The sequence below is a fragment of the Lepidothrix coronata genome, unplaced genomic scaffold (assembly GCF_001604755.1).
Source record: "Lepidothrix coronata isolate B3197 unplaced genomic scaffold, Lepidothrix_coronata-1.0 Scaffold241, whole genome shotgun sequence".
NCBI classification, from domain to species: Eukaryota; Metazoa; Chordata; class Aves; order Passeriformes; family Pipridae; genus Lepidothrix; species Lepidothrix coronata.
In genome coordinates this window covers 1-59,148 of record NW_016690421.1, presented here as the reverse complement: position 1 = coordinate 59,148, position 59,148 = coordinate 1, and the positions used below count along the sequence as shown (strand labels likewise).

The following is a 59,148-nucleotide window of genomic DNA, read 5'->3' as shown; positions in this document are numbered from 1 at the left end:
AAAAAAATCTACTTTTCACAGCTATAAGTATTTGAAACTGTTTTATATTTCTAATAGTTTTTTCTTGGTGTTTTTTTTTTTTTTTTTTCTGTTTTTGTTGCCTTGTTATTTACTTAGCACTTTCTGATGCACGCATGCGGATCTAGATATTTGTCTGTGCTTAAAGAGATTAAATAATGATAGGATTATCTGACTCCAGGCAAAATGTAAATTGTTTACAAGTCTGGTTACTGAATGACGGTGAACAGAACTGGATTTATATTTTCTTAAAAATCATAAGAGAGAAGGCAATTTCTCAAAGCACTGATACTGATTCTTTGAACCATATACGGATTCTAATCTGCATATAGAACTGTTGAAATGACTTACTTGTGTAGAATATGGACAGTGCATGACTTTTAATAAACTTCTGGCAATAGATTGAGGTTGTGCAATGCCACTGTTCTTGGGCACCCAAGCAGATTAAAACATCTTGTTTTGGCAGTTACATTGTCAATATTTTTGTATTTCTTTATCAGCAGTACTCATCTTTGTACCACAACTGACTACAGATTTTCCATTTAGGTTGGTAGATTTAATTGGGAGTTTTAAAATAAAGATTTGCAACCATCTTACGTTTCAGAGACAGAGGAAATTTGATCACTTACAAAATTTAATATATAGCCTCATGTCATTCTATAATTCTCTGTTTCTCTGTGCTTGTAGAAACATCAAGTTTGGGTGAGCAGTGATTACTGAGCATCAAGTTATGTTTCAGTGAATATCTTAATTGAAAGAAATTTCATTTTCTGATATGTTAATGTTTGCATTTTTAAAAGACAAATTTGTCTAGACAGTTTTAATTTGGTTTGATTGTGACCCAGACTGTGCCGAAATATCTCTTCAGTACTATCAACTGGCGTTGCCTTAGTTTTCAAAAATTTCATGAACTGCTTTCTGTTGTTAGGGGAGAAGACCAACGCATTCACAATTTCAGTTTAAAGTGAATCTTAATAATCTGTATTTAGACTGTTTAATTCCTCTTGGTAAGATGTACAATTAAATATTAGTAAAAACCAACAGAAATTAAATAATTTCTGCTCTTAAAGTTTGTGATAGAACTTCAATTTCCTTTAATAGAGAAATAATCAAGCCATAGTGCCCCATATTTCCCTAAATTATGCTCAGCACAACTTTCTCTTTCGTTGCAGTGCTCATCATCTGTTACAGTCCTGGTCTTCCAAAATTTTCAGAAGTGTACAAAATTACATTATCTAACGCGATGTATGGCTATTCTTGACTTATATGTAATATTTCTGGCTATATTTTTTCATAAATAGTATTCCTCCATTGAATTTCAGGCCTGTGCTCTGTTAAAGAGCTCAATTGCAACATTTGAAATACATCTCTAGAGAAGAAATGCAGGTTAATGTCTTTAAATGGTAAAAAAAGCTGAAAAATCCAACGTTTTTAATTTACTAGTAAATCTCTCAAGTTTTAAATTTCTGTAGAATTGGAGTAAAATATTAAAGGCTTAAAGAGAAATGCAGTGTAGAGGGACTTGTTAGTGGAGAGCGGGCCCTGGAGTGCTCCCTTTCTGATTAAGATAAGGATCAGTAGGGATTTCATTTTGAATTCCTCAGGCTGAAGGAATAAATGCCATGGGCAAGATAAAATAAATTCTTGCTAAACAAAGGTACAGCAAGTGTAGGACTTAAAGACCAGCATAATAAGCACAAAAACTGTGTGGATCACGAAGTGAAAGATTTGAAGAAGTGTGGAACATAAAGAGAATAAAAAATGAGTATCACATTAAAACATCCAAAAAGATTAAGTGTGGACTTGCAGCAAAAATGGAAAGCATTTCTGAAAAAGTGGGAGGAAACATCTTAAGTATAAATTTAAAAGCACTGAGAGTAAATAAAATCATAAGCAATGGCTAGAGCTGATCAAAGAACAAAAACTGAAAGAGTGTTTAAAAAACAAAGGCTTATATGTGAGAAATAGAAACAGGAAGGAGTCCAGAAATGTAAAATGTAAACGGGTTTTGATGGACTATAATACTTAATAGCAGGACAAAAATTTGTCAGTGTGTCTATGTTTTATAGTTTGTCATCTGAAGTTATCTTTCATTTCTATATGATGACCATGTACATATGCTGGGATATTTAGGAACTCAGTTACCTGTGTGTTGTAGATGTCTGTTTCCTTTGACTGTTCTTCACCAAACTGTTGTCTTTGTATTATCATTAGTTTTTCTATAATATTCCTGTTGGCTCCATGTATGGACTGCCAATGCCGTCGAGACCACCAAAACAGATACTTCATTGGCTTAGTTTGCCATTTGAAAAAAAGACATCTATTGTATAATATTTTTCTTTCTTCTTTTAACAGTCACATGTGAAAGACTGCTAAAACTACTGTTGCTCTGATTTGTGCCTTCTCTGATTTTTTACTGTGTACCTTTCTTTAGGATAACTCACATCCAAACCATACTAAGGTTACCCTCACTGTCATGGAAGCAGCACAGAATTTCATTTTCCTTTCATTTCAGGGGAAGAGAATGGAGGAAACATTTCACTGGCATTTCTGGGACATTTTTCTCACCTACCATGTAGTGGAAAGGAGTAGGAATCACTTTAAGTGACTTTGGAGTATCCCTGTGTACACTGGGAGATATTTTATGAAAAATTTTAAATTCTTCTACAATATCTTCACAAAATCACCAACACTGTGATGTGACAGCTGAATTTTGTGTACTATTTTGAGAAATATCATGGATGCATAAATGCTTCATTCAGTTCTAGCCAAAAATGCACACTAAGGGGCAGAGCAAACTTTCTTACAGAAAAAAAATACCTGTATTTACCTTAAAACATTAGGAAAAGAAAGTTTTTGTAATGTGTGATTACACTAAACTTCTCCCTTATCCCATGAAAAATATAATCAGAGGCAGAGGTGTGAACTTTTCCTTTCACATGAGTTGAGTCTATTTATAAGAGAGGCTAAGCCATACTGCCAGGCAGGTGGATTTAGGATGTCTTTCTTTCTCTTCCCACAGTTTTCTTAATTTTTCTCTTCTTTCCAAGAGCTGAACACTGCTCCCACTTAAGGGCAATAAAATCAGTCTTTATTCTCAAAGTTTTTTAGTTTATGATATATACTTGGAAAGGAAATGAGCTTTTTTCACTTCTGTTCTCCAAGGCTTTTCATACTATTCTCCTTTGTTAGAAGAGCCCATCCCTGCTTTCTTCTCTTGTCTGCTTTCATTACTAGCAGTAATACCCAATTTTACTAACCTCAAAAACTTCCTCTAAGAATGTTACAACTCACAAATCTCTTTCAACCATTCCCACCTTCTACAGGTGTATGTTTTCCTCTCTGCCTTCTCTTTAATTGAGAAAACACTGTGCCAATTTTTCCTTTTAACAAGACTTTTAGTACCACAGTTACTATTACAGTGCATCTTTCTGGGTGTCTGATCTCCACCAAATATTGGTCTGTGCTGCTGTTGGAAAGTGACCATTCCTCCTCCTGTAGTGATAGCTACATAAATCCAGTTCCCCTCTAAGAGGAGCCTGGTCTATGCACAGACTCTCAAGGCTCTGGAAGGGATTGTCTCTTGTCCAGCATACATATTAACAGAGTTAATATGCTTTTTAGCCTGTTTTGAAAATTAGTATAGCTCATCTTCTAACAAACTTCTAAAGCTCAGCAAAGCTCCTCTGAAACCAATTTAAACTTTATTGAAGTCAGTGAAATATTGGTGGCTAGTAGTGGAATAAACTCAAAATAAATATATGAGAAGTAAAAGGAATGATAACAAACACGAATAATTTCTGAGAGTAGAGGAGTGTCATATGTAAAAACAAAAGAATAGAAAATCCTTAAGTGGAGGGATTCAAGGCAAAATCAGAGTACTGAGCTGTAACAGAACTGAACAAGAAGCACTTGAAATTTGGTGGTGAAAAAACAGGCATGAGATTAGTAGCAAAACAACAACATAGATAAAGAATGAAGTTAAAAATGTCAACATTGCAGAACAAGAACTGAGATAAAGTCTTGTTTTCCTTTAGAAACTCTCTCTAGGCGAATATATTCTAACTCCAGGCATTATAATATTGAACACAGGATTTAAATTTCCACAGTCACACTTTTAAACATAATTTGAGAATATACTTAAATGGAATTTAAACCAATGTTCATGTGAAAAATTAAGTAACCCTTCCCTTCTTTTCTGTTGCAAACTGAATTTATGAATAGTATCTGAGAAACCTAAAACCAAAGACTTGCTTTCAGTTTAACACATATATTTTGTGAAGTGGAAGCAAATAGATCTGTCTCTGTACTAATTATCCAGAAAAATTGGAAGCGAATCTCTTTCATTTAACATCAAGACAGTATAGAAGTCATGGAGTTCCCTAATATTTTCAAAGGTAGCCTTATCCCTACTTTCTTCTTCAACAATGTCTGCTGAAATAGCTGGAGAAGATCTTGCCTACAGGATACTGCCTAATAGTTCAGTCCAATTTCACAGGAACATTTAAGCAACAACTCTGCCCTGAACTTCATTGTGAGTCTTAGCAAATGTGCTGAGAAAGTAAAAAGAGGCTTCTTTTGTCCATTCACATCATAAAGTCACCATGGATTTGGAGAATAGAACTATGGGATTCTGATCTTAGGCACCTCTCGAAGACCTCCAAGACACATTGTCATCATCTGCATTCTGCTAAACCACAGTGATTGATCATCTGTGCACTATTTTCAGCCTTGACATACGTTTGGTTTATTTTCTCAGGGTGGATCTTTCTTCTTAAGAGACCAAAGTTTATGCATATCTTTGAATACTTAGATATTCAACTGACCTTAAAAATCATTTCCATGACCATTAGGATGTACATGAATGATTTTCTGGACAATGGTATGGTGCTCACTACCAAGATCAACCCTCAAGTAAAGAAAGAATAAAAACCACTGGAATGTGTTCTTAAAAGTACTGGTAAGAACTTCTTCAGAAAATAACAAGTGAAAATCTACCTATGCAAAAAACCAGTATCAAAAGTCTCATCAAGAACTCATTTTTTTATTTCTGTAAAGAATCCATCATGACAGTCTTCAAAATTCAATATGTCTCTCTCTATATCATATTCTTTATCAAATATATTTTATATACTTCATAACTAAATATAAATACTTGACAAAATTTCAAAATGCAAATATATATACTGAAACTAGTAAGAGAGAGGAAATAAAAGTTTAAAAATAGTGAAAATTATATCCATGTGTATGCAGTACAAAATAAAAGCCAGCAAAGAAATTTTGGGCTGCCTATGAATTTTTGAAATAGGTGGTAAAAGTATTCTACACATCTGATTTTCCACTTGACTCTATTTGTGTGAAATCTGGAAGGAGCTGGAGGGCTGTGCCACCTCTGAGATGTAAACCTGAGTGTGGAGTGAAGCTGTAGATTCCCCTGTAGAAATCGGCTTTTTCTTTTCCCCAAGACAAAGCTGGCCAGATGTGCTGACTATTGCGTGAGGCCACAAATTACCACCTGCCCATCCTTTCACAGTCCTCTGATATTCATGTTTCCCAAGAAAGAAGGAAAATAAGCAACCTCTGAGCAACACGCAATGCGAGAGCTGTAATTTGGTGAAGAATTATAAAGGGCATTTCCACTGGCCTTTATACACACACACTTGGTGTGTGCTCAAATGGGGGCAGGCAGAACATCTCCCTGGTTTAGGGGAAGAAGGAGTCTCCCATACCCCAATATAGAAATGCTTCATTATTGTAATGAGGATAGTTGCTTGTGTAACGCATTTATGTAGAGATCTTAAACACATGTATAACAAAATATCCCTGATTTTGTTTTTGTTTTTCACATTTCTATTTTTGCCAGTATAGTTTTCCTCAAATTAAAACCTTTCTGCAGGGCAATTTATGGAGTGGTGTAAGTGGATGGTATCCTGAACAGGAAGTCAATTAGTTCAAAAGAACACAAGGCATCAGCTACTCCTTGATTGACTCACATATGCCTCCAAGTGAAGTCAACAGGAATGGTATCTTTTAAAGTGGAATAATCTATGCCAAAAATGAGAGAATTTGAGAAATACTAATGCACGTATTTATTTAATGCATTTAATTATTTGCTTTCGAAAGATCAAATGCAAGAAAATTTCACTTTTTACAAGAAAAGATAAAACACAAAAAATGCTTTATATTTTCTCTGCATGTACTTTCATTGTACCTTTATCTGTAGAACTGTGAATAATCCTTCTATGTAATGAAAGCAAAAAGCATCATTTTGACTCTGTAGTGATGTGTTTTCAAAGTCCTGTTCTGGAAACAGTCTTAAACACAGCTTTGATAAGGTTTGCTTTACTCCAGCCAACTCAGTCACACCGTGCACAGAGCATGAGACAGTCAGCTGAGGAATGATAATTCTTTCCCCCAACGGGAGCCCAGAAAATGCAGCACTGTGCCAATAAGTAGCAGCTCCCAGAAAGACATTGTCCGAAGAAGGGCAGCTGAACCTTGATTCCTTCCCATTTAGAGCAGTCATAATTGATGTGTGGTGTGAGATGGCAATATTTTCAACTCCAGCTTTCAGTGTCATGCAAAGAATAAATTTTGGTGTTTCTGGCTTTTTGCCTATTTTGCTCTGCATTCAGTTAGCTGTTAAGTAAGCATTTTTTGTTTTGATGGAATTTTGCTAAATGACTGGAAACAATATAGCTGTAAAGGCACAGAATTGACACTATATTCCATGAGCAGATGGTGTGCTAGCCTGACTTTGTTTATCACTGGACCACATCCTGTGACAAGCTTTTTTGCAATGACTGCAGCAGTCCTAGGCTTTCCACGTATCACATTCCTCCCTTCTTATTCAGATTACACAACTGTCAGGTCAGAGTGGCATTTCTAATTGTTAGCTTAGTATTGTAGTACCTCATTCTGCTGGAAACCTTTGAAATTAAGAGAATTTTTTGTAAAATGCTCAATTCTAATGAATGATATACTATATTGATATAATGAATGATACTGTATTGATACAGACTTTCAAAACAGCAGAACTTCTACTAAAAAGAAGATTTTTATTTTTTTTCTTACTCTTTTCAGGTAAATAAAGAATTTGTTTGGAGCACCTGGTTATTTGGCTTTCTATTTGAAATGTATTTGGATTTTATTGTCACATAAATTTCAATCCAACTGTATCTGCAGCAGGTACAAATACATAATTTTTGTATATAAAAATACAAAATTTATCTTTTTTATCACATTATTTACTACATGTAACATTTTTTCCTCTTCAAACATCTTCAACTCAAACTATACATACGTTTTAAATTCAAATGACATATATCTTAATGTTCCCATCATTCCTGTCTCTTATACTTTTATTGGCCTTTTTGAGTTTCAACCTCCTCTGAAATTCTACTAAATAAGTGGGAGTTCCAACAGAAAGTAATTTCAGTTCATAAAGTAATGATAATTGTAAGAAAAGAACATTTATCCTTCTTTCTACAAAAACTTCCTCTGCAGTTTGGCTAGTCCAGATGCTGCCCTTTAAAAAGAGGGAACATTGAAGCTCAAAAGCTGGCAGCTCTTTGCACATGGTAAGGTCAGCAGAATTTTCAGCAGACTATACTCTTCATTTTGGCAGTGCTTTGTGTGCAGATATGGCCTCATCTGAAGTTCACACATCTGCACTTTAAAAACACTGTGTCATTTTTCATCCAATCACTACTCCATGTAAGTGCTAGATTTTAAGCTTTGTGTCAGTCCATAGTGTTTTGTTTTGACTGCAGAGTACAGATTCAATTCCTTAGCAACTGTGATACATGAAGATTCACTCATCAACTTTCAGGCTAAGATTAATGTGTAGAATACATTTGTTTGATAATAAAGGATGAGTCAGAAAAGATAACTCAAAAGATGACCCTAACAGAGACCATTTTGGACAAAGTTTGTAAGAAATGTTTCATATATAATGTTTGTACCAAATGCATATATTGAAAAAATATATATGTAAAACAGAAACCTCTGAATTAACACAGTAGGATGACAGGATGTTCAACTGTTTTTTCCAGAAGATATCAGAGTTTTGGGCTCCATTCTGCAGGTTTACATCTTCAGCAGGCATACAGACTTCCTGCAGCCCAGAAAACCCTGTAGCCCCAAGTCTCTTCTTCAATCCCACGGCCCTGGTCACACTGTGATTATCCTTGTCTATACTATGTCTATACTATGTCTTGGCCTCCAGCAGAAGTTTCCTAATCCCTAACAGCCACCATGGCCTGAGTTAGCTCCTGAAGGGCATTGTAGAATTACCCAAGGAGAGCATTAGTTAGTTGATGCTAAAGCCATAGAAGACATTTACAATTTATCACTCAACATGGTCAAGTGTACATGTGCAGTTTTATTACAAATAAAGGTTCTGTCAGAGCCTTACTGCATGAGGCTGTATTTAACTTTTTCTGAGAGTTCTTTATTTCTATAGTCATAGACTTATGTCTTCTATAAGTGTCTTCAGCACGTTTCCAAGGTGCCTGATGGCCGGAACAATCAACTTTGTGCAGCACAACTCCCTTCCCAGTTCAGGAACTGGTTTGTTTGACTTTTATGAATGCTTTTTCAAGATATGCAATATATATAGAGAAAAATAAACTCAGAATGCCAAACCTTTATTGTGCTTATAAGTCCATAACCTCCAAGACCCTAGTTCAGTTATCCCAGCATCTGCCCCTTGTCTATATTCTACTACATTGCTATATATTTTGGTTATTTAATGTAATGCGAAATTCACCTAAAAGAGCTGCTCTACATTTCAGAGAATTTCAACAGTACAGAGAAAATAATGATACAAACCAACACAGCCTGAGAGAGCTCTCTAACAAGTTAAAAGGAATAATGCATATGCGGGAGAAAAGAAAAACACCTCACAAGAAGGCGCAGCAGAAAGCTGCACAAACAGAACTCCTCACTTTCATCTGCAGAATGAAGTATGACATGTTATTATCTGTTGATGCAATGCTACTACTATTTTGGTTGCTTAGTTCCTCCTATCCTAGCATCCTGCTTTCATTTGTACTTTACTTTGTTAATCCTTATCTGATCTGGCTGAAATTTCCTGTGCTGGATATGTGTCTTAAAATGAAAAGTTTTAGGAAAAGAGATTCAACGTTTTCTAGACTGAGATTAGTAGAGTGTGTTATTTTCCCACATTAACAAATTATTCAGCAATAGTTATACTTCAGAACCTATAATTCTTTCAGATTTTTCATTAGAAACATTGATTTTGCCCCGCTATCTTGATATCTTATTCTTTTAGGGATGATCACCCCTTTTATGGCAAAATTATTTCCTCTGTAAAGAACCACTTTCCTCACATAACTTATCAAGACTCAAGAACAGCTGTTAAATTATCCAATGATTACATCCCTACCAAAGATACTTTGCACCACAAGGCACCTGTCTGCACTTATATTATCCTACAGACTAAATGTGCAGAATTTTAGTGACCATATTGCTTGTAGGCATTATCTTGTGTTTTATATGTTTTTAATACAATGTTTAATTATGTGATCCATAGGACGTTTTTGAGGAGTGAGTCCATTATATATGGCACCTGGGGTATTGCTAGGGTTGTGCAGAGAACTAAGCTGGTCAGTGCGGAAACATTGCCTCAGTATCAGACAGGGATTATGAATGAAGCAAGGCTGTGCAAGAAAAAAAAACAAACTGGGAGAATTCTGGCCCATATCTGCTTCAGACTTTCTACATGATGCACAAATTGTCCCTCAATCTAAATGTTTCATAGCTGACCATCAACTTATACCCTTTTATCTTGTTGCCCTGCGAAGACTTCAGGCTGTGATTTGCAGAACAGATGACCATTTGTACGTGCAGGTAAATGTCAGGCAGAAAGTTGATCTTAAGGTCTCAACTGGTCAACCCTGAGTAGTAAAAATGTCTAATCATTTTATCCCCAGTCCTGTCTTGTACCTAACACTGTTTCAAGGAAAAGGATGGTTATAGAGAATTCTTACTAGAGCTGGTTTAAAATTTCCCCAGAGAATATTAATTATAAAATATGAATAAATAGTTTATAAGAAAAGGCCAATTGCATCAAGGTTATTAACAGGAATCATGTTGCCCCTCCCTGTGTACAATTGTGGAGAATTTGTTCTGAAATTGTAACAATAAATTTGGGGAAGTTGAACATAAAGTAATATAAACAATACTGGAACACAACTATATTTTATTGTGGTATAGAAAAAAGTACTGTAACTACATTTCAATGGAATTCAATCTTTGTATATTGAATATTTGCAAATAAAATAAACTATTAAAGTAAAATATTTCTTCCATGGTCTGATTTTTTTAGGTAGCATGTGATGAAAGGTGATGCATTTCTTCACTGAATCTGATTTTTAAACTGTATCACAAATGGCAAGACCCTTTCCTTGTCCCAACAGATTGTGCAATGGTCAACAGGTCCAAGAAACATGTTGCCCTCCTTGAGACAGATGAAAAAAGAAGGGTTTCAGAAACCACTCACAGAAAGTAATCTTCAATATGTGTCCAGACAGGGCTGCATCAGGAGTCCATTCAGGTACCAGAGCAACCCAGTAATGCTGGTTTCAGTAACTGTCCATCTTTTATTCTTATATAAGCAGGCAAAAGATTTCTAATGGCCCTGATGCAGGTATGATGCAACTCCAGCACGAGATCTGCAAACAAAACACATAAACTCTAATATCACCTGAGTTTCATTGTTTTTACTACTGAAATGACTTGTAATAATAAATGACTCTCCTTAACCAACCTTTTGATTCATAATAAGGTATCCTGTGAGTCTTTTGCTAACAGAAACTTGTTACTGAAAATTGTTCAGCACTTTTTGAATAATCTATCATTAGAATGTCTCCCACTCAAACGTTATCGTGTTGTGAAGGAATCTACCTACATGTCCCCCTAGTGCATTACAACTTCAAGTTTACCCTTTTTGTTGCAATGCCAAATTAAATTAAAGATTTTGTTTATTAAAATCACATTAAGCCACACTGTAATTTGGGTTAGAACTATGTAAAAAATATAATTTAAATAAAAGCAATACAAAAGTATTAACATTGCTCATCAGTCATTATTTTGAAAGATAAGCTCCATATTTTTCTAATGTCTACATCTCACTAAACTAAAAAAGAAACACCACCACAACTGTAGTTTCAGAAAGGTTTTATTTAGCAGATATTCATGTTTGGTTTATATTTACATTTTTGTATTCGCATTTATATAGATTCAGGATATCTGTGTAGTCTAGATTACTCTTTCTTAAAATCCGAGGTTTGTCCTTCATGTGAACGTATACATATCTATGGTTGGACAGCACTGAGAAAATTTTAAGGGAATATCTGCACCTTCATTCGTTTCCAGTGGTGTGAATGAATATTACAATAGTCAGTGATGTGAGGAAGGTGACAATTCCCTAACTATACACCTGACAGTATTTATGATTAAGCTAGTTCTGTTTAACAGTTCAATCTGTCATAAAGAACAAATCATCATCCTGAAGAGGTTATCAGAAGTGTTTTATTAAACTGAACAGCAAAAAATTTGGATTATTCATCACACTGAACAGCCAAAATGTGGGTTATAAAGACACTATGGCAAGCTCATATACATTTGGATGAAGCTGTATTTTTAAAAAGACAAATTTATTTTTTTGTTTTGCTCTATAAAGAGGCATTATATAGATTTATTAATTACCACAGTATGTGCTCCAATTGAGAGTCCTACAATAAACTATTCAATGATTCTTTTTAAGTGCAAGTATTGGAATAGAGGACATTTTGTTAGGATAACCTACCTGTGGATCTGCAAACTGAAGTTATTTTAACAATATGCCTTTAAAATGCTCTCTTACCATCTGTTTGTATATTACTCTAATCAGCACAGATTTAGAGAATAAAAATTTGTGAATGTATGAACTCGTGTCCTATTTATAACTCAAAAAGATTGTTATTTGAGTGTATTACATAATCTACATAACTAAAAATCAGATTATCATTTTGCTAATGTAAAAAGTATCTTATCAGTCATGTAACTTCACAGAGGAACTCTGAGTATTCAGAGGAACTTTGAGTTCATTCATTGAGAGAGGTCATTACTCACTTCTTTATGCAGCAGCTCAAAACCTTCTCTTTGTATAGTCTTTAGGAAGAAATTCTTCACTATGAGGTTGCTGAGACACTGGAATAGGTTGTCCAGAGAAGCTGTGGTTGCCCAGTCCCTGAAAATGTTCAAAGCCAGGTTGGATGGAGTCCCCCATGGGCTGCAGTGTGGATTTCTGCTCCATCACGGACTTCACCACGGGCTCAGGGGAATCTCTGCCCCAGCGCCTGAAGCACCTCGTCCCCCTCCTCCTTCACTGTTCTTGGTGTTCACACTGATGCTTCACACCTCACTCCTTCCTGCCTGTGCAGTGTTTTTACTCTTTCTTAAATACACTTCCCCTCGGCAACCCCCCTCTGCTGTGGGCTCAGCCGTGCCCCGCGCTGGGCGGGTCAGAGCCGGCTGGAACCGGCTGTGTCCGGCAGGGGCAGCCCGGCCTCTCCTCCCAGAGCCCCCACAACCACCACTCCTGACCACTTAAAGTCTGCCCACAATATAAAGCTCAATAAACAACTTGCATTATTTGTGAGAAACGTAAGAAGTGTTTGAATAATAATTCAAACACTTCAATTTACTGATTTTTCAGCATGGTTCCAGCAGTTTATTCCACATACCAGTGTCTCTTGTAGTAGATTGATTTGTTGTGGATTTTTTTTCGAATAAAACCACACTCATGGTTTCACTACACCATTTTTCTACTACTTCACTAGAGCTCCAGGGCCTGAGAAAATTATGGTCTCTCCTAAGAGCTGTTGCCTCTGCTACAAGTCAACAGATAATTTTTTATTATGTGTTGTTCATTGTCATTTTATTCAGCCTAAACTCAGACTGTCCTCAGAGAGGACTATCTTTCTCCATTTGCTGTCCTGGGAGAAAAAAATTAGGTGTCGTCAACATAAATCCCCTTAGCAACCCTTCTGGCTAAAGCTGAACTTACTTGAAAGTAATCTCCATTTGTATGTATTCCTAAAACATTTTCACTGACTCAAAAGGATCAGAGATGGGTTTACTTTGGGCTGTGAATGTTAAATAATATAGCACTGAAGACAAGCCAGTGAACCCCTAAACTCAGATATGAATTCCTTATCTCTCCAGAGCACTTTGGTTTCAGGTTGAGATTGTGCCCAGATTGTCATCTTAGGGCATGAAGATGGTTGCCATCTCCTGTTTGTGGCTCAGGGAAAGAGATGGATTTACTGAAACAGGTTAGTTTCAGTGCTAGCAGTTTACCCAAATATTCTCAAATTAGCAGCAATGGGGCACTAGTCATACTGTTGATTTTCTCTCTTACATCAGTCCATTATAGTGGCTTTCAGTCTTTTAAGGCTCTTCATTTTAACACATGATGTTGGGAATATATTGGGATCAAAAATGTGTGCAATAGGTAATCTACAGGTTCAATTTTTTTTTATTTTTTTTTTTTTTTTTATTACAGACACCTGCTGTGGAAGTTATTTAGCTCATGTAATTCCTATTCTTCTCTTGAATCCATAACAGAGGCATCATTAACTGCAAGGCGTCTTCTGGTCACTTCCCTCTGCTGTAGTGCTACTCAGAAGTTGTCCCAACACTGATTGATTCAGGAGTTCAAGAACCAGGTAAGACAGAAAGCAAAATGGTGTTGCCTGTCTCAAGTGCACAATTCCAAGATCAGTAAATTTTTGAAGGGAAAAATGAAGAACAGGTTTTCTACTGATTTCACCAGGAACCACAATTTTACCCTCTTTACCTCTAGGCAGAACTTCAATATGATTGCCATACACTGTTTTGAAAATAACATGTATAATGCAATTACAATGGTCGTCGGAATGGTCAAGGGATGTTTTTCTCTTAAGCCACTATTTTGAGGCTTTTATAAATGGAAAATTATTGCTTGTTTGGATGACCTTTACTCAAGTATGTTTTCAATGCCAAGGTTATTTCCTTTCTTTGATTGAAGAAGGAGTTTAATAAAGTTAAATCTTTCTGGTTTACAACTATCTGAGTGGGGAAAATGACAGTTTCATGCTTTGGAAAAAAAAGTTGAGATGCTTATTTTCTCTGAGTACTGCAAAATGACAATTTTTTTTTCAGATTTGTCACTCACAGAAGAGTAATTACTTTTCAAAGAAAAGCTCTTTAAGGAGAAAAACCTTTTTGCTTGAAAACAGCTTAAAGGACAAGATGGAACAGGTCTCTCAGTTTCCAAATGGAACCAGGTATGTTTTTAGTGGCATAAAATGCATGTGTATATATATATGACTGAAAATAAGTTCTTTATAGTATATATTGGTTTGCTGTCAATCATCCTGTTTTATAACTTTAGGCAGTTAGTAGGGAAAACAATTGTACTTGAAATTATCTCATTTTTCTTGTTATAATAACTTGCCTTTTGTTGTGTATAACTATATTATGTCTAAAACATTCAGGTTGACACAGCCTAACCCATCCCCAGAACATAATCTAGCTCCTGTCCAAAATTAAGTAAGAATCCAGACACAATTATGATAATGTAACTATGTAATATATAATATTATTAAGACTGTTATATCAAATTATTAAGGTTATCAATTGTAAAAGCTATCTCTGTTCTAACCTTTCCTATTTTCTGAGTTTTCTACTTTGTAGTCTTATCAATCTTTTATCATTCTTTCAATCTCTGCCACAATGACACATCTTTCTATCTGAAACTTACTTTGAACTGACAAAAACATGTCACTGAAATTCCATCCCATTAAAGTCAATGGAATATTTGCCATTACTTTCACTGACTACACTGATTCATCGGCAATGAATGCAAATAAAAAATAAGCAACTTCATGAGACTTTTGGTAACCTTCTTCCATCTTACATAATGTCACCTCTCTCCATACCAAGTCATGTCAAGTTTACCAAGATAAGACTAGGACAGTTTAAGTGCTTAAGTATATAATGGATTTCAAGTTTCTGAGAAGCAACGTTGCTTAATTCTGCCAGTAAAGTATCTCATCCATCTGCAGTACATTCTATAAAGATATGAAATGACTGTTCCATACACACCACATGTTCTTTACAAATATATAACTCCCCATTTAAATGCAAAACTTCACTCTGAGAAAAACAAGTTCTGACTTTGGTTTTGATCACTTAGATTTTTCTTCCGAAATGACTTTGATAAGAGTGAATTGCTTTTCTCTGAGGGAAGTATAATCTTCTGCATTATGCTTTATCTTGGAAATAGTGAAAAAACCAAAGGACTAAAAAAAAAATACTTTTAATCTACCCAAGGACCACATTCAGCAAAGAAACTAATCACATGCTAGCATTAAAAAAAAAATAAATTGGAAAACATGCATAAAATTTGTTATGCTCAGAAATATTTTGTTGAAACAGAGGCACAGTGTTATTTTAGCCTATGCAAATTTATACACTGAAGTTATTATGGCCAAAGAAAATGTCCCATGGTGGGAGTTATTAGTGCTTGGCTGTTGCAATAGAAAATTGGCAACAGACTAAGAGCTGCAATAATAGCCATGAAATATGCAGTTAGGCTCCAATTTTAAACCGCATTAAAATAAAGTAACTCTTGCTGGACAAAATTATGAGTAATTTTTCTGGTACCCATCTGTCAAAGGTACTAATGCACTGTTCACAAAAATATAATCACTTCTATGTAAATGACAGTATCCACTTTGTAATCCCTTATTCTCCCATTTATTTCCTTTTTATGCAACAAACACATATGAAATATTCTGATAGCTGTTTTAAGTTTTTATGTTCTACATGATCGTTATATGTGCTTTTAAATTGTCTCCAAGTTTTATTGTATCAAAATGTTTTGATAGATGTAATTCAATTTAGACTCTCTAGAAGAAACTCTTTAAAGGGAATAAACCTAATACCAGGTTTAGGTGGTTCTTGAACACCATATTGAGGAGGTATTTTATTGGTATGATTATCACCTTATTTTCCTTGGCAAACTCATGCTTTGTCTTTATAGAGAGTTTGTTAATCAAGTGAAACCCTCATTAAAGCCAACAAATCAGTAGTGGATAGATTTTTTAAAAGTCTCAAAGAAACCCGTCTGCTGCTGACAGAGAGGTTCAATTGTTTTCTCTCCAGCTGACCCTAAAGGCAGTCAAAAAACACAGGTTCTTTAGTTAATATGAAACCTGGTACTGCCAATCTGAATACTGTGCAAATGCTTGAATGCATAGAAAGATTATTAGAACAGTTTTGTTTTACTGTACAGGCGTTAGCAAAATCTTTTTGATGTAAAGCAAACTCCAATCAACTTCTGTCAAACCCAAGCAAAATATACCAGTAAATGTACCACGTAATCACCAGCATGGAACTGTGAATGCATTAAACAGTAGTTTTTCAGTCAGTGTCTTTGGGCCTTAACTTGACTTCAGGAAGAGGAAGAAACATGGGCCAAAATCATAGAAATTCAAGACTATGACCAATTTTTGTGTCAGTGAGTAACAGTGTTTATATGACTACATTAGACAGTTTGTTTAAATAGGATATTCGGGAACGACTAGATCTTTCTGTATTTTATCAGACAAATTCTCTTTAAGTACTATGAATTAAATATTGATCCCTTTTCATTCACTCTTTTGCCTGAGTGAAATGCATGTGCATCTTAAGGTGCCCAGTATTTCAGAGCCTCTCAGCCTGAGATGGAAGGAAACTGAGTATCAAAACCCTATGAATAAACTATGACCAATCTCTACTAATAACAAGAGTTTAAAGCAAGTTAAAGTAAGGAGGGAGTATTCACACCACATAGTATTTAGGGACCTCATCTAACAGTCTAGATTCTGTGTATAGCCAGAACACAAAGCAGGATGCCAATTCCTGCTTGAGTCCATTAGTGATCCAGGCTTCTAACTTCAGCTGTGTAATGTGGCTGGTACACCTTCAAAGCATTAAGCAATCTTAATTGCAGGTACTACAGCCACTTCCACAAGTAATATTTTGAAGGTATTAGAATAAGCAGAGTTAAAGGTATCAGAATAATCTCTTTGATGTATAGCTCATTAAATTTGCGCACAAGTTATTAGGGAAGATGGGTCATTTTAAATCTATATTATTACTGCTCTTAGATTTTGATTGTCTGGGTCAATTTTAAAATCTACTGAACTAGTGTAAAATTCTCATTTGATTTTTCAAATATCCTTCTTTTTATTTTTTCTCCCAGGTCTGAAGGACAGCCATGCTGGCCATTCAATAATGAAGTTAGCCAGACATGGCAACTTCAAAAGATAAGAGAATCCTGCTAGATTTTTTGTGGAAGATCTATGTAATCAGATGAAACAGAAAAGTAAGGGAAAAAAATCCCAGATCTTAGAACTTGGTACCAAGAGTATCAGGGAACTCTTTGGCATTTTAATTCACATTCTAGAGTAGTGGGATTTTCTGCAGCTGCATATAAAGCAGATCTGAGGACTAAGAGGCTAAGCTTTCCACATTCTTTCATGCTGTCTAATTTTGTGATATTAACTGTGGATAAAATAAAACTTTACTGTTTTTACTGGCATATCAGGTATTATAGGTGTTCTGATAAGATAAGCACTAAAATGTATATTTTAGTATATCATTGAAGCTATACCAAATAACATTTTTCAATGGAGATCTTTAGGACTGACAAATGTATTTAGGATAATATTTTCAACATTAAAAATAGAAGTTCAATGAAGACTATGGGATTTGCAAGTGTTAGAAGTTAATGCTGAGCATTGTGGAACTTGTAATGGCATTTTAAAGAGAAATCTGTTAAACATTCCTGTCATCTTAGTTTTGAGATTTGTATAATGGTATGTCTCTGAAGTTATCTGCATTTTGTGATGACCTTTTATCTTTCTTCTAAAGTGTTCCTACATCTACTTACAAAGATCTTTATTTACGCATTTCCTGTGGAGCTGGGTCACTGCTAGTTGCTGTCTCCTCATACTGCTTAGTAATTGCAGTTTTGAAAAGGTTTACTTTTGTCTGGGTGAAATCTTTATTGAGGTTTTCTTTTTAGCAGATGTTCCCTTGCTTTATAGCAAGGATAATAAAAATTTGAGGGTCTCCAATATCATCTCAATATCCTGAAATTTAATTTAAAGCTTTTTTGTTTGAACTATAATATTTAGTAACTTCAATTTACAAAAAATAAAAAAAGAATCCCAATGATTGCTAAATTTCTAATACAGCAGCACCTGCTTAAATTGATTTGGCTATTATGAATATCCATTTGCAAATGCATCTCAGCAGGAACTGGCATCTGCTAGTGTTCTAGTCTGCTTTTTGTTCCTAAAAACAGCAATAAGGCTCAGAAGACCTGGATTCTGGTAATTTTGATGGACTTTGTAAAGTCTATATTGGGGGTGTCATGTCTATGTCTGTTACTGGAAAATAATTTAAGCTGTTACTATCAAACCTGTCCATTTGAGGTAAGTAAGAACTATATGCCAGGACATACAACAAAATGAAAACTGAGCCACAAGCAAGTTCTAGTCACATCATCATGATACCAAACTAAAAAAAAAAATAGACCCAGGAGAATATTAGTGCAGCTGTAGTGAGTTCCTAGTTGAAATGTTGCTGTGGAAAAAGTTGAACTGTTCTGGGACGTGGCAACAGGAGAACATAATCTTTTCCCCTGTACTCAGCTGCACCTCAAGTCCTGTGTCCTGGGCCCCTCATGACAAGAAGGACATTGAGGTTCTGGAGCATGTTCAGAGAAGGGCAACGAGGCTGGTGAAGGGTCTGGAGTACAAGTCTTATGAGGACTGGCTGAGGGATTGTTTAGCCTGGAGAAGAGGAAGCTCAGGGGAGATAATATTAGTCTCTACAACTACCTGAAAGGAGGTTGTAGCCAGATGGGGGTCGGTCTCTTCTCCCAGGCAATTAGCAACAGGACAAGAGGACATAGTCTTAAGATGCACCAGGGGAGGTTGAGGTAGGAGAGAAAGGGTGATAAGATATTGGAATGGGTTGCCCAAGGAGGTGGTGGAGTCAACATACCAGGACTGCACGTGGCACTTAGTGTTGTGGTCTAGTTAACGTAGTGATCTTCGATCATAGGTTGGACTCGATGACCTCAGAGGTTATCGAACCTTATCCAACCTAATTGATTCTGTGATTTTGTGATATGGTATGCATCAGCTTCAGCTTCAGTTTATTGTCTGTGTTGAAATGTACATGGACTGAGGCTGCTGAAAGTCACAACTGTGATAGTTTTCACCCTAGGCCTTCCTGGAGACCAGCTTGTAACCAGGAAGGAACTAGGGAGGTGACCAAGGAAGTATTCCATGCTATTCCTTTACGTAACCTGAGGTATAAATAAAGCCCACTGGAGAGACCTCGCTCTCTTCTTTTCCTGCAAGGTTCAAGAACAGTAGATGCCTACATGGTCTTGCTTATCTGAAGTGGAGGCCTGTACCGACTGCTGTTGTTGGGTCGCTGCGGGAGGGGAGAGTGCTGGGCCACAGTCTGGCTGTCCTGCTTTTCTCAAGGGAAGTGGTGAGATTTTGCCAGTTCTTTAGTTTGCTGGTTACTGAGTTTTTAGATTGTGCATACCTGTTTTGTTTCTGTCCCTTTTTGTCCTTTTTTTTTTGTCCTTTTTCCCTTCTCCCTTCTCCTCTTCCCTTTTAGGAAGCTGTTTGGGGTTTCTGGGATTATATGTATATAGTATTCTCACTGTATATATCTGTTTTATATGTAAAATATATATTTTTTGCTATAGCTTTGGCTGTTTGGTTTTTTTTCCTTCCCTCTCTGGGAAGCAGGCTCTGTCGTTGAGTTTTGGAGACTTGATTGGAAGCCAGCTCGAAACTTGCACACAACTCATGCTGGCTTGAACAGGTTTGTTACTGGGGAAAACGAAAAACAGAAATGAGGAATGCACTGAGAAAATTCATGCTGTTCTTTGAAAAAGAACATACAGGTGAAATTTTCAAACTAATCTTCGTCGGTGGTGGAAAGATTTTCTAAATACACCTGACCTTATCATATTTTATCCACCAAGAGATATTAAGAGTCCAGTGAGATTGACATCAGGCATATTATAGTCCCAGTTGTTTCTTAGGCAACCTGATGCACCTCTTGCTTATGAAAGTGAAGGACCAAACTAGTACCACTTCCTGAAAGCCCTGTCATTCAGAAATAGAACCCCAGCCTGGGTCCCTTTCCCTTCAGTTTTATGTGAGATAATTGCATGTCCATGAGCATAAACATTTTTCCAAAAAGATTTCCCAGGAGTGTTCCCCTTTCCTTTCTCCCCTAGAATATTAGGGAAAAGTGCTATTTTCTTGAGATTTTGGTTTTTGAAAAATGCAAATTAAATATTACTTAAACTTTTTAGGGATGGTCTGTCTTTTGACAGACAAAGATTCTTTGACGTGTTAATTTTTTTGACTGCGTTTGTCTTCCTACTTACAAGCTCTATTGAATTATAACATCTTTTTCTTCCAGGACAGTGTCATTTGCATTTGTTATTCTCTGCTAGCTTTGGTTGTGGTAGAGTTACCTTTCTTCACAGTGGCTAGTATGGGGCTATTTTTTGGATTTGGGCTTAACACAGGGTTGATAATCTAAAGATGTTTTTGTTATTGCTGAGCAGGGCTTTCACAGGGCCAAGGCCCTTTCTGCTTTTCATACTGCCACACTGGTGAGGAAGTTGGGGGTGCAAGGAAGACTGGGAGGAGACACATCTGAGACAGCTGACCCCAACTGACCAAAAAGATATTCCATACCATGTGACATCATGCTCAGTATATAGAGCTGAGGGGAAATGGGAGGAGGGCATGTTTGGAGTGATGGCGTTTGCCTTACCCAGTAACTGTTATGCGTGATGGGGTTATTAAAAATAACCTGCATAACTTTGCAATAGTCTTATAATATCTGATCTCCTGCTGTCCTTTTAATGAAGATTGCAGAGGACCACTGACAACTGATGTGGTACTTGGAGTGGTTTGTTTTAAACTATTTTCCGAGCTAACTTCCCTAACCACCTCTTGTCAGATTCAAGGGTTCGAGATGCCACAGACAGGTAGCTATTTAATCATACGGTGACTGACAGGCAAAGTAATTACTGAAAGAAACTAGAGATCCATTAGGGAACCTGCAGGAAATTTGCTCTATGAATTCACCTCAAAAAACCTTTGGAGTTGCTGCTACATGATAGGTTCTCCTGCATCATTTAACAAGAAAAGACTAAAATTTAGGATAAAATGAGCCAGAAACTGCAGCAGGATGCAGTAGCATAGAACCATAACAGATGTGTCTTTGCAGCTCTCCATGTTTACGCATGACTGAGAAATGGTAAATCTCTAAGAAATCCTCTAAATGGTCTGGATTTCATGTAGCCACAGGGTGTGATTTTTTTTTTTATCTTTGAAAGTTTAGAAATGTCTCTAAAAGCATCCTTGTATAATGGCTATAGACATGAAATGTGAAAACGCCATTTTTCACAACATTTGGCTTAAGTGCTGTTATTCACTTTTTACGAGGTGTCTCTAATAGCTGAATTCAGTTGACCTACAAGTAATGGGGGTATACACATTCTCTTCTACTCTCTTTGCCCAAAGACTGTAAGCAGACAACAATTTCACTTAATATGAGAGAGTTGCCCTTTGACAGGCCCTTTGTGTGATAAGCTGAGTCCCTGTTGTAGATTTCACCTATCTCATATTTTTCAGTATAATAGATTCACAAAAACCTTATTTTTATATCCTGGATGCCTGTTCATCTAAATCCCACACAGAAGCAATTTATCTGTTTAAATACAAGTGATTTCAGATGTAATATCACAGAAGAATTTTGCATTTTTTTCCCCCCAAAATTGCAATAGATTAAATTCTAGGACAATATAAAATAGCAGTAAGACAGTAAATAAACGATGCATTCTAATAAAAAAATTAAGTTGTATTAATATTGACACTGCTTTTCTACTGTTGTCTGCCCCTTGCCTGCAAGCAGTCTTCATTCCTTGTTCCCTTTCTCCCTCATCTCTGTGAATCCTTTTCTTCACACTTCTTGCAGCAGTTTTACATCTTCTCCTTTGTGTTCTTTCCTCCACACACCTGGCAGAGAGATATTTCAGAAATATTTATTTGTGAATATTTAATAAGTCTGAAAAACATCAGAGAAACTGAGAAGATTAACATGGAACCCAATGAATAGTCACTGAAAACATCAGGAAAAAAAGAATTTATTTTGGGTGGCAGTTCTTCAATTGTGATTGGATATTTTCTTTCCAGAAGCAACATCATACCTTTTCATTTCCTTTTCTTCCTAAAGTTATTCTACCTCCTCCCCCATTTATCCTTGGTATCTCTCAATACAATTGCTTTTTTCTTAAAGTTACTATTCATATTTCTATGTGAAAGCTATTAACTTTTATTATTTTAGAAGGACATTTCTAGATGGAAAGCACTGAAATGTGAATTTAATGATCTCAAACCCCATATGGCATATTAGAGGATATCTAATTTATTATACTGCAAATCTTTGAAACCATAAGACTGCTCTTGATTTACTTAGAAGATTATTTCCTGAGCTTATTATTGTTTCTTTCTCTTGATTTTCATATTTCATGCAGTATTTCTAATCACTATAAACTTTGTCATATTTTCTTCCCCTGCTACCTGATATTTCTTCCTTTCAGTCTCCCTCTCCATCCCTTACCTCTTTTTCTCCATCTGTAAGACCATTCCTCCATTCTTCACTGGTTCATTTTCTCTCTCCAAAATGTTATCCCATTTTGGGGGTTTGTTAATGTCTTTCTTTGTTTGCATTAAGTCTCTCATCTTCTATTTCAAATCTGTTTTGGCATTTTAGAAACACATTTTAAAAATGTTGATTCAGCTCTGGTATATTTGGTAGTACTGACAAACACTTTAGTTCAAGAGGGGTCCAAGAGTTGAACTGCTGAAGACCAAAGATCTGATGCTCAGCAGGATATTTTACTGTAAGTCTGTTAAAATGAGCTTTGGAAGAAAGGGTAGGCAACTCAGGAGGACTGCAAGGATATAATGAGGTTAAGCAGGGAAGAAATTAGAAAAGCCAAAGCCCAACTAGAATTTAATCTTGTTACTGCCATAAAAGACAATAAAAATGTTTTCGTAAATACATCATCACTTGGACCACAACAACCCCATGCAGTGCTACTGGCTTGGGGCATCCTGACTTGTGCAAAGAATAGTGTGGCCATCAGGACCAGGGCAGCGATCATTCCCCTGTACTCAGCAATGGTGAAGCCACACCTCAAGTCCTGTGTCCAGTTCTGGGCCCCCTCACAACAAAATAGACACTGAGGTGCTGGAGCACATCCAGAGAAGGGCAGCAAAGGTGGTGTCTGGAGCCTGTCTTATGAGGAGAGGTTGAAGGAGCTGGGGTTGTTTAGCCTGGAGGAAAGGAGGCACAGGGGAGATGTTATCAATCTCTACAACTACCTGAAAGGAGGTCGTAGGGAGGTGAGGGTTTGTCTTTTCTCCCAGATAAGGAATGACAAGACAAGAGGAAATGGCCTCAAGTTGTTTCAGGGAAGGTTTAGGTTGGATATTGGGAAAAATTTCTTCACTGAAAGGGTTGTTAAGCATTGGAACAAGCTGCCCAGGGAAGTAGTGGAGTCACCATCCCTGGAGGTATTTAAAAGATGTGTAGACGTGGCATTTAGGGGCATGGTTTAGTGGTGGTCTTGGCAGTGTTAGGTTAATGATGGACTTGATGACCTTAGAGGTCTTTTCCAACCTAACTGATTCTGTGATTCTAAAATAATACTATTTTTTAGGGAGCGGCTCCTTTCACACCTTATTTAACATGATACATTAGTTTATTTACCTGACAGTTTTGTAGGAAATAAGTATTCGATTAAGTATAAAACAAATTTTATAGTAAGTTTTCCTATGAGATATAGTTCAGGACCTTAAAAATGCAAGAACATATGGATGTGTAGTGAAATATTTAAAATGTGCAAAGACTTGTTAAGAGTATATGTCCTGAATATTGAAGAACTAATGTTTTAGAAATGTTTGTCTAGAATTTACACTGGATTCTCTATTGGATACATTGTCTTCAAACATGCGTCACAGGAACTGATTCCATTAAATTAACCAAATCCCATCAAATCAAATTAAATAATTGACAGGCAACTAAAATCAGGATTTGAATTTACTCTGTTATGCTGACTTTAACTGTCCCTTATGTTCACCAAACTACTTATTTGATTGCTCTGTCAAAGTCTTTTTTGCACTTAGATGAATTCATGGGTAGGAAAATGATCATTAGTAAAGTAGAGCTAAGGTTAAAAGTGGACATCAGAAAAAATGCATCTTGAATATACTCTTTTGATGGAAAACGATACTGAATCCATGGTGTCAGTAAGCTTAACTGCCCTTATTTGAAATTGCCAGTCATGTAATTTATTTTCTTTTTTTTTTTTCCTTCCGCTTCCCTGTCCACTTACTATGGTTTTCTTAAATTTTCTTAAATTTACTATCACAAAATCACAGAATGGTTGAGGTTGGAGGGAGCCTCTGGAGTTTTTCTAATCCAACCTCCCTGTTTTAGCAAGGAAACCGTGAGCAGGTTGCTTTTTTGAATATCTCCAAACATGGAGGCTCCACAGCCCCTCTGGGCAACCTGTGCCGTTGCTCAGTCATCCTCACAGTAAAAAAGTGTTTCCTGATGTTCATATGGCATGTCCTGTATTTGCCCATTGCCTCTGGGCACCACTGAAAAAAACCCTGGCTCTGTACTCTTTATAGATTCCTGTCAGATATTTATACATTTTCATAAGATTCATCTTAAGCTGTCTTTTCTTTAGGATTAACTGTTTTCTCTACCTCTTCCTGTGACAGATGCTTCAATACCTTAATCCCCTTGTAACGAGAGAAGGTCCCCCTGAATGGTCGCACACCCATACAGTATATCAGCCATTCTTCCTAGTTTTATGCCATCTTCAAAATTGGTGATGGAGGAATTTTCCCATCATCAGGCCATCAAGGAAGGTGTTAAAGCAATATTGGTCCCAGTATCAACCCCTGGAGTAACTGGACTTTGTGTCACTGATAAAAACTCTTTAAGCCTGCCAGTTCAGCCAGTTGTTGATCTACCTCCCTGTACACTTATCTAGTCCATACTTCTCAGTTTTTCTACTTTTTAAAAGTGTAAGTTAGTTGCTTTGTCATGTAAAATGCTACCATTAGGGTTTTGGATTTCAAACTTTACATCATTTATATGGAACAAATTATATAAGATATATACAAAGAGATGAGATGTTTCCTCAAAAATTGACCATGTTTCCTCACTTGATACATAATTCATATGGTGCATATACGATTAGTCTTAAACTATGATGTATACAGAAGTGGCAACTAGGTCTAGGCAGAATATGGAAGTCTGAGCAGTCAAGATGCGATGGAATTCTTTGACCTTCAGAACACTAAACGAAAAGAGATCCAAAATGCTTATATGACCAATGACAGTGATCAGAAAGCCAATACATAGATTTGAAGCGATATTTTCACAACACAAGAAATAGACAGAAAGCCAAAATCAAACCTCCAAGAATATTTAAAGATATGTATTAAGTTTAAAAACAAACTAAAACAATCAATCAGCCGAACACTGTCTCAATAGCAGTAGAGGTATATACATTTCTTAATTTTCAGAAGGTTAGCACCTATCCAAGAATGAAATGTCATCATTGAGTAGGAACAATCTGATGATCTTGGATCTATCCTGAAATGCAAACACATTTTCCCAACCAATTTTTATTTTTAACATAAAATACATCTGGCCTCATTTATTACTAGGTTTTGAATAAATCAGTCACTGTGTGGCCCATGTGATTCTCTGACCCTTTGATTAACCAACTATGCAGAAGTATCACACTTCAAAAAACCCAATCACATATGAACTTAAAATTGTCTATTTTCTTTTGGCTTTGTTTCACAATTTATACTGCTGCAAGCAAAATAAGCTGTATTACTTCTTCATAAACAAATTTCAGTAGAAATTTTGATCTTCAGTTGTAGCTGCTGTCAAATATTTTGAAAGCAAATGGTGAACCTGTCAGTTAAGCACACCATGGAATCCTTTGTACTGCCAGAAATGTACTGGACTGTTTTAGTAATAGATGTAAATGAAGTATTCAATAAGCAGGAAAATTGTCAAAAATTTGGGTTATTACAGCTGCAAGTTTCTGTAGACATTTGCCTTATATACTAAACAAGGACAATATCCAAATTTGGCTTTTCATTGGAAATATGGGAAAGTTTAAAAATGCTATGCATGCCACAATAAATGAAGTCAAAAATTATTCACATTGAAGGTCCACCCTTCTCTGTATAGAATTCTCAGGAATTATTCTATTTCTTACTGTGAATGTGGAGGCTTAGCCTGTGCCAAGAATTAAAGTTTCTGAGGAATTAAAATTGATCAAACGTATAATGGAGGTCTCATGTGAGCTAAATGAAAATAGTATACTAGAAGAACTCAGTGATGTGTTTGATTAAATTGGTTGCATTAAGGACACATTTTGCATTTGTTTAAACCCTGAGGTAACCCCATTTATTACTCTAGCTGGGAAAACTGTTGTTAGTGAGACAATGTGTTCAGCAGAAACTGTAATGCAAGCTGAATTTATAAGTTATTAAGTCAGTTAGTGAACCACCTGGCTGACTGCAGTCAAAGGTGGCTGGGTAGGAAAGAGGAAGAGGAGATCGTCTGCGAGTATGCCAAGAAATAAATGAAATTTGGTAATGACTCAGTGAGAACCCATTCATATACTGACTGTGGAAGAAATAAGTAAAAAACTGGCAATAAAATCCTAATCTTCTAAATTCATGCATTTTAGCCAATACATATTCTCAGAAAAAAATAATTTTCGCATAATATGTCCTTTAATAAATGCTCCTCCCTGTGGTTACCTTGAATCCAGATGGAGTTTTTCATAAGCACCTACAAGCAGATGGAAGGAAACAGAAGCCGGACACAAAACTAAGACCAGACAGCTAAACAAAGAAGGCACATCAGTCCGAGAATACAATCCCCAAGACCCTTGCCCAGTTCATATCAGTTTTTTAAGTACTTTAGTTTGCAGTGACAAATTTTAGGAGGTTTTCAATGGTACATTGTTGCTTCTATTAGCACTAGTTTGTTAGTCAGTGACTGTATCTTATTTTGGGAGCTGGGACAGGAACCGTGACACAATCATATAACCATTTGCCTACAGTACAATTTCATTGGTATTTTTCTTCACTGCAGCCACATTTCCCAGACCACTGTCCTACTGGGGTGCAGGTCAGATATCAATGGACTATTCACAGTTTGGTGTATTCATACCAGGATCTCAAAAGAAGGCTGTGGTGCTCCTACTCCTTTTCTCCTACACTTTATAAGAAAAACATTTATTTTATGCATGTTTCAAGTTAGCTTTTCAAGTTAGTGTGACTACAATTTGGTAACCCTGAGAAAGATAACCTTAGGACTTCACTGAAAAAAGCCAAACCCAAACAAAAGGCAGCCAGGAGGGCCAACTGTGTCCTGGGGGGCATCAGGCACTGGGGAAGCCTCACCTTGAATATTGTGTGCAGATTTGGGCACCACAATATAAAAAACACATTAAGTTATTAGAGAGCATCCAAAAGAGGGCAATGAAATTGTGAAGGACCTTGTGGATAAGCCGTATGAGGAGTGGCTGAGGTCACTTGATCTGTTCAGCCTGGAGAAGAGGAGGTTGAGGGGAGGCCTCTTTGCAGTCTTCAACATCCTCAGGAGGGGAAGAGGAGGGGCAGGCACTGATCTCTTCACTCTAATTACTAGTAAGAGGACTTGGGGAAACTGCAGGAAGCTGAGTTGGATGAAGTTTAAGTTCGATATTGGGAAAAGGTTTTTCACTGAGAGGTTGGTTGGGCACTGGGAAAGGCTCCCCAGGGAAGTGGTCACAGCACCAAATCTATCTGAATTCAAGAAGCATTTAGACAATGCTCTCAGGCACATGGTGTGATTCTTGGGGATAGTCCTGTGCAGGGTGAGGAGCTGGACTTGGTGATCCTTGTGGGTCCCTTCCAACTCAGCACATTCTACAATTCTATGAAACAAACCCCCCAAAACCAAAACCAACGAACCATCAAAAAACAAAGACACCCCCGCCCCCAACAACAACAAAAAAACTCAAACAAAAAAATCCTCAAGTCCCTACATCATCAGTTTTGCTTTGGGTCTCCACCTGGCTCACAGGATGTTTTCAAATTTGCAGTACATTTGGTATCTTAGTGCAGACTAAACATTTTTCATAGGTGAAACAACACTGCAATCAGCCTAGGATAAGAACTGAGATAAATAGTTTTCTCAAGTCTCTTCTGTAACTTGTCTGAAAGTTCTTGGTTGATTTCAGGGCAAAACTAAAAGCAATCAAAGAGTGTTCATGTGACAAGGACCATTAAAAAAATTAAGAGGTGTTTCTGGTTGTATTTAGCTGTTATTGCATGACAGAAGGTGTGATTTGATAACAGTTTGGGTGAAATTCTCTGCAGAACTCTGGGTTAGAGTCAGTCCTCCTTTCATCTATATGGCATAAGAAGAAATACTAGAAATCCCAGACTTCAATACTATTAGTTCTAGAGCACTAAAGTTAGTTAATAAAATTATTTTTTTTTTAGGCATGAATCAGAACTTGAGACAACCCTAAACTTTCAGTGTAGAATTACCCCATTTTCCCTATGCAGTGTACTCCTCTTGTTGACCAGCTATAGGTGCAGAAGTACAAAGCTTCACGATTTTCAGTAGCTTCTTGATCCATTGGATGGCACTTTGTGAGCTCTTTTAAGGCATCAATACTCCCCATGGTCAGATACAGTATAAAATATGTGCAGTGTGGTACACAGTAAACGGGCAGTCCCCATCAAAGTGCTCATGTGTACTTAGGTTACCTGAGATACCTTGAGGATAACAATACACACTATGAGGTTTGCTGCAGTACTGAGGGAGGAGAGCTATAGTTATCAGCAATGCTGTGCCTTGTAGAAATACTCTGCTGACAATGGAAACAATAAAGCTGTGTTAGCACAACTCCTGTGTAATAAACTCCATTAATAAATCATATGAGAAATAGATTAGGCCAGACAAAATATAAAGCAAGTAAAGAATGTTGGGTCAGTGCCAAGGCTTTAAGATATTCAAGCATTACAAATTTATTCTACTGGCCTTTTGCAGTCATTTCAAGAACCGTCCAGTTAATTCTGAGATCTTTGAGACATCTGAGAATTAGAGCTTAACCAGACCCTTTCAACTAAAGCAGAACTGTTTTTTTCAGGAACATAACTTGTTTTAAAAATAAAAGTTAACTGAAAAAGGAGAAAGGAAAGATGTAGGAGAGATTTTCGTGGGACAGATTTCAGAAGAATTTCTTTAATAGTTATGAGCACATCCCTCAAGGAAAGATAGATATATAAATTCAGGTTAAACCTTTGACACTTCCTATCTTTTTTTCAGAGTTATTTCCCCATGTATTTTTGCAGTTTAAATAGTTTGTCTTCTTAAGCTGTTTATATTCCTACTCAGTCAGCCATATGTATGTGCAAAATGCACAGCTGATGCTGGCTATTACTATGCTGTAACTTGCTGTGACAGCAGCCATACCTGAAGTTCAAAAATCTGAATAAAAGAAGACTTTTATTGTAAATATCCATGTTTTTCCAAAGCCAGAACATATCTCTGTTGTAATAGTCACTTATTTCTAAGAAAAGAAAACTTAAGTTTGCAAACACACCTGAGCTTCAAGAGTGTTTAATGTAATGTATTCTGAAGCTATAGGAAGTAGTTACATGACTAATATAGTAATACAAAAGCTTGATTAACCTGAAAACCTTAGTTTGCAAAAATTTATTCAGGAGTTACCATGCAGTCAAGAAAGTAAGGTACAAAGTGAAAAAGTAAAATATCTAATAACTTTACTCCTGGTCATCACAGAAGTTTCAGAACTACAACCCTACCTAAAAGACAGTGGTTCAGACAGTAGAAACCACATGTACCTGGCAATCCATGATGAAAGACAGAGGATATTACAACTTGAACAAAGTGTACTGTAACTTTATTAACATGGCTGAGACTGATACCAAGCAGAACGTGCAATCCAGCTCTTTGTTAAGTTCAGACTTCAGCAGAGCTGATTTAATTCCTTTCTTGAGATTTTTTATGCTTTAAGGAAAATATTTGGAGCCATTTGTGATCTACTAGAAATCTCAGAACTATAGTTCTAGTTTTGCTCATCTCCACCTGTTCAGATGCTGTACAGGATCTGACTTAACAATGCATCAATTAAACTCTTTTCCTCTTCATCTAGCAAACCCAAATAACGTATTTTGTGAATAGCTCAACCTACTCTTCCTTTAACTGAAATCCTTATGAATCCTTCTGTTCATATACAGGAAACTCCTGCATTTACCATGTTACAATAAGTAGAAAATATGATAGATTTTGTGAGTGATTGAAGGGAATAGGCAGAATTTGAATAGATTCTTATAAAAAAAGGGAAAACATTCACACTAAATTCTAATATTACATGAAGAATTAATGCACACTAATTTATGAACTAAACACTCATTAACCTAAATATCAGTCCACCTCTGCTAACTGACAAACCCATTTGTTTTAATAAGAGCAAGAAAAAGTCAGTAGAGCATAGCAAAAACCAACCAATCAACCAAATGAACAAACAAACAAAACCAGAAAAAAGCACACTTTATAATAACAACTCAGCCAAGTCAAACCAACCATGTCTGGAAAAATTTTGTGCAAAGTTCTCCTGAATTACATTTTCTACAACAAATTACACTTTACAATTTTTGGCTATTGCCTTTTCAAAATGTTGCCCTCATAAGAAAATTAAGAAGGGCTAAAGATTTACTTTACTTGCTCTATGTTTGCAAATAAAATTTACCTCATGCAGAGACTAAGAATTTGGCTGGAAAATTGGAAGCTTTAGACTGTTTGAATAATTAAAAAGAGAGAATTATACTATAAATTTTTCCCAGCTAGTGTTAGGTGCTTGAAACAAAGAGAAGAAAACAAACATGAAGTAATAATTTGGGGGATGAAGGAGAGTTTTTATTTGTCTGTGTGCCCTTGAGATACAGATCAAAAAAGCTGGTTAATTTTAATCAGAAAACAAGTCTGTTCTAATGCCAGAATTTTGATAGGGGCTCTGTTACTGTGATTGCCTCACATATGTGGCTTTATTTTGCTTTCATAATCATACATAAGGAAAGATATGATTCAAAATCCATGTTCTTACAAGATATAAAATTTGTTTCTCAATTTAGACTAACTCTAGGATATGAGGAAGATGTCTGAATTTGACTCAGTAATATTGTAGATCATAAATTTTTTAAAACAAAGCAGAGAATTATGAGATTCTTGTAAAATGTGTTTTATACAAAACTAGGCAAGCAGGTTTTAAATCATAAGGAAACCAACTAAATTTTTCTTTTGTTGACCAGAAAAACATTACAAAAGGTATTGTTAAAGAAAGACCCCTACCTTCTGAAAATTTAGATGCTATACAGATCAATAAAATAATATTTTTTTCATTCACATGTTGGAATGTATTAAACTTAATTCAGTATGCTTGTAAAGATAGCAAAAAATTTTCTTTTCTTAAAGTAAAGATGTTACACATTGTTAGACTAGCTGCTTCCTTAATCAATACTTCAATTAATTCATGTCTGGATATCATTGCCTTCTTCATCAGATATCCAAAGCTCAAGATCCAAAGCATCTAGGATAACTCACGTGTCTTTGAACTTTTGCAGTGTAGGATATCAGGTTCTGGTATCTTTATCAGAGCAAAAATAATAAGAGCTTGCTCAGGCACTGTACATAAATTGTTTCGGTAACTGGAGCAAAACAATGCAAACAGAACAATTTTTGTTCAGTAGACCTGCATTTGAAAGTTTGAGGTTTTATAATGTTTGCTGCTTTAGTCCCCTTGCTTCTCTATTCACCTGCGAGTTTGATTACCTCACAGTGTCATGTAAATCTGTATTTTTACGGTGCATTTTTTTTTCTATGAGTCTGATTTTAGAATAATGGTAATACCATATACTTGCAAATTTAGATAAAATGTCAAGGAAAAAAACTCACTTCCATGAAAAGAAAGGTGTAGAAAAAAATCATTGTGAGTAATTTGTGAATATTTGTGAATGTTGTGCTTGTCAGGCATTTTTTTTTCTTTTTTGATACATCCACTGTGTACCTAAATATATGACACTTATTAAAGCCAGCTTCATTTATGTTCAATGTAGTGGATAAATCAGGTTTATATTAGCTGTTATGTGTTAGATACTGGGAAAAAAATTATCCTGGCAACAGAGTATTCAACACTACCTGTAAAACTGCCCTGAATTCAATATTTAACCTGCACTGAATGCAGTTCCACTTTGACAAGCTGGCAAACAGGTTACAAGCTTATTCGCGAGTATGTCTTTATATATCCTAGTCACCTCTTCAGACTGCAACTAGTAGCCTATAGATTCCAGAAATATGGGGAGAAAGTGGCCTCAATCAATGTGCTCTTCACAAGAATGTGCAAAAGCAATCGTATTTTTGCCAAAATCCCACTATTATTCCTTTTTCACACAATGCAGCGTGAAGGGTGGCTGATTCTAGGATACCAACCAAGAACTTCAGGATTAATCAAGCCCTCAGAAATTAGCCAGTCCAGCCTCTGCAATGAGATAGATTCAATTGCCTGACCCCAGCAAAAATCAATTAGTTTTCAAAATTTCCAGTGAAAATTTCAGTACCTTTTTACTGTGATGTCATGTAGGATAGTGCCAAAATTATTCAAACACTTCTGTTTCTCTCTACATAACATCTATTTCCTCTTCCCTTCATGTCAAAGAATGAATTTCGACTCATTTGTCATGATCTGGAAAAGCCTACATTTTCTTTTTTTCTGTCACTTCATCAGCATTTAGTTTTCTGCAAATATTTTCTCATTGGTTTAAGAATACTTCAAGGCACTTGAAGTACACTGATTTATCCAGGATTCCTCAAGATATCTTTTTTACTCTTTTAGATTCTGATTTTTTTTCAGCCCAGGGATACCTTGTCTGTTCTTAGAGAAATTTTAGAGATAAACTTTGATCATTCAAAGAGTGCTTTGGTTAGTTTATCAGACACAATAATCAGGCTCTCTGAACTTGCATGCCTCTATGTTATCTCAAGATTCTTTAAACTCTTCTTTCTGTATTTTCAACTAAATTTCTACTCAAATTTTAAATTAACTTAATGAATCTTGTCACAGTTCACTTTTCCTAGAAAGATTAAAAATAAAAAAGAATGTTCTCCTCTGTATCATTCACTATTTTCTTTGTTACACATTATTCCTTGTGCTCCTTTCTTACTTTCAATATATTCCTAAAGTTTTCCTTATGATTTTTTGTCTCTTTTAAATTGCAAGACATTCTTTTCAGTCCTTACAATTTTAGTCATGGCTACTTGTACTATTCCTTTATATGGTCTTTAATTATGTTACGTATATGTTATGCAACCTGATTTTACTCTTACTTCCAAAATACTTATTATTTACATATTGCTGTAGAGTAGTTCAGCAGAGTAGATTTTTCTCAATGTCTTTGATCTTGTAATATGATAGCAACTCTCAGTTTTTCTTTTTTAAAAATTAATTTATTTTATTTTATTTTATTTTAATTTATTATGAGCAAAGGAACCCTCAAACTATATTTCTAATTAGATTATAACAGCTCAGAGACAGATGACTTCTAGGTTGTAAATAATATTTTGTTTTAATTCAATGATTTAAATCAAAAAGACAAAATGGTACTTGCAAACTATAGTTTAAGGTAAACTATAGGAAAGGAGAAATGCTAGAAAGCTTGAAGAAGAGCTCTGTTCTATTCGTCGGACAACACAATTGCTGAGACAGTAATAGTGATTTATTTGGTAAAACTAATGCATTTTTGTGAATATCGAGAATGGTTATCAGAGTTGCTAAAATATTCTAACTTGTCTGCTAGCAAAAGAATTGCAATAAGGGCATTCAATTTCTTTGGGAAGCAAAGAACAGAATACAGTTACTAAACACAGGAAAAGAGCTTCCAAATAAATCTAGAAGGTCATATTTAATAACAGACTTAATTAAACATAAAACATCAAGAGCAAAGGCTCAATGGTTATGAGAGTAGAATGAATATACTGGCATAAGTTTTACACAAGTATTAGATTTGGTGTGATGGATTCTAAGATAATATAAAAAGTAAGAATAAAAGTAGAGATCTGAAATTGGCAATTAGGGTCACATTCTACTCTTGGACTTAAATGCACAACTCATATGCAAAGCCAAACAAATTAAAATGTTTTTCTTGGTATTTAAATGGGAGGTGTATCTGATGTTATAGCATAGAAGAATGGAAGTGTGCAAGAAAAGAGGAACAAATGACAATTCCTCTCTTCCCTCTTGTCTCTTCACAGTCACTTCAGCATGAAGGAATACATGTGTATTCACAGTCACCCCTAAAGTACTGAGATTAAGGGACATATTCAGGATTGAGAATTATACTATTGCAGATTTTAAAATTTTCAAACAGGAGCATAGTTCAATTCCTAAATCTTTTTCACAGTAACTTAGAGATTTTGTTGATTGGTCTTTTTTTTTTTTAAGGAATAATACAAATTACCAGAGAACAGGCACAAATATTTTTTTGTGAAATTGTGTGCCAGTGCCTTTACAGCTATCTTCACAAATAGTGAATGGTCTGCATGTTAATTGCTTTCTACACAACATCATCACAAGGACAGCAACTGTATGTCAAAGAGAAACAAGTTGCTGAAAACAGGGACTCTGATGGGAAATGGACAAGAATATTATTATTAACAGACATTTAAATAATAAGAACTATATTACTTATATCTTGTAAATCACCTAATGCTTTTTGGTTGCTTATACAAGTTTATACCTGTGTGTTTATATGGACGTGCCTACTCTAGTTTTAAACAGCACTGGTAAAAATGTGGCTGCAACAGTATGAGACCAAGCACAGGCTCTGAACTACATCCATGTCCTTTACACCCTCAGGAATAAAAGTTCCAGCTCATCAGCTGCTTCAGGACAGCTACACAGCACAGGACAGCAGAGCTCATCAGTTCTGCCCTGCAGCTGCCAATGTAACCTTTACATCTGATCTCCCACACTCTTTCTGTACCTTGAGGAATGTGATGGTGAGTATGATTGTAACTTTAGGATTACTTATAAATATACTTTTTTTTGCAGTCTTAGTTCATTCAAACTTCTGTGGCAGTATTGCCTCAGCAGATGACAGCCTCCCTCTCAAAATGCTTAAAGGGGAATAAAGAAAGTTCCAGAATCTTGTGAATGATTTGAAACACATTGGACAAGTCCATTTATTGTCCTTAACTGAGCTTAGCAGAGCCAGTGACTGGGCAGTAGTAGGAAACTGAAGAGGCTGCAAACATAACTGATATTAAACTAATTTGTGAATGGACATGCAAGATAATGTCAAGTACTAGTATTTCAGATGGCTTCAGAAGACTGATTGTAAAAGTCGTGGTGTGGTAAGTTTCAATTCACACAAAATGCTTATTTCCCACTATTAGCAAGCTTAGAAAAATCAACCAACGATAACAAAAGCTTTGCCATCTCAATCTTTCTTGTGATATAGCTCCACCATAAAAAATCTGAAGACAAATTACACCTTCTCCTGCAGTTAGAGAACACTATATTCTTATAATATTGGCTTCATCATGAAACAAGTTACACCCTTGTTTCTGCTGTGCAACTGAATGGCCTAGTAAATTACAATTTAGGTACAATTCTACTGATAATACAGGTACTAGAAGAAATAGGACTTAACTAAAGCCTTTCTAAATGTGAGGTGCCAGCAACAAAAAAGCAGGGGGGAGAAAGTCCTTTTTTTTTTTCTCAGCAAATGTAGACAGACATAACTTTTAATACAAAACAGAAGCTGAACTGATGAGTAACAAAAGAATACGGGCACCTGCCCTATCATGGCATGCTATATTTTTTTCAAAACATATTAATTTCCATGTCAATCATAGATATAATATTTTTATTTATAGTCCTCATTCTTTCTTCAAAAGATACAGAGCATCTAATTTATTATGAGATGGAGCATTTTGTTTTTGAATTAACGAATAACTGTTCTGTTAAACTATCTCGTTAAAAGTAAATTATTTCGAGTCTAATCTTAGAATTAAAAAAGCACAATTTCAGTGTATATTCCGAGAGATTATTTCCATTTCTTGGTTCTTATTTGTTTTGGCAAAATTGTCTCAAGAAAAATGTCAGGCTGCTCAAAACAGCAAGAGAAATGAAGGATTGTTTAATTCTGAAAGTTTAATAAGGGAGGCCCAGATTTTTGTTCCATTACATCTCAGGGTCAGAATCAACACATTTCTATTTTGGTTTTCATAATCAGCACATGTATGCTGATAAGACCAGCAAGTCACACTTTTATTCTGTCCACACAGTGAGATGTCTGGATGTGTGAATCTAATTTGCTGTGCTTTCCTGACCCTAGGCCAAGGCAGCAATTTCTATACCCACACTGCAGAAAAGGAAGAAAAGGATGAGAGCAACAGTAGGGAAACAATCCATTTCCCCAGTTGGAATTGAGGAGATATAATGCCCTGGTAATACAACTAAGCAGCTTCTAGACTGAATCTGGCCACTGTCCAGAGAGCTACAAGTAGATTTATGAAAGCAGAATTCAGTTTGAGATTAATATAGAAAAAACACAAGAGTGGGATTGAGTTGAAATTTAAGATACATACATTTGTTCTAGGTGCCTACAATTCCATTAGATTATTTATATATATATATATATATATTTGTTCAGGATAGCCAAACAAGAATGGCAGAAATGAGGCAAACATCCCTTTCTGGAGCGGTGCTCAGAGGCCAGATGCAGTAACATAGGAGTAATGAAGTGGCCTTGAATGACACCAGATGCTGAGGTTTAGGAAAGAGGATCCCACCCCCAGTCTGCACAGCAAAGGGAGACACAGCCAACTCCTTTCTTTTTCTCTTCCTCTCTTGCACTTGCCCTTTCTCCCTCTCATCTTCTTCCCCTATCTGTGTCAGAGAAGTCATATGGTTTCAGATGTGGCAGTATGCAGTCATAGTTGGACGTTTCTTGTACTCTCTAAATGAGTCAGAGGTGAGAAAGATATAACAGGTATATTAGTGTGTGACAAGACCCGTGGAGGAGTCATGCAATATCCTAGTCATCCAAGGTGTGTCAGCAGTATCTATTTTTTTAAGGTAATTACCTGAACATGTTGGGTTGACTTTGGTTGGCTCCCTTACAAGTTACTGTCATGTGAAATATACACTTGGGGAAAATTAATTACATTTATTGCCTGTAAGAAAAAATTAAAGTGGAGTGGAACGGTGAGAAACAAAGACAAACCTCCTCTAGACCACCTTCCTCCCACCCTACCCTTCCCAGACTCAGTGTCATTCCTCTATTCCCAACTCTTCTTTAGGATTTATTACTGGATCATTTTTAGTCCTGTCACAGTTAATTACTTTAGCTGGCAATTTGAAAGATTTCCAATGTAGCATTGAGAGAAACAAACACTGTAAGCAGTTAGGATGGTCTGGGATCTTGAGTGTCTGAGAGTGATTGCACAGACAGACATAAATAGTGAATAGTGAGATTTCAGCACTTTAAGAAGGGAATAAAAATTTTAATTTCTCTCATGTAATAGGCAACATAACAAAATTATGGCATCCCTTGCAGAATAGAATATATTTCTATGTATTTAGAATTTTTCATTGATCCAGGATTCTTCAGTGACTGTTAGTAATTCACCCAAAGCCTTGGCCACTGCCATTGTCCTTTGTCTGATCTAGCTTGCAGATGCACAAAACTGTGTACTGAAGGTCAAGTACATGTACCACTCCAGTAAGAACAGTATTTGCTTTACATTGTATGAAAATTCCCTCATACAGTGCTTTTTGGCAGAAAGTATTATTTCCTCTCTCCATTACTTTTAAAATGATTTTGCTCAAGCTACCTTCCTTTGGGGGTTTTTACACACTATGTATGCAACACCTGAAGATAATAATCTTTTCCAGGGGAAGACAAACAGATCGATGGATCTTCAATTAAATCTTATCATCTTAAAAACATATAAAAGCTTTGTTTTTTTAAATATTTTCTGTGCCCATCTGATGGTATCTCATAGCTAGAAGAGTTTATCTACTCCTCCTGATTATTCCTCACCTGAGGTAATAATCTTGTTTCTTGATATGACAATAGTTTTCACAGCAACAAATTTCGACACCAGAGACACATCATGATTTGGGTTAGAGGAAAAGTATCAGAAACCCTTGAATTTGCAAGAATTGAAAGATAGAACTTGTTTTCATGTAAATACCTCACAATTAAAAATGTATAAAGAAAAGGTTTCTACCTTAATCTAAAATGGGACATATTACTTCAAATTACCTTTCACCATCAATGAGCTTTTCAAGTTACACACCAATCAGAACCTACTGTTCCATTTTTGGTAAATAAATATTTGTAGGAAGTTAAATTCTCATGAGAATTAACGTATTTCTAATAACATTGATTAAAATCTTCAGTAAATGCAGTTGAAAATAAAAGTATAGTTGTATTTAACAACAATAACAAAAATAATTTACATATGCTGGTGGCTGTAGGTTTTAATCTTTTACGCTTACACTGTACACGCATTTTCAAGTATGGGAAACACTTAGGTATGCATGCCTATGGGACACTCTAACAGGATGCCATACAGTTAGAATACATTTTCTCTACAATAATTACAAATTTTAGGTGGCTTTTCCAGGTGTAACACTTGAGAATATAGAACTCTTACCTGATTAGTGGTTCCATAATATCACAGTGTTTTCACAGCATATATAACAAAAGAAATATACTTATTTAAAACACTAGAAAATATCATCATGGTTTTGCTTGTCTTGGATACCAAATCATATTCAATTTCTGGAATTTACAGGAATGAAAGAATTGTTTAGATTGTTGCAGCTACTGTTTTAAAGGAGTAACAACCAAATTTCTATTGTAATCTGAGACTAAAGCTCTGTTTAACCAATGACCAATTCAAGCACAGTGGCTTATCAAACTGGAATAATAAATGATATGGTGGCTTTATATTCAGTGCCTAAGAAGTGACTCAGAAGGCAATTCTTTGCTTATCAAAACACACATCACATGATACAAAATATTGATTGACCGTCTGAACTAAATTAAGGAATGGCTGAATCAATCAGGATGATACACAAGTTGCTGCCTTTCTAGTAAAGATGGCATGCTGAACATCAAAATACAAAAAACTTATGCCCTCTAATAATTAGTGTGGAACGAGATTGTGTCATAAGGGAGAATATCTGGGATAGTATTTTTATTATTTTCACAGTCCTCAGATAATTTTTGTGTCACTTACAGCAATCAAAACTTACTGAGGGCAGCCCCTCCCAAGGGGAGGGTATCCCATCAATTTTCCTTCCTATATTCAGGATTTCCAAAATGGATGCTACTTTGCCCAGCGGAACTGCATCGCACAAATGTTAAGCTGCACCAGATAACCTCTCTCTGAGTTATTCTGTCACTGTGAGACAAGCACAGAGGAGACTCCAGGGAAACAGCGTACCCAGGAAGAGAGCCCTTCTTGCAAGTCACCACCCACCTGTCCCAAGCTGGCAAAGCCAGGAGTGCCAGCTCAGTGAGGGAGCGTCTGCACTGGTGTAGGAAGTTCCACGTTTAATGAAAACTCTTGAATTTTACAGACTATTGAGTGGGGGCAAAAAATGTAATAATTAGGAATTGCAAGCACTTATTCAACTGACAAAGGCAGCTTAGATTCAATTATTTATAACACTTCATAATGTGCTAATAAATGTTCTGTAGTAGCAGGTCTTGAAAATGTAATGAAGTCTTAGTAAAATAAAACCTCATTAAAGCATTCAGCTATTAATTCTGTGTTGAGGAAAGGAAAACATAATCTGTTTCTATGAGCAACGTGTTTCCCATATCTTTTCCATGATTTTTGTCTGTCTCAATTTTTTATCAACATTAACTTCCTCTGACTCTTCTTTATGCCTGCTAGGTTTGCCAGTCCCATGAAACTTTTTTCAACTTATCAATTAATTCAAAAGCAGCACTGAACACAAATAACTACCAATGTGAGTGTGGAGTCAGAATTAAGTTTGTATTGGCACCATAAATCTAATTTAAAATTCAATTTCAAATTTATAATTTCAAATGCATTTCAAACTCATTATGCTAGCAGTTTGAATGTTCAAGACAGGATTTATGATGGGCTATCCTTCCTCGAGGCAAAGTCTTAATTTTCCAACTATTCGCTGGGTGCCTGGATATAATCTTGGAAGAACTGTAGAATCAGTAAGAAAGAAAATCTCTTTAGGATGCCACCCTAAAAAACTTTAATACAGAATATGGAGCTGCCAATTTCAGCAAATAGGGAGCATTAAGCAGAGAGTGTTCTGCTCCCCTCTAGCATACCTTAGATTCTTTTTTCCCATCAAGATCCATGGCCTGAGGGTAAGCACCTATACCTATTTTTCTAGAGGACAAGGTCAGATATAACTTAATTCTTTAAAGCAAACAAAGAACTGAGGTAGGAGGTAAGACAATACTCAGACTTTCATGATGCTAACCTTCATTCTGTTCACAGTGACCTATGGTAGTACTTTATCAGTTAGCTACATTCGTCATCAATCTACAGCTTGTAGAAAATACTATCTGATGTTATGAAGTCCTTCAAGAACAATCTTCAGCACCTTCCATCATAAGTGGTACGGCCATTTTGTCAACCTCTTTTTCACTAATTAAAATATCCTCTATCAATGCCACTGAAGAGTTGTGTTCTTTGTAGGATGAGAAAAAATTAAAAACCACATTTTATTGAAATTGCCTGTTGTATGACCAATATGAAAGGCTGCATAGCAAGGTATATAGAATAGACTTAGAAAGCGTAGGGACATTCTCTTCCTTTGGACTATTCCAGTGCACCTCAGCCAAATCTCATGCCCACTATCTTTTCTATCTACCCATTGTTCACCTTTCCTATTACTCTGCCATCTTTTAAATGAAAGAATAAAAGCAATAAGGCTTTTCTGTCTCTTTTGTCTGAATACTACAGGCTAGTCTGAAATCTTAGAGTAGGAGAATGACGTGTAGATTAGAACCCTGGTATAACACAGAAACATATTAACAAAGGCTTTTTGTATAAGTAGAGCTTTTTTTATGTAAAATCTACCTTTTGTTCTCTGTTAAGAAACATGTTATTCATATCTTTCCAACAACAAATGAACAAGTTTTTGTCAGCTTGAGAAATTTTAATATAACTATAGATTTCATGTGCTTTGAAATAATGTATAATCAGTCAATATCATATTCTTAAATTATTTAGTAAATGCACAAAGATAGATCAGATGTTTGATAATACCAGAAGCTCAGTAGTGGGTAAAATTGATTGAATGCACTTTGAGCATGAATAAAAGAGTTTATGATTTATTGACACTTTGTAGATTAATCTGAGGCCATATTAAGCAGTGAAGCAGAATAGTAAACCTGATTTGCCGGAATGTTAGAACAGTCTTATAGCAAGGAAAGAGAATTAGATCACACTTTTTGACATAAAGTATTTTTGGCAACTTTCAATGATCTTAAAAGGTAACACCTGTAAGCAATGGGGGGTAAACTTCTGCTATTTGTGCCAGATCTTCTAACAATTTTATTATTTTAAACTACATAGAAAGCATTGAAAAAAGATCAAAGAAATAAAAAATAAAGATGAAATAATTCTAATTTAGAATGATATGTTCCTATTTTTTTAAAAAATAATTATTAATTCATCCTCTTCTTATGGACAAAATTAGTATCTCAGATTTACCAGTCCAGTCTTCCTTGATATGTGATTGCTTGTTTTGTAATTTGTTAGATCATTTGAGGTTGATATGTAATACTGATTTTTCAGTATTTGCTATCAGGATTTGAATTTTGCGGCTTGAGGATTCATTTCTTCCACATTAAGGCACAGGTCTATTTTGCTCTCAGTGGACAATTATGAGAAGGAGGATTATTTTTCTGCTGTATTCACAAAAGGTGCTTAAAGGACACCAACAGATTCTTTTGTCACTTTCCAATGAATTTTAGATTTTAGCTTGTTTACCCAGATTGTACTGGTCTAATAGAAAAATATATAAGGCAAATCCCTTGCAACAAGTAATGTGGACACCAGGATCTTAAGGGCATTCATGCAATAAGAGTTGTTAAAAATGTTCATAATAAATAAACCTTTTATCTTCCCATAATGTTGTTGTAGGAACAAGTGCTGAAGCACTTTTACTGTGCTGATAGTTAAAACCAATCCTCACTATATATGTATATATATTTATTATATGAAAGAACATGATCTACAAAACAATACCTGAGAATTACATGCATAAAATACAGAGTGGGGGTTTTCTATCTGGGTTGATTTATTCAGGATGCATGAAGCAACAAAATGTGATGCGCAAAACTCCAAACAACAACACAATAACTTCACTTATTTTCTTATTTTATTTTATACAGAATATTAAGAAGGCTTGCAGGACCCCTCACTCTGGAAAGAAATATTGTAAAAACCTTAGATTATATTACCTTCTACTAGGTCATCTTGACAAATAACACTTTTCTTTGAGAATTTGGTGCTCTTCATTTGCATTAACAAGTGATACAAAGCAATGTAATCTTTCAGTTTTTCTTACTGGAAATATTGCATGAGGTTTTTTTGGGAAAAAAAGAGAATACCACTAGCTACTTGAAGATAATATAACAAAATGATATATTGCTTTATATGTGGATGCTGTCTATGAAAGAAAAATACAATAAGTTTGCAAAGACAGCAGAAAAAGTTGACAGGCTCTGAAGGTGATATTTGAGCCCAAGAAAATTCAGTTCAGAGAAGTTTTTATTTTGGTCAGAAAGGTTAGGAGGGATTTAGGCAAGAGAAAAAAAAAGACAGCAATCTTGAAAAACGACCCTTTAAAAAGTCAGAAAATCAATTAAACACAAAGAGGCTAATCCAAATGAGAGAGTGTTACGAATGAATCATTAACTACTCACTGTGAAAAGACAAGACAGGAGAAAAGCAAAAAAGACAAAGAAAAATACATATGGAAAACATGAGCAAGCAAATCTGTAGAGTGAAGAGTGAATTAGAGTAAGTTAGTGGTAAGAGCTATACTCAGGTCTAGAATAAGGTGTCCTACCTCTACCAGATTACATTTCACTGCAATCCTCAAATTCTAAATCTGGCTCCTGAAAAATGCTTTTCATCGGTCTTGTAAATCAAATATCTGTTGCTTATTCCTATATAGATGTCTTGGGTTTCGGGAATGGATGATGAGAGGACTTCTCTAATTTAATTTTTCCTTCTCATTCCTTATTATAAAATAATTATCATCAAGGATAGTGTGGTGGTAAAATGATTCATATTCAAGATTTGAAAGATATATCTAAGTTTATCCTAACTAAAAAAATCACTCCTTTTGACTAAAAGCTAACAGTCAGTGATTGTTCCTAAGCTAAGATGACAGTGGGTGTACCAACCCTATAGGCTCCACCAAGAACCATTTCTCCATATTGTCACACTATTACTGTTTGATTCCTTCTTAGAACTGTGGCGGTAAACAAGATGCTTAAGAAGTCTGTCCCAGGGATGGATACCTGGATTTATTAACACTGAATTTTTTTTTTTTTCTGAAACACTACATAGTCTGGGTCTCTGCAATCACTTGGAAGGTTCTCTCATTATGATCATAGGTAATAAAGTTTCTGCCTGACCTGTCCTGAATTCAGTGACACGTGGTGTCCCTCAGTGGACTGTACTGGGGCCAGTACTGTTTAATGTCTTCATCAATGACATAGACAGTGGGATCAACCCCTCTGCAAATATGCAGACGACACCAAATTTAGTGGTGCAGTTGACACACCTGAAAGATGGGATGCAATCCAGAGGAACCTGGGCAAACTTGAGAAGTGGCCCTATAGGAATATCAAGAGATTCAACAAGGCCAAGTGCAAGGTGCAGCATCTGGATTAGGGCAACCCCCGTTATCAGTATATGCTGGGGAATAAGAGATTTAGAGCAGTCCTGTGGAGAAGGACTTTGGGATACCTGTGGACAAAAAGCTGGATGTGAGATGGCGGTGTGCGCTTGCAGCCCAAAAAATCATCTGTATCCTAGGCTGCATAACAAGAAGCATGGCTCGCAGGTCTAAGAAGGTAACTTTCCCCCTCTACTTCACTCTTATGAGACTACCCAGAGTACTGTGACCTGCTCTCAGGTCCCCAGCAGAAGACATGGACCTGTTAGAGTGGGTGCAGAGGAGAGCCACAAATAGTCAGAGGGCTGGATCACCTCTCCTATGAAGAAAGGCTGAGAGAGTAGGGGTTGTATAGCCTGGAGAAGAGAAGGCTTTGTGAAGGCCTTTCAGTACTTATAGGAGGCTTATAAGAAAGATGGAGATAAAATTTTAGAATGGCCTCTCATGATAGGACAAAGGGTAATGGTTTTAAACTAGAAAAGGGTAGATTTAGACTAGATAAAAGGAAGACATATTTTACAATTAGGATGGTGAGACACTGGAAGGGATTGGCAAGAGAGATGCTCCACCTCCAGAAACATTAAAGGTCAGGCTGGATGGGGCTCTGAGCAACTTGATCTAGTTGAAGGTGTCCCTGCTCACTGCAGAAGGGTTGGACTAGATGACCTTTAAAAATCCTTTCCAACACAAACCATTCAAGAATTCTATGAGAATGTACCTCTGTTATTTTGCATGTAGAGTCCTCATACGCTCCCATAATAAGAATCATCTTGTTTGACTTCAATGTTTGTGTCCAAAAGATGCTATTGGAAAATCTCAAAGATGAAATGGGTAATGTTCCTACCATTTGTCTGAGGTTAATTTAGTTAACCTAGTTTAAATCTAGATGTAGTCCATATGATACCATAAACTAAGAGGAGTAGGCATCTCAAAAGTTGTTGAAGTTACAATAAATAGTTTGATGTTAAAACTAAATAGTTTGAACTTTACTTTACTTTTCTATGGGACTAAAGTGGCAATATGACAGCATCGAATTGTCAGTATGAGAAAGACAGAATTCCATTTAATTATGAATTTTTAGTCAATCCTGAACAAATTATCTCACAATCAGCTACTTAAAGTCTACATTAACCCTAGTCAGATGGCTTTTGCCACAAAAGGCAATATCAACACTCAAAGTGACGCAGACCTTTGTGATATGAAGAGAATTCAGACTGCTGGATCATAAAATAGGATAATATTGGAAAAGAATCTCAGTAGTCATGAAACAAAGATGAAATGAAGTAATAATGACAAGAATTCAGAAGAATATTTTGTACAACACTAATTCGTGTAGAGTCAAATTTCAATGTCCTGTCAGTATCTATTCTTTTAAATGTCTGATCCTTTTAAGATAGAATTAATTAAACCTCTGAGCCCAAGGTGAGCTCAGGGAAAAGGGATAATTCATTCATTTTTAACATAAAAACCTAATGTAAGGTAGAGAAGTTTATAATCCAGTGAAGAAAATCCATATGCGCATGTTACAATGAATCAAAATAAAACAACACAGTATTCATGGCTATCTTGGGTGGGTAGTCAAACCCTACTCTGGACAATATTTAAAGCTCTGAATACCTTTGTTAACAGAAATTATTGGAAACTCCTAAATGAAACAGATTTCTATTAGAAAATGCTGCCATGAAGAAATTGAATAATTGTACATATGAATGTTGAACCAAGAAGATCAGAGATGTACAAATTTTAGGGCATATTAAATATAAAACATTATTATAGACCACCACTTCATCAAGGCACCAGAAAAGGGGAACAGGGAGTGCCCTGAAATCTATTCTCCTATGATTCTTCCGAAGTTTACTGGTTAGCTCTTTTAAGGGTACATATGAAGACCTATTCATTCATTCTGTTTGCTTACTAACTTGCACCCTTAGCCAGAGGGTACCTCATAAATACCGAGGTAATTGTTTTGTACTAATTGTTAGAAACAGTTATGAGCTTTAATTTCAGTAACATTCTCAAGTATCATGAACATAACTGCAAACTACAAACAAATAACCAGCTTTCTTCAAATTTCTTTATTCTTTATTTTTCTCTCATGGTTACACTGAAGACTTTTACTAACATCATAATTATGTCATATACATCACGTTGTGGAAAGATTTCATTCCTCCTTTTAATGTTTTACTTGTAGGCTTTAGCAAGTTTATAGATATCAGCCCCAAGTGTTATGATAGGGTTTTAGTTTAGAAGCAGATGACTGTTATTTCACTGTAATTCTTTCATGCAAATTTATGGAGTAATAAACCTGATGGTGGTTTAAGGGTGCTTTGAAAAGGAAGCAGCAGGAACAACAAGGGAAATGTTGGAAAGCAAAGTGTTGATGTATACTGTAGAAGTTTTTCTGTTTTGAGGGGAGAATTAGGACACCTATGCACATGACTGATACTTTTGGGATACAAAATATTGTAGGCAATACTAGTGCAAACTTTGGCATTATCTCTTCCTAATTTACTGTTGTTATGGCATACACTCTTCTTGTCATTCCATGACTCCCTTTGCTGTTGGCAAAGTTTTGTGCCAGCAGTTTTCTGTTGTGCCATGGTTTTCTGATGCACTGAAAGGGTTTGCTAGTCTTTAGGTTCACCATAGATGTCTTGTAATTTTGTCTTGTAATAATATGCACGGGAATATGAATAAGACGCTGGGTTTTTTCATTTAGCAAGTTGAGGTTTACTTGGTAAATTTTGTACTCTAATTTTCCTTGTTAAGCTAGGATTCTTTCTCTCAATTGTCTATTTAAACATTATATTGGTCATGAATGTACCTTTTTTTTTAAATAGTACTGAAGGGAGTTTATGTATCTTTTCCAAATATTCCCCCAAAGTCAGCAGTAGAGATGAGGATTCAAAATGCAGCATAAAACTGGAACTTGGTAATAAAAATTTTTGTTTGATTTGGAGCGTGGACATGCATCAGTAACAAAACTATTAGAAACCTTTTTCTACATTGCTAGCATTATTCTGTGATCATCTGAATTCCTATCTGATTACCTAAAGTATATACAAAGGACATCAGTCATTAACTCTAAAAAAAAAAAAGCATTGCCAGGCACACTTTATGATTTTAGAAACAAGATAAAAGCTCTATGACTCAAAAAACCCAAGCAAATGTTTGTTGTTTTTTTTTTTTGTAGCCACAAGCATCATATTTACTTAAAGGATTGTAACTAAAAGCAAACATCTTTTACAGGAAGCTAGGACAAAAGCTGTCAGAGACCTGGGTAGTAAATAGCCCTGAAATTGTTTTCTCTGCTTCATTTCAAAAGCTTAAGGCAAAGAACATTTGGCCTTTTACAAATGGAATGGTTTCCTGCAGGTCACAGTGCTGTGTGGAGTGCTGCTTGTCATGTGCAACTTGATGCAATCATTATGAATGGTAAAATTATTGCTACTGGCAAAGGCTCTTTCACAAGGAGTATTTCTAAATCAGTGACATTTCCTTGTTTCATTCCCCTCCAAAGTCTTTTCACTTCTTTCACTCAGTTGTATTTCCAGAGATTTTTGACAGGGGGAGCAAATTAAATAATGTCATTTTTCTACATAAACCAGAAAGTGTAAAGGGGTCAAGGAGAGAAATGTCAAACATGAGCAAAAAAGCTGCTCTTAAACTCATGATATCTATAGTCCATTAGTTTTCACCTTGACATACTAATGAAATATGAAAGATATTTCTATTAAATCTTATATTACAACTTATGAATATTTTGATGAATGTCATATAAGCTGTAGGCTAAATTTTGCTCCCATTTAGAACAATGGGAATTTTTACTATTACTCTCAAAAGAATAAAACTTCACTTTACAGTAAATTTATCTCCTGTATTTCGTTAATAATTCTTGTTTGGATCATGCTTTCTTTCCACATATCCAGTATGCAAGTAACTAATTAATTAAAACCAGATTTTTTTTTCATTTTCTTGTGCTTTCTTAAGTTTCATTTTGCCATGACCACTACAAAACAACAAAGTTGTGTAATAGTGGAGAGTATTTGAGCATACATATATGTTTACGCTACCACTATTAGAAAATATAGACTTATGCAGTACTTAACCAATTCTGTCAGGCAAGGTTTCTTTGAACTTTTTATCTGTTTTAACCGTAATTTTGTTACAATTACTTTATGCTTACAGTGGAAACTCGCACAAGTGGGATACCTTCTGTTACGTGATCCTAAGCCTTAAACTGTAGCACAAGTGTTATCACAGTAAGCTCCATAATGGTAAAAAACCCACCAAAGTAAAAGGCACATGGTAAAAGCAGGGATTTTTTTAACATACTGTAAAACATGGTTAATTGAGTCCGTAGAAATGCCTTGTTAGAAACTTATAAGAACTAGTGAATTTCAATTTTCTGTCATAATAGTTTAGTTATTGACCAGTTATTTTAAGAAGTGTTTGTGAGACCACTATGAGAGCTTCTCTGGTCTTCTGCTGATAGTGATTTAGGATTCACAAACTTTTGCCTGTGTCTGAGTTCTCTAAAAGGCCCTAGCTTGTAGTTCTCCTTAAAGCACTAAATTCACCACTAGGGACAGAACTCATTATGTCCTTCACTGAAGAAATGCAGTAAGAAGAGATTTTCTGTTTATGTAACCCACTACTTCAGTAGTAACATAGTAGTTGGAGCACTTACAAAAGAAGTGAAAGAAAAAATTGGCTCTGCACATCAGTACTAAAAATGCAACAAAAACCAGACCCTGCCTGGTTGCTTTGCTCACTGTTCTGTGGCAGGTTATAAATGCAAGTTTGCCAGTAGACTTCTGGACCAAACCAAATAGATCCTTCTAACAAGAAATCCCACTATAACTGAGTGTCCTGAAAGCCCTTAAATGGCTGGTTTGTATAAGTAATAGGTTGGAAAACTCAAGAAAGTAATGAACAACTTCTTGGCAGTTTTGGATGCTCTGGTCAATGCCTCTCATATCCAGAAGATTTGAACCTTCTCCAAGATGGCTAGCTTTGTCTGATTCATCTCAAAGGATGAGAATAACACAATAATGGCCCTCAGGTACTGTCATGGTTTTTCAGTCACATGCATGAGAAGAGCAACAGAAGTGGCATCAGGAACAAAAGCACTGGAAGTGGCAGTATAAATAACGGGCTGCATATTTTTACAAGAGTTAAACAGAATTTTCCAGCATGGAAATTTATAGGTCATTTATGTTCCAGTGTCCTTTAATGCTTACAGAGCAACTATGAAAGAAAGGTATTTATTGACAGGTTCACATATTAGATACTGAAGATTAATCCCCACAAAAACACTCAATAAGCAACTCAAGCAAGTCAGTTGGGGAAATGTTGATCTCCCTTGCATCTTGCTGACCTTTTTTGGAGGCTTTTCTGGATTAGTTTTTTATAGTGTCTCTTGTCAGTATTTGTCCTCTTGCTTTTTTTGTCACCATCTGAACTATTATACTTTGTTTCCTGCTTTTCTTATCTTACGTTGCTTTAGCTCATGTACTTATTCCTTCATACCAACTTCCTTAGCAAAACCGAGCCAAGGTCCCATGTTCAGGCTGCACTGAATTTAAACCTCAAATCAGGAACAGCTAAAACGCAGGGTTGAGGTTCAACTGGTGAACACGATGTGTTCCATAAAAGCCCCAGACTATATAAATACAAAGTTCACTGGAGAACTGTTCCACCTGTCATGAAGTACAGATGATACCAGTATGATCTGGTATATGCTTGCCTTTGACAGTTTGCTCCTACTTCAGTCTGCACCATCAGGCCTGGGAATCAAGACAATATAGATGAAGTTGTTTACCCAAGGTCTGCCTTACCTTGAGGAACCTCAATGTCATTCATGTTTCCCTCAGTTACCTTGCAAGATATGGTAAAAGCATTGTACAGTTAACTTACTCCATTAGTTGCTTAGAGCACTGAAGTAGTTTCAACACTATAAAGAATCATTAATGAAGTCTGAATTTTAAGTGTTGCTCTGTGTGTGTGACACTCGGCGTGACAATATGTTAAGGAAACTTCCCTGTCTGACCATGCAGGACCCACTCTGGCAGTCACACTGACACCACCTGAGCTGGGACTGACACTCCTTTGCAGGTACACACACCACACTTACACAGTCAGACCAAGTTTCCTTCCTGACTCGACTTGTCTCAGAAGTCTCGATCTTTAAAATAATTTAATCTTGGTGCAATAGCAAAATAGCAGCTCGAGCTGGTGCCTTTGAGGAGGGACCCTGAACAAAAGAAACCATGGGGTTTTATACATGTACATCTAAATGCTGGGCTCTTCCCCCTCAGTCCTCAGCTTCTGCTGTGTCTCTGAGTGTCCGGTCCCCTGGCTAGGCCATAGGTCCCCTGCTCTTTGTTGTGCAAAGGGTCAGCAGGTCACAGCCTCTTGCCTCAGGGTCCTGTTGCCTAAAAGAAAACTCAAGGAGAAAAAAACTCCAGGGCAACTTAATTTTGGAGGTAAGGTAAGGGAAGGTTTTAATGATGCCTCCCAGGCATTAGGGTTACAAGTTACGCACGCTGCTCCCCGATCCAGTGTTACAATTTTTATAATAATGTCCATCCAATTCCTGAGTTGTCCACCCTCTGGCCTTTGCCCCATTCCACCCCCCAATCCGCCCCTTGGGAATTGGGTTTGGGGGTTGTTTTGGGACCACTCCTTCATCATCTTCCTCTTCTTCAGAGTACACAGTGCACACAGAGCACACAGTCTTTGGTTGTATCTTGCAGTTCAGGCTAGGGAGCAGATGTTCTTAAACAGTAGGAGGCCTACCTTGAAAGAAGACTAAATATGCTAAAAGGAATTTAAGGAGGAATTGATATGGGGAACATGGAATGGGGTAAGAGGGTTGGGGATCTGTGTGGCTACTGTGCTAAAGGGTAAGGGAATGAATGCAGTTGCTTCTAAAATCTACATTTGCTATATAACTACTTCTAAAACTTATAAAAATTAGAAAAATAAAAAAAAAATCAAAAACCACTAAGGCAACAGTCCCAACACCCAAAGCTCACCCTGCAGCTCGCACTGCTACTGCTCACCAAGCCACCTGCACTGAATGTATTCCTCAACATATACATAATACATTTAAAAATTCTCTCATTGTGTGTCTCATTGGTGGACATAGACGTTCTATGCTATAATGTGTCACAAAATCTGTATCCTCAGTTTAACTATATTCTTGTTCTTTTGCATTAGGACTTCACTGGAACGGTTCAGAAGTCCAAATGATAAGCTATTTCTAGATTCCACAAAACTGCACATGGAATTATAATTCTGATAAAATAAGAGAACATAGTTACAACCTGTGGGGGTTTTACCCCAAAAATATCCAATCTCCAATCTCCCCACACAATTTAACTCAACACAGAAGAGAAATTTTCAGACAGGCACAACTCAGTATGGGGGAAGGGGATTATATACAATTTATTACTATACACAATAAATACTAAAGAAACTGAAAAGCAATTATATACATAATATTAACACAATCCTTACCACCCCCTGGACCCTCCCACATCAGTTCAGGAGAAGTCTTCAGAGCGATAGTGAAAAGTCTATCTCTCTCATTGGGGTATTAGGGAAAGGGGTCTCTCGCACCCCCACCAGCCCTCAGTTCCTGCTGATGTCTCATCCTAAGCTGCAAGGAAAACACTTCCGTCATCAGGTGTTCATCATGAAAGGTCCAGGGAGTCAGCTCCCTGATTTGTGAAGGTTTCCTCCTAGAAAGTAAGACGTTCCACTCTCACTCTCCAGGTTGCATGTTTCTGGGTCTCACTCAGTCTTTTTACCCTAAATAGTTTTCACCAAAAGTCCTTCCCAGAAAAACCTGCTGGTTTGGCTTCCTCTCTTCCTTAGCTGCTGCAGCTTTCATTTTCAGCAGCCCTCATCCAAACCCATGTAGGACACCTCCGAGCCGCTTGGCCCATCTCCCATTTCTGCCTGGAGTTCTTCCAGCTCCTGCATGAATTGCAGCTGCTTCTCTGGGCAACCGAACCACTCCGGCCCGTCTCTTGGCTTGGCTCCAATGCCTTGCCTGCCTTGAGTCCACGCCACCACCTCCCCGGGCACTGGGGGAAGAAAAAGAGCCCTCTAGCCTTGGCCATGGGTTCTTGGACCAGTTATAAACTGTCCCAAGCCCCCTAGCTGGATGGGGGGGGAAGAGGGCCTGGCCCCCATAAGGGCCTCCCCCCTCTCACCTCATGGTTGTGAGTTTCTCCCTCACAACACACACTCCTACACACTGCCTCCAGCCCTGGCCAAGCCAGGGCCATGGGGGCCCAGGGGCCCCCTGGGTTTAGAGGCCCCTGGCCACCCCTCAACTTTTTCCTCTTTCTCATACAGACTCTCACACACACTCCGCCAACAACTTCCAGCTGTTGTGAGTATCTAATTTCACAGGAGTGAAAGAAAACAGCTCCGATTTGTCCCTCAGGGGAAACTCTCCTGAGACCAATCACTCCAGCCCCCTCCCGGGGGGGGGGGGGAGGTGGCTTAACCTATGACACAACCCTTTAACATGTTTGAAAAATACATTATTAGAAATTGCAATGGTTTAAAAAAATGAAGTACTATAAAAGTTTTTACATATATGAACATTTAATTTAAAAGACGAGGTAAGTAAAAAAATCAGACAGTTCTAGAAAATCTAACCTTTCCTAGTTCATGGGATCAGAATCTCAACATTGCAATGTCTTTCCTATCTTTTCTTGGTTGCTTCCCTCAAGAATTAAGACATTTGCATCCCAAGTGATCTTCCACCCTTTGCAAATTATAACCTGTCATATTGTGCAAGATTTCTACCGTAAATACGTTAAGTTAAAATATGTATATTTAATCAGTTATTCTATTGATTCTTTGAAAAATAATGCATGTGTCTTTCAGAGAACACAACCCATGAGTTACAAGGAAGAAAGTTTTTCTTTTTTCAAGCAAAGTATCTCTAGAGACTAGAACAAACTTTTAAACAAAAAAGCACAACAGAAAATCTTTTATATACAGTGTCTGTACAATAAATTTTGTTTACAAAAATACATACCAACCAGGTGTCTAGTGAAAAAGACTGTTACTGAAATGAAAATGTGCTCCAAAATATCACGTAGTTCAGTTTTATACGGTCACTAAGTGGGATTATGTGCCATGGTCCGTGGGGGTGGGGAGTGGGACTGCGACACTGCACAAAGGGTCCGAAATGAGGTTGAAGGTCTGGTGCAATGGTAGTTTATTGAGAGTGTGCGGGGGTTTATATAAGCTCTGGCATGGAAAGGGCCAGAAAATGGGGTGGAGCATGAGACAGACAACCAGGAAACGAATAGGAGTAGGGACTCGAGGGAAGAGGGAGGAACTGGGGAGGAACTGAGAAAGGAGGACCAATGGTAGCTCTCTTCACACTGCAGCTTCTTCAGCTAATCAGAGGGAGCAGGGAAAGCAGGGAACAGGCAACTTGAGACATGCCTGGGCATGCCTAGGCAGTACAACTGTAGGGGTAACATACAATGCACATATTTGCAACCACATAAGAACTGTAAAGTCCATATAATAAAGTCCTTTTTCAATTGTTGTATATCTTTTTCCACGCCGGAAACCGTTCCCACTCTGATTCCTGCTCCTCCACAATTATGCAAAGCTCCATCGTTGGTGCAGTTCTTTTCAACATCATCTTTAATGACTTGGATGCAGGACTCAAAGGAATACTAAGTAAGTTTGCAGATGACATTAAATTAGGAGGAGTTTTTAACTCCCTCAAGGACAGAGAGGCCCTGCAGGGTAACGTAGACAAATTAGAGAGATGGACAATCATCAACTGTGTGAAGTTTAACAAGGGCAAGTGCCGGATTCTGCACCTGGGATGGGGCAACCTTGAATATGTTCATAGGCTAGGGAATGAGAGGCTGAAGAACAGCACTACAGAAAGGGACCTGGGGGTCCTGGTGGATGGCCAATTGAATATTGAGTCAGCGCAGTGCCCTGGCAGCCAGGACAGCCAGCCATGTCCTGGGGGGCATCAGGCAAAGCATCGCCAGCTGGGCAAGGGAGAGGATTGTCCCGCTCTGCTCTGCACTGGGGTGGCCTCAGCTTGAATACTGTGTGCAGTTTTGAGCACTGCAATATAAGAAAGATATTAAGCTCTCAGAGAGTGTCCAAAGGAGGGCAACGAAGATGGTGAAGGGTCTTGAGGGGAAGCCATATGAGGAGTGGCTGAGGTCACTTGGTCTGTTCAGCCTGGAGATGAGAAGACTGAGAGGAGAGCCCATTGTGATCTTCAACACCCTCAGGAGGGGAAGTGGAGGGGCCGGTACCGATGTCTTCACACTGATGACCAGTAACAGGACTTGAGGAAACCACATGAAGTTGTGTCAGGGGAGGTTTAGATTAGATATCAGGAAAAGGTTTTTCACTCAGAGTTTCATTGAGCACTGGAACAGGCTCCCCAGGGAAGCGGTCACAGCACCAAGTCTGTCTGAGTTCAAGAAGCATTTGAATGGTACTCTTAGGCATATGGTGTGACCCTTGGGGATGGTCCTGTGCTGGGCCAGGAGTTGGACTCAATGATCTTTGTGGGTCCCTTTCAACTCAGTGTATTCTGTAATTCTGTGATTCTATCTCAGTTTAACACACAGTATAATTCCCTGGACAAATATTGTAAATTAAATTAGAGTAATTAATTGTTGTTTTTATTAGAGGCAAATATGTTCGCCACTTTGTGCTCTGACTATCTAGTGCATGGGCTATGGCAGTAAGCATGGAGCTATGTGACAGACAATCTTCTCAGCTTACCTCTCAAATGGGGTAGTTTGAGGAGGCATTTTGAAAAAATATTGTTCTCACATCTAACTGGCAAAAGCAACCTCCATGTAAATCTTAGAAACAAGATTATTACAACTACAAAATGGAACTAATAATTGCCCAAAGAAATCCTATGCAGTGGGATGACTCCTATGACAGGAGCGTTGGAATGGAAGGATACAGGCTCTTTAGTAAGGACAGGCAGTGGAGATGAGGAGGGGATGTTACCCTCTATGTCAGCGACCAGCTGAATTACATAAAGTGTTGCCCGGAGATGGATGAGGAGCTGACCAAGAACTTGTGGGTCAGAATTAAAGGGAAGGTAGGGACAGGTGACATTGTAGTGGTGGTCTGCTACAGTTTGCCCACTGAGAAAGACCAGGCAGATGAGGCCCTCTAAAGACAATTTAGGAGTTGCCTAAAGTTCCCAAGTCCTGGGACTTATGGGGTACTTCAACACCCTGATAAATGCTGGAAGGACAACACAGCAGGGCACAAGTAACCCGGGAGGTTCCTGGAGTGCATTCAGGATAACTTCCTTCTTCAGGTGATAGAACCATTGGGGAGAGGTCCTATGCTTGACCTTGTTCTCATCAGCAAGGAGGGGCTGGGGGGGAATGGGAAGCTTAAGGGCGGCCTGGACTGCAGTGACCATGAAATGGTGGAGTTCAAATCCTTGGGGTGTCAAGGAGCACATGCAGATGCCTCACTACTGCTGCAGTCTAAATTCTAATTGGTAAAATCTTGCCAAGAAATGGATGTGAATAATGGTGTGAATTATCTTCTGTACCAAAAGTTAAAGAAAAGACTTTAACAGTTGGCATCCTCTGTGGCTACATTTGGTCTGAGCTCCTTGAATCTGAAAAAAAGAAAGAGGAAAAAGTGATTATAATTTACATACAATGCATACAGAAACTTTAGCCTATCAGTGGCCTGGCAGAGAATTTTGTCAGTTTTAACCCCTTCAAAAAAATCATTAGTTCTAATTAATTACCCTATCAAACCTCATCAATTTTTCTGCTAACAAACTGCAGACACCCTGCCTTGAGAAATAAAACATATTATTAATAATTAATTCAATATTAAAAAATATTTTCTTGTACTATTTTAGATTAACCTTTAGTGAAACTCTATACACTGTAAAAGCATCCCATCTGAAAACATACCACCACCCTTAAAAACCAAATTTGAAAGGCTGTAACTTTTTGTGTAACATCTGCTGCCATCAAATTAAACAATATTGTTATATATATTTTCTGGCACATAATTAAAATTCAAACATCACTATATAGTTCAGTTTACTTCTTTTAATTTTACAATCAAAAAAATCCCTTCTCAGACAAATCTTGATGCAGTTTTTACAGAAAATGAAGATTACATTTTGTTTGCATCAAGGTTAAAAAAATAAATTTTCAAATAACCGTGTACAAACTTCCTCCTCTATGTAGCATTTGAACCCCCCAGAAGAGAATCAGGAAGATTAGGCAAAAATGATTGGAATAGCCTCTAAGTGTTTTTCCTGAAAAAATTCTGTAGTCACTCATTTTATTATTTTCTTTTATATGCACTTTGATTCCCATTCCCAAAAGCCATTAAAAAAAAAAAGAAAAGAAAAATAGCGCTATTTGCAGTAACATCAATCTGTGGAGATGAGGAGAGGATTTTATTTTGCAAATTATATGTAAACATTAGGAAATACTTGTTAGCTGCACTGAAGCTTCTTTTAAGATAAGCATTTAAATATTGTATTTGAAATTACTCAAGAGAGTGCAAGCAATCCACATAGATTTGCTACTGCCTCTCAAAACAATATGAAGAAACAAATTCAACTGCAAAGTCAACAGAGGCAGTCAACTCCCTTGGTGTACTTCTGGCTTAAATTTACTTATAATTTGGCTTTTCTTCCCTCTTTTTGGAATACTTTGAATAAGATATGAAGGGAAAATAAGGATTTCATTATTCAAATTGATTCCATGTTGTTAGATTTCAACTTTTCTTGGTGGCTTTTAGAATCTATAGTAGGAATGGTGACCTGTTGGGCTTAAGTCACCAGAGATCTGTGAAAGCTTTTGGTATGGTTAGGCAGCATTAAGTGGCAGAAAATGTGGCTGTGCTCACAGTAGACTGTGCAGGCCTGTACCACAATGCAGTGGGCTGTGGATGGCTACTGGTTTTGATGTCCGAAGCTTCTCCTGAGCTTTCTATTCTACTTTTCATTTTAAACAAGGAACATTGTTCTGCAGAGTTTGACAGCATAGATATTCATGTTCTGGTGTAGTAACTCCCATTGTACTACTATGAAGCAGAATATTTGCCACATGAAAGCTGGTCTTTTGCCCATCTGTTACTAAATTGCTAAAAAAACCCCAAACTACCACATTTAACATCCTGCTCCCCTGCCTTGCATTTACTGTATTTAGTCTGCTCTTTTAAAGTAGGAGGGTATGTGATTGGTTGGGGTTTTTTCCCTTTCTCCAGCCAGACAATAGCCCCTGATGACTTTGTTTGGCTCAGTTGAATTATTGTCTCTATGAAGCCTAAATTAGACGAGCAAACAGGTAAGGAGGAAAGCTAAAATGGTGAGAAAGATTTACAAAGACAACATATAAGACTGCATGCATCAGTTATGCTTTGATTAAAAGAAAAAAGGGATCTTGAGGTAACCATTTTGTGTCTTGGCTTTACTACCATTACTTTCTTTACTTCCCTGTATGCCTTCCTAAAACACCAGGCCCTCTATTTTCTACCACTTGTGCAAATATTTTTCACAGCGCAATCCCCTTCTTTTTTCTTCTGACCCGCTACACTGCCTCCAAGGACATGTCTGTTCCCTTGTGGTACTCTGTTGTTGGCCATGGAATTCAAGCAGTGTGATAAGACTGTGAGGTAGTGATCCTAAATTTGAGAAATGGAGATGTACAGAGAAGATGGGATGCTGGAGGGCTACTTGGCCAATTAAAGCTTGTGATTAAATTATATAAAAGATAGTTATATCTATAGGGTTGCATTTTTAGAAGTTACCACTTCTATATCTATATCCAAGTAAAAAAAAAGTGAATAAATGTGAGACTAGGGAAAATATCTTCTGTTATATAGATGTGTCAACTGCCACAGAAATCAAAATTGATTTTGCCAATATCTCTTCTGGTGTTGTATGGCTAGGTTACTGTTGTAAACTTTCTCACCAGGATAATTTCTTATGCAAAAACCGTATACTGGGTTTGGAGAGATTTCATGCAGAGATCCTGTTATCGATAAAAGGTTTTCCCTTTAGCTCTACTAAATGAATATCTAGAGTTAATAAGTTATTTGTTGCATACGTAATGTGTGTCCTGAATTAAAAAATACTGATCTTGTAATTGCCTAAATCATGCAGATCCTTGTATTTGCCATTCTGTTCCATCTGTGGTAAGAACAAGTTGAATTTGAGCTGTAAGATTTGTTATGGGAATAGAGGGATATGTCTGGAGTTCTGATTCCCAGGTTTGGCAGATTTGTCTACTAATAAACATCCACAGAGTATAGCAGCTCTCACTAACCTTTAAAAAGAATATGAATATAGGATTATTTTTTTGGTGTTGAAAGTTCACTAAGAAACTTAGCTGAAAGTTCACAATTTCTTTGTTTTGCATCTAAAATAAGGGTACCTGAAGCCATAATTTATTCTAATCACTTATTTGCATTAATAATTGGAGCCTTTTCTGCTGTGTAGCAAAGTGAGAAATGCTTTTCTGATTGATTTTTCGTATATTCTTTCAGTTGAATTGGAGATCCAAATACTTAACGACATGATACAAATTTGCGTCAAGGGGTCTTTAAGTCTGTAAACGGTTGAATGCAGCATATACATTCCCTGTCTGGAAGATCCAGCAGCCTTTATTCATTATCCCAATGTATAATTATCACTTAGGATTTTAATGAGGAGGAGAAAGAAAAAAACAAAGGCGCAGAATACCTTATGTATATTCTTATGAGAAAGGTAAGGATTACTTTTTGTGTTAGCAAATGCTTACAGAGGTTAAATGTTTTATTCATTTCATGGAGTTTGAAACATA

General features: G+C 36.7%; 2 long non-coding RNA genes across 3 annotated transcripts; both read left to right on the top strand.

Moving 5' to 3' along the window:
- The first annotated feature begins 12,570 nt into the window (after positions 1-12,570).
- On the top strand, positions 12,571-17,573 carry LOC108507131. 2 transcript variants are annotated; one of them, XR_001877970.1, is made up of 5 exons: positions 12,571-12,690; positions 13,252-13,361; positions 13,654-13,754; positions 14,230-14,354; positions 17,318-17,573. It is a non-coding gene; the product is annotated as an uncharacterized LOC108507131 (long non-coding RNA). The 2 variants fall into 2 exon arrangements; XR_001877971.1 differs by having other exon boundaries at positions 13,592-13,754.
- Positions 17,574-19,035: 1,462 nt separating this feature from the next.
- On the top strand, positions 19,036-41,225 carry LOC108507132. The gene is made up of 3 exons (XR_001877972.1): positions 19,036-19,063; positions 35,210-35,352; positions 39,683-41,225. It is a non-coding gene; the product is annotated as an uncharacterized LOC108507132 (long non-coding RNA).
- Positions 41,226-59,148: the final 17,923 nt, after the last annotated feature.